The sequence below is a fragment of the Podarcis filfolensis genome (genome assembly GCF_964270895.1).
Source record: "Podarcis filfolensis genome assembly, chromosome: 10".
In the NCBI taxonomy this organism is placed as follows: domain Eukaryota; kingdom Metazoa; phylum Chordata; class Lepidosauria; order Squamata; family Lacertidae; genus Podarcis; species Podarcis filfolensis.
In genome coordinates, this window is record NC_139612.1 from 65,850,069 (window position 1) to 65,906,692 (window position 56,624).

At 46.7% G+C, this 56,624-nt stretch overlaps 1 protein-coding gene across 4 annotated transcripts; it reads left to right on the forward strand.

Annotated features, from left to right (window-relative positions):
• The first annotated feature begins 721 nt into the window (after positions 1-721).
• ITIH5 (inter-alpha-trypsin inhibitor heavy chain 5) lies at positions 722-56,111 on the forward strand. Of its 4 annotated transcripts, none has more exons than XR_014538745.1 (16): positions 764-1,022; positions 11,897-11,941; positions 13,487-13,650; positions 16,453-16,554; positions 17,561-17,811; positions 24,045-24,214; positions 25,377-25,493; positions 36,515-36,686; positions 38,964-39,273; positions 42,215-42,771; positions 44,260-44,313; positions 46,558-46,674; positions 50,236-50,613; positions 53,924-53,963; positions 54,012-55,391; positions 55,521-56,111. XR_014538745.1 is itself a non-coding variant. In XM_083572628.1 (15 exons), exons 1-15 carry the CDS (start codon positions 903-905, stop codon positions 54,217-54,219), a joined length of 2,805 nt encoding a protein of 934 aa, XP_083428754.1. In that variant the 5' UTR covers positions 722-902; the 3' UTR covers positions 54,220-56,111. The 4 variants fall into 4 exon arrangements, 2 of the variants coding, with proteins under 2 accessions (XP_083428754.1, XP_083428753.1); XR_014538746.1 differs by having other exon boundaries at positions 776-1,022; positions 54,012-55,318; positions 55,578-56,111; XM_083572628.1 differs by having other exon boundaries at positions 722-1,022; positions 54,012-56,111.
• The last annotated feature ends 513 nt before the right edge of the window (positions 56,112-56,624 follow it).

Sequence of the window (56,624 nt, forward strand, 5' to 3'; positions counted from 1 at the left end):
AATAACAGCACTCATGACATGCACCAAGTCACCACCTTAGCCTTACTTTGCATCACCCAGATCTTTCAGCCTGATGCTGGGAGCACAGATAAAGAGCCTTGGAGGATCAGGCCAGCATCTTGGTCTTACAGGGCCCAACCAGATGTTTGAGGGAAGCCCGAAAGCAGGACATGAGCACATCTGGGACCAGGGATGAGAAAATCTGTCAATACCAGTTTCTCATTTTTTCCAAATTCAGCTTTCCACACTTCCCCACCGGTTTTTTAAAAGCCACCATGAAAATTCACACAATGCCACACAAACATCTTTTTGAATTCCGCTTTGCACATCTTTGCAAGACAATGCACGTTCGTGTGCCATTGTAAACAATATAGCCATTTGTGTGTATGCACTGTATATGCATTCCTGCGCACATTCCTTTGCATTGCAAAACTTGGAACAGCGTGGATTTTGGTGGGCAGCCTTGTTTTCGGCTCGTGCACTCTTTAGGAAAGTGCAGAACAGGTGGGTTCACCTTTAAATGCAAACTGAATCGAATCCCACCCCCTCCCTTTTCCCTATCTGGGACTGAGCTGAATCTGAAAGAAATGAAACCCAGAATCTTGGCCGAAGCAAGCGGTGCTCCTGACGAACTAGACTTTATCAGGAAATCCAGCAAGATCAGCTTGTGTTTCCCTTTCTGGTAAATTAAACTTGAGCGAGGAAACCCCGGGCTTGGCGATAAACTCTGGCAGAGGGGCTGGGTCCAGGGGAGGAGAGTAGGGCGAGGCGAGCAGCCAAGCAGACTGCTGTCAGAATCTTTCCCCATCTCAGTGAGCTGTAGGCTGAAGCCGCAGCAAATATCTCCCCCCTTCCACAACTTTCCCACCCAGTTCCTCTAATTTTGGCTTGTGTTTTCCACCATGATCTGGCTGGTATGGCTTTGCTGTCGTCTCTCAGCCGTTTCTGCACAGCAAGATCCTGAACTCCTAGCCAGGGACCTAGAAGAAGCTGAGATTTTGGATTACGACCTCATTGACAATGTAAGATCTTTTAATAATAATAATGGTTTTATTATTGCTCTGGGTTTGTTGCCAGATTATAGGAGACTGTTAATGGGCAGGGAGCAGAATAACTGAGAAAGGGTGTGTGGAGCTCAGCTCTTGTGACTTGAGGAGCAATCCGACATAATTTAGCAAGCAAAGCTTTTCTCCTAGCCCAGTGGGTAAAAGTTCCTTGGTTTTCTTCCTGCGTGTCCAGCTGCTGTTAAAATAAAAGGGTGGGGTAGCTGAAAAAAATTGAAAAGTGGCAAGCTTAATTAAAGAAAAGACCTTCGCAATTGTCCCATATATGCAGAGTTGGCAAGTTTAGCCTCTAAAAGGGTTCCCTTATCATATAATAAGAGTTCTACGGGAAATGCAGCCAGCTGCTCCCATTTCTTGCAGCACTTTATAATAATAATACAATAATAATTTATTATTTACGGTATACCTCGCCCATCTGGCTGGGTTTCCCCAGCCATGCTGGGCGGCTTCCAACAAAATATTAAAATACAATAGTCTATTAAACATTAAAAGCTTCCCTAAACAGGGCTGCCTTCAGATGTCTTCTAAAAGTCTGGTGGTTGTTGTTCTCTTTGACATCTGGTGGGAGGGCGTTCCACAGGGCAGGTGCCACTACCGAGAAGGCCCTCCACCTGGTTCCCTGTAACTTTGCTTCTCGCAGCGAGGGAACTGCCAGAAGGCCCTCAGCACTGGACCTTAGTGTCTGGGCTGAATGATGGGAGTGGAGACGCTCCTTCAGGTATACTGGACTGAGGTCGTTTAGGGCTTTAAGGTTCAACACCAACACTTTGAATTGTGCTCGGAAACATACTGGGAGCCAATGTAGGTCTTTCAAGACCGGTGTTATATGGTCTCAGCGGCCGCTCCCAGTCATCAGTCTAGCTGCCACATTCTGGATTAGTTGTAGTTTCTGGGTCACCTTCAAAGGTAGCACCACATAGAGCGCATTGCAGAGTCCAAGCGGGAGATAACTAGAGCATGCACCACTCTGGCGAGACAGTCCATATGGCTCTTTCACAGAACCATAGAATTGTAGAGTTGGAAGGAACCCCCAAAGAATATCTAGTCGAACCCCCTATAATGCAGGAATCTCAGCTAAAGAAAACCCTAACTTTGGAGGGGTGATAGTCACACCTGGCAAATAAATAAACCAATATGCACACTTAAGGTGCAGGAGCACCCCATTCTTGAAGGCTGGATTTGACAGCCCTGCTTAAACATGCATGATGCCACCCCAGGTAGCTAAATAAAACCTCCCTTTTCAACTGCAGTATACCTTGGTACTGAGGACAAACAACAGAGGACGTTCATCACCCAGCTTGGATGCTTTCTGTAGCCCTCTCTGCTTGCTTAATATAGTTTCCTTGCCTCTCAGTTTTATTCTGCGCTAAAGGATAAATGAGATATGATGTATTATACTATGATTCATTTTGCCCTGCAACCCATCCTGATGATGGCTATTTTGGAATTTCAATCAATCTGGCTTGTCAGAATACTAGGCTTCAGCTGCGATCCTTTGCACGCTTACTCGAGAGTAAGGCCCACTCATCCTGATGAGACTTTCTCCCAGGTAGACATAGGACTCTACTGTAAATAGACCTTTGGTCTGATCTAGGAAGGCTGTCCTTCCATTCCCAACTCTCTCAGAAGCCAAGGTCAGAATGCTCAAATATCCCTTCGTCCATCTTGAGGTTGCACCTCGCCCCTTCGGACAATTTCGAGGTGCTATCTCTGGTATCCACAGGTTGTTTTCTCAGCTTCCATAGATTCTCTGTGTTTTGTTTGGGATCTCGTGCAAAGCGAGGGGTGTGTTGTCCTTTACACCGCAGGAACACCTAACTAAACAAGCCTGAGGAATTCACTAGGAAATCCTGGGCTGAAACGCAGGTGAGAGGCAAGCACACAGAACAAAAGGAAATAGCAACTTTTACTGGGGGGGGTGGAATAGGTGATCTGGAGGTGAGATGCAGGTTCTCCAGAGGCTATTGGACACCAAGTCCCATCAGCCCCAGCCAGCAAAGGCAACAGGGAGCTGGAATCCAATAGCATCTGGAGGGCCCACCTGCCGGTTGCCCACCACAGGTTTAACCCTTTCCACGCCCACTGCTTTCCCTTTGCAATTCTGCCACTGGCCACAGGGGCAGTTTTCAATATGTTTTACCTATGCATCTTTCGTGAGGGGGTAGGGGATGACTCCATTTGGGGGAACAGCTGAAAAGAGGGCTTGAACAGCAGCAGGCTGGGTAAAGGTTAAGCAAGCCTTATCCTCCCCCGCCCGGCAGCTTAAGGCAGCCACTTAAAGGTAAAGGGACCCCTGACCATTAGGTCCATTCACGGATGACTTAGGCATTGGTCCTAACTGACTATATCTGGCTTCAGCCCGTCCGCTTGAAGTCCGGGAAGGGTTAACCACCAGTAGGGGGAGTCCTGCTGATGCACATCAACTAGGAACTCCCCCCCCCAGGGTCACCAATAGGGGGCGTGCCTTAGGCCCTCAGCTCCCCAGTCTTCAGAAAGGGCCACGCCCCCCGGAATCCTTTATCTGACTACCCTTCAATATGTGGGGCAGGTGATGGCGCTTCCTCCCCTCTTCCATCTACAGAACTATACCAATGCCTAACCACCAATACCAAGAAAGATGTGACGATTTGCTACGAGGCAGGCGAAAACCAAGTGGCTGGTGCCAATTGGCCAAGTGGAAAAAATTCCTACCAGGCCCCTTAACGGCGACCAACCAAGGTCCATAGTAAGGTCAAAGACGAAAAAACCTTTAAGGGTGGGAGGGTGGGGAAACCCAGAACAGCTGGCAGGCGGGAAAAGAGGGAGATCCCCAGCTGCGCCTGCCTTAAATAGGGCAGGCCACGCCCCCAGAGCCAGCCGATTGGCTGGCCAGGGAGTGACGTGGCCGGGGATTCCTCCAATCGTGCGGGGGCTGGGTTCCAGCCGCCATGCGCATGGTGGGGCTGTGACACCCGCAATCCCACCTCCTCTGCAGGGCGGAAGTGGCTTTGGGGTACAGTTAATGTAACTAAAGTTGTTTATAGCGTATTCATCAAAGACGAGGAACCAAAACTACGGAACTCCCTTCCACAGTACGGAGTCATGGCCACCAGCCTGGATGGCTTTAAAACAGGATTAGACAAAGTCATGGAGGAAAGAGCTACCAATGTTTATTTGCCACGATGGCTCTGCCCTGCCTCCACAGTAGTGCTTCTGAATACCGGTTGCTGGAAACCACAGGAGACGAGAGGGGTCTTGTGTTTGAATCCCGCTTGCGGGCTTCCCATGGACATCCGGCTGGCTGCTGTGAGGAAAGGATGCTGGACTAAGATGGGCCATTGGCCTGATCCTGCAGACTCTCCTTATGTTCTTATATCCCCACGTCCAGATGTTGGTGGACTCCAACTCCAATCGTGAAATATACTCGGAGTCGAGTGTGGATTTCATGCTCTTTATTCAGCTCATAGTGGTGAGGAGGAATGAAAGTCCCCTCAAAGTATCTGCTTTATATACATTATTTACACAATGGGCTGCACGTGATTGGCTAATTCCGGAATTCTCCTGTAGGCCAATCAGGTTGTGGATTCACTTCCACCTGGAGCCGGATTGGGTGGCTTCTGCAGACCAATCAGACTGCTGCATTTTGGATCCTATTGTTCTAGGACCAATCAGACTGCTGCATTTTGGGTCCTATTGTTCTAGGACCAATCAGACTGCTGCATTTTGGATCCTATTCAACTCAGTACATAACACATCGTCTCCAGCCAGCCTGGTCAGTGGGGAGGGAGGATGAGAGTCGAATTCCAGCCACATCTGAAAGGCTACAGGTCCATGTGGATTGCTTGAAATAGTTTTACAGAGCTCTGTTTCCTATTTGCAATATTTTGGAATCTGGGCCCAGGTTTCCCCAGGCTAGTCGAGGGGGCTTTACTCCCCCCGGTTCATTCTATATTTAAGTCAGAGAAGCCTTTCCAAATCCAGGGGATTTCGCTGCAATCAAAACGGGGTTCCAGAACTACATATGAGAGAGCAGCTTAGTTGCTAGCTGGGCGGGAGACATTGCAAAGGAATGACTTGGCTGTAGGATATATTAACGTCATTCACTTTTCCGCCCCGGGGCAGAAATAAACAAATGCCCACACTTGTTGCCAGGGGTTGTTGTGGTAGCGCTGGTTAACATCATCTGTTCCAGCGCGAGGTTTATAAAGCTGTCAGCCCGGCCCGCTGCTGTGCTCACATGCCCTTCCTGTGGGTTATTGCTTTGCAAGGACAGAAATGCAATCTGCAAAACGGTCCGGCAATTGCGTTTTCTACACATCTGCTCTGCAGGTCTTGTTTCTTAGCAGGAAGTTCTACAGAAAGGGCCTCCGGCCAGCCAAATTGCTGACAGGTCTGCCCTCTGGGGTTTTTCATTGGAGAATTATTTTTTATTTATTAATAACGTTTTATTGCATGATGCATTTTTTGTATTTAAAAACACAGCTTTTTCTTCAAGAAGCTCATAGTGGGGCACGTGGTTCTCCGCGCTTATTAAATCTCCACAACAACCCTGTGAGGTAGGTTAGGATGAGAAACAGTGTCTGGCTCAAAGTCACCCAGCTGAGTTTCATTTCCGAGTAGAGATTTGAACCTGGGTCTCCCAAGTCGTATCCCAAAACTGTAACCACTACACAGCACTATCATGATAATTTGGCAAGTGTACATTTTCACACGCCAGATATCTGCTTCAAATTCTAGAAAACCTTTAGAACAAGGGTGTTCTGCTTCAGTCGTGTGTGTGTGTGTGTATGTGTGTGTGTGTGTGAATGCGGCCCCCCCAGGCCACACTATATGGCCCTCAGAATCTTCCCTAGGCAACACCCATCTCTCTGGGCTACAGCCCCCGTCAGCACTTCTCCTATCTCTTCTCCAGTGCATTGGTCTTGTTGCAATTATTATTATAATTATAAATATATTTAGATTCCACCTTTCTTCCAAGTTGGCAGTTTACAACATTTAAAAACATCATCACAGAACACAGGACAATAAAAATAAACTAGCTAAAAACAGCAACGGCATGTGTTCCGGAGCTGAGAAAATATCTCTTTCTTGCCCAGACTGAGGATGGAGAGGTGAGTGTGACTTTTGCATGGCTGGGATGTAGCCTGCTGTACAAAGGTATCATGTTTGTTCTGTTATGTACTGAAGTTCTCACCCTGGGCCAGCAGGGGGATACTGTAGATAGTTTTCACTCAGGTCCACATATGCAAATAAGAAATTGGAAGTGATGTTCAGTGATTGGATAGTTACAGAAAGTTGTTACTGTTGCTTTGTAGTTGAGCTCTATATAAGCAGGTTGGCTGAACCCTTCAGCCCAGTTCTCTTCTGGCCTGTGAATAAACAAGGGCTGTTTGAAGAATCGCTGTGTCGTCTGATATGTTCACCCACAACTTAACATGTTCCTTCCACTTTTGCCTCTGGTCACTACCACCCTTGGCATGCAGTCCTGGGAGGGCTGGTGTCAGGAGCAGGCCAGCAATATCTCACATATGCCAGTGAAGTTCTCTCTCTTTATTCAAAGAAACAACTCAGGAGTCCAGGCCTAGTGAGCGCAGCAACTCTTCTCCGCAGGTTCCTTCCAATCTGAGGCTCCTTTGTCTTGCCTCTCTTTGCTACGCTCTCTTCATACCTCTTTGGGTTCTGGGAGACCCGGCGGAAGGGAGCTGGTTGCTTCAGGAAGGGGAGACAGCCTGGCTTCCTGACCAGCCTGACTCATTTCTGCTTCTTGGCCTCCCTCCTCTCCAACCTCTGCTTCTGCCTCTGATTCTGGGCTGCTCTCTGCCACAGACTCTTCCTGCTCACTAAGCCCTGTTGCCTCTTCAGCTTCCTTCTCCTCCCAGTCTGCTTCCTCTTCTCCTTCTGACCACACATTGTCGTCCCACCAGGCTCTGAGCTTTCTTCCCTTGGGGTTCCGCAGCTGGTGTCTCCCACCATTCCTATTCTTCCATCCAATCCATGACAGCTGACCATGAAGAAACATGGTCAGTGGAGGGTAGTCCATTAGGGCAAATGGGTCAGTGCCTCAACAGCCTCAGGCTGTCCTCACCTGCCAATCTTCTTTCTTACAACCAGTTCAGAAGGTAGCCTTGGCTGTTGGATTCCTCCTTGGTTTTCAGTGTTCCACTTGTAGAACACAGCAGGAATGCGGATGAGGACAAAGCTAGATCTAGTCGGCTTTGCCTGCCCTTGGCTCTGGCTCCCCCTACTGTTGAGCTCCCTTCCTTCCGCCCTACCAGTTCCAATAGGCACCAGCCACAAATGGAGGTAGCCCACACCCTCAATGAGTCAAATCGCTGGAAAGAAAATGAATGAAGGTGCCATACTTGGCACCAAAATCACTTCCAATCTGCGTCTGCAAGAGAAGGGTGGAAACAGATGCAGAGGAGGTCTAATAATAATAATAATAATAATAATAATAATAATAATAATAATAATAATAATATATTATTTATACCCCGCCCATCTGGCTGGGCTTCCCCAGCCACTCTGTGCAGCTTCCAAAATTACAGTAATGCATCAAACATTAAAAACTTCCCTAAACAGGGCTGCTTTCAGATGTCTTCTAAATGTCAGGTAGTTGTTGTTCTCTTTGACGTCTGGTGGGAGGGTGTTCCACAGGGCAGGAGCCACTACCGAGAAGGCCCTCTGCCTGGTTCCATGTAACTTGGCTTCTCGCAGGGAGGGAACCGCCAGAAGGCCCTCAGAGCTGGACTTCAGTGTCCGGGCTGAATGATGGGGGTGGAGACGCTCCTTCAGATATACTGGACCGAGGCCGTTATGTGTTTTGACACTGGAGAATGCGTGACTTAGCTCTAGCATCTTGGCATTCCAGCCTCCATGTAAACAGTCATAAAAATCTCATTTCTGGGAGGCAAATCAGCAGATATAAATTGACAGCAAGGAAAATTGTAGGGTCGGTGGGAGGCAAAATATACCCTTACATTCCTGAGGTTCCAGTTCCTTTTCACCAGGGAAAGGGGGAAAGGGCTTACTGCTCACTTTTAAGAGGGGAATTATGTAGAAACACTTTCCCTGAACACAATCCTTTCTTCCTTGCCAGAACATTGCATATAATATGCAAAATTCAGATTGCACCCTCATCAGGAAGAACTTTATGACAGTAAGAGCTGTTCGACAGGGGAATGGACTCCCTCAGGAGGTGGTGGGTGTTGATATTTTCACCCCTCCCATTGACAGAATCTCCTGATCTTTTTGAGAAAGAAGGGGTGGAAACCAAGCAGTGTGGTGTAGTGGTTATGAGCAGTAGACTTGTAATCTGGTGAACCGGGTTTGCGTCTCCGCTCCTCCACATGCAGCTGCTGGGTGACCTTGGGCTAGTCACACTTCTCTGAAGTCTCTCAGCCCCATTCACCTCACAGAGTGTTTGTTGTGGGGAAGGAAGGGAAAGGAGAATGTTAGCTGCTTTGAGACTCCTTCGGGTAGTGATAAAGCGGGGTATCAAATCCAAACTCTTCTTCTTCTACTCTTCTGCTCCTGCCTGACTGCCTGACTCTGTGTGTGGAGAGCGTCTTATCTATGTGGTGACTAGATGGCTGAGTGGGAGAAGTAACACTCATGCAAGCCAGCAGTTTGTTAGTTTGTACAGTGGTACCTCAGGTTAAGAACTTAATTCGTTCTGGAGGTCCGTTCTTAACCTCAGTCTTGCCAATCAGAAGGCTGGCGGTTCGAATCCCCGCGACGGGGTGAGCTCCTGTTGCTCGGTCCCAGCTCCTGCCAACCTAGCAGTTTGAAAGCACGTTAAAGTGCAAGTAGATAAATAGGTACCGCTCCGGCGGGAAGGTAAACGGCATTTCCGTGCGCTGCTCTGGTTCACCAGAAGCGGCTTAGTCATGCTGGCCACATGACCCGGAAGCTGTACGCCAGCTCCCTCGGCCAATAAAGCGAGATGAGTGCCGCAACCCCAGAGTTGGCCACGACTGGACCTAATGGTCAGGGGTCCCTTTACCTTTACCTTTTTTATCTTCAGTAGCTTAGGGCCTCATCAAATCTAAATCCAGCCCTGGGCTGAAGGAGTCTCAAAGCGGCTAACATTCTCCTTTCCCTTCCTCCCCCACAACAAACACTCTGTGAGGTGAGTGGGGCTGAGAGACTTCAGAGAAGTGTGACTGGCCCAAGGTCACCCAGCAGCTGCATGTGGAGGAGCGGGGAAGCAAACCCGGTTCCCCAGATTACAAGTCTATAGCTCTTAACCACTACACCACGCTGGACAATTGTTATAGCTATTATTATTTATTAAATTTGTACAGTGGCGTAGCGTGGGGGGTGCAGGGGGGGCGGGCCGCACCGGGCGCAACATCTGGGGTTAGGGCAAATCCACGGGTTAGGGGGCGCAAATCCACGGGTTAGGGGGCGCAAATTACTTGCCTTGCCCCGGGTGCTGACAACCCACGCTACACCACTGAATTTGTATACCGCCCTCCAGCCATAGATCTCCAGGACCTGGGTGACTAGGGTTCAAATCTGCACCTGGCCATGAAGCTCTCTGGGTGATCTTGGCCCAGTCACTCATTCTCTGCCACAACAGGGTATGTGGTGAGGATAAAACAGGGAGAGCCGTATACCCCTTCCCCTTGAGCTCCTTTGAGAGAAAAAAGAGGGCTAAAAGTGCAATAAATAAATAAATATGAAAACATCTCAGAAACAACAGCTGTTCCAAGGGCAGTCCCATGTATAACAGATCCGTGGGGTCTTATCTGTATTTTACCAGAGCATGGATCACAGTAGCACGGCTGCAACGTGACTTACAGAATTCTAAAAGGTTCCCTGCATAGCTGGCTCTGTGTGTGTGTGTGTGTGTGTGTGTGTGTGTGTGTGTACACTTTATGGGGATAGTTTGGCTTTGCGCCAAGGACCATGCATTCCTTAGCTGGACTGCTGCACGTTCCAGCATTCAAACCAGGACACAACCCGGCGATAACTTGGCAATACAATCACAATTCCATTTTCGCAGCTTTGTCCTGTGAATTTGTTTGCCTTTGAGCGCACATGTGTGTATAAATATAAGGAGAACTTGACAGTTAAACAAGCAATTGCTCAGTACAAAACTGTCTATGACTGCAACCGTTTATTTCTCATGACTCCTAGTGTTATAAGAGATGAAGAAAGACTTGCGATATTATGCTTTCTCCATGCTGTGCATAATTTGTGCAAACTTCCATTATGTTTCTTTTTACTCGCTTTTCCCCTAAACTAAAAATTCCGAAATGGGGCAACCATCCCTTGCAGAGAAGTGCAAGAAATCATCATTCCAGTTGGTAGAACATGAGACTCTAAATCTTGGGAGACTCAGCTTCATTAGAAATAGATAAAAAAAGGTCCAGTAGCACCTTAGAGACCAACTAAGTTTGTTCTTGGTATAAGCTTTCGTGTGCATGCACACTTCTTCAGATACACTGAAACAGAAGTCACCAGACCCTTATATATCGTGAGGGGGTGGGGGTGGGGTTTTTCTCAGGAGGGTAGTAGGAGATGGGTGATTGACTCAAAGGATATGGAAAATCTGCTGATGACTGTTAACGACTGCAATTAGTCCTACAGGAAAAAGCAAGGGATAGTATGCAGATGACCAAAAATAGCTTTAGCATAAGTAGCGCTCATCTCGCTTTACTGGCCAAGGGAGCCGGCGTACAGCTTCCGGGTCATGTGGCCAGCGTGACTAAGCCGCTTCTGGCGAACCAGAGCACGGAATCGCCATTTACCTGCCCGCCGGAGTGGTACCTATTTATCTACTTGCACTTTGACGTGCTTTCGAACTGCTAGGTTGGCAGGATTAGCATATGTAATGAGACAAAAATCCAATACAGTGGTACCTCTGGTTAAGTACTTAATTCGTTCCAGAGGTCCGTTCTTAACCTGAAACTGTTCTTAACCTGAAGCACCACTTTAGCTAATGGGGCCTCCTGCTGCCGCCGCGCCACCAGAGCACGATTTCTGTTCTCATCCTGAAGCAAAGTTCTTAACCTGAAGCACTATTTCTGGGTTAGCAGAGTCTGTAACCTGAAGCGTATGTAACCCGAGGTACCACTGTATCTCTATTCAGACCAGGTCTCTCCATAGTTTTCAGCATAGTGATAAGTTGTAACTCAGCAATTTCTCTTTCAAGTCTGTTTCTGAAATTCTTTTTAATTCTGAAATCAGCTTCGTTATGTTTGTGTTTCTAAAAAAAATACGTTATAACACTGTGACACCAGATGGCGCTGTGGAGTCCCATCTTTTGGTAACGTGATTTCCCATTAAGAGGTTTACAACACATTTTCCTGAAACCATTTTTTGTGTGTGTCTAGATCCAGCCAGAATTGTGGGTTCAAGTCCCATGTTGGCCAAAAAAATTCCTGCATTGCAGATGGTTAGACTAGATGACTCTTTTGGCCCCTTCCAACGCTGTGCTTCTCTCCATCTCAGATGGAGAGCTCTCTTTCTGCATGATACAGTGGTACCTCAGGTTAAGTACTTAATTCGTTCCGGAGGTCCGTACTTAACCTGAAACTGTTCTTAACCTGAAGCACCACTTTAGCTAATGGGGCCTCCTGCTGCCGCCACACCACCGGAGCCCGATTTCTGTTCTCATCCTGAAGCAAAGTTCTTAACCTGAAGCACTATTTCTGGGTTAGCGGAGTCTGTAACCTGAAGCGTATGTAACCTGAGGTACCACTGTACTTCCTTGGTGTGATCTCTTTTTTGGCCACCTTGTTAACATTCTTGATTTCCTTGCAACAAATCTTTCTTCGGCACCTGCCACATTGTTTTTCCTGAAAAGGAATCCACGATGAATAACAGTGTCCCTACTTTTACAGGTTGCTCGAAGAGTCCCAAGGCATAACCGGTTTCTGCAGAGATTGGTAGGTTCGCAATGCTTACTATTCCCCTACAAAAAGCTGTTGTCTTTGCAAGAAAAGAAAGGATGAGTTTGCAAGTTTGTTTGCTTGTTATGTTCCCAATATTTCTAGACTTCTTTCACCATAGAGGGTCACAAAACAGTTCACACAACAACCCATAGATCAACTCATCCATCAAAGTAATACGACACTTAAAACAAACAAAAACTGCAGGTGAAAACATAAAGCGCAACTTACTTAAGTCTCCTGCTGAAATGGAAAGGTCCTCATCAAGTATCTGAAGTTCAACAGGGGGGCTTGTCTGATCTTGGCTGGGAGAGAGTTGCACAGAATTGGGGCCACAACAGCTCCTGGTAGAGATAAGCTGTACATCTAAACCATTGGGTGCAAGTAACAGAGACTTCCTCCGAGGATCTCAGTGATTGTGTAGGGAGATAAAGTCCTCAAGGTGTCCTGGACTCATGTTGTTAAGACTTGCAGTTTAATACAAGATCCTTGAGCTTAGCTGGTAACTTGTGTGCAAGCTCTTAAGCCCCGGAGTTATGAGCCGGCAATATCCTGTGTTGCAACAGCAGAGATCATTCAGTTTGTAACTTAAGGGTTAATTCTGTTTAACACTAACAGCCAAGGGGGAAGATGGGTGGAGGTGTTGCTTAGCAACCAGGCAGCATGACATGAGGCACTCTGATTGGCTGTTTAGTCCAGAAGGAGTTTCCTTCTCTATGCATCTACACTAGGAATCCCAAACTCTGCCCTCCAGATGTTTTGGGACTACAATTCCCATCATCCCTGACCACTGATCCTGTTAGCTAGGGATGATGGGAGTTATAGTCCCAAAACAACTGGAGGGCTGAGTTTGGGGATGCCTGATTTACACAATCATGTGGGGAGACACCTGTACTACACCTGAGGGTTTCAATATGTTTTGGGACTCCCACCAGCCCTTTCAGCATGGCCAGTGGAGCCAAGGGGGTTGTGTGATTTGTAGTCTTGCAAAACCTGGACCATCGCAGGTTCTCCATCCCTGGCTTACAATTAAGAAAACCTCAAAGCAGTTAAAAAAACCCAAAAAACTGGGGAGGGGAAGGAACATACATTACAAGCATTTGAAAAAGTGCAATTATCAGAAGAGGCACATTTGGAAATAATTACGAGCGATTATGCCACACCCACCAGGGGTAGCAGAACATAAGAGGAGAAAGTTGGATATTACCAGCAGCGTGGAAAACCAATTGCACTTCTTCTCGTAGCCTTCTGAACCACCCACCCGGAATCAATGATCTTGAGGAACGTGCCACGTCCTGGCTTCACCTTTCGTGAATGATTTGCAACTGCTAAGCTGAGCTCCCCGCCTTTCACAAACTTCCATTCACACCCAAGGAGACTCCAACACTCCTTTGCCTATGGGCCTTTCGTGCAGGGATTTGCTTGGCAGTCAGTTATGAATGAAAGCCGTTTGTACTCAAAGCTCAGAGAGCTGTAATGGATTGCTGGAGGTGCAGCGACACGTTGCAATACCGCTAAGGAATGGCTGCTCTCTTCCAACAGGAGACCAGGCCCCGGATGTCTGAATTCTCGGTGAGATCCACAATCATTTCTCGCTATGCATTTACGACCGTCTCCTGCACTTTGGTGAACAGCGGCTCGGAGCCCAGGGAAGGCCAGTTTGAGATGCAGATACCCATCACAGCCTTCATCTCCAATTTTACCATGTAGGTGAGAGGTTTTGCTGAGCTAGGTACTTGTGGCTAGGAATGAGGGGTTCAGTTTGCATTTAAAGACAAGCCTAACATATTTCCACTTTCTGAAATGGTAACACCCCCCCCAAAAAAAACCCCAGCACACCAAATTTCTGGAATTTGATCTCGCAGTAGAAAGTAGGGATACCTTTTCATATACAGTGGTACCTCTGTTTATGAACTTAATCCATTTCGGAAGTCCGTTCTCAAACCAAAACTGTTCTTAAACTAAGGCACGCGTTCCCTAATGAGGCCTCCCGCTGCCGGTGCCCTTCCACCATTCAGATTCCGTTCTTAGACCGAGGTAAAGCTCGCAAACCGGGACACTATTTTCGGTTTTTCAGAGTTTGTAAACTGAAACGTTCTTAAACAGGACTGTTCTTAAGCCAAGGTACCACTGTATATCGTGGTGAGATGTAGTGCATTCGGGTATTCCAGCATTTATATAAACCAGTTTCCCCCCAAGTTTTTTCTGGGCCATTGCCCTCTTGGTTCCATAAACTCATCCCTAGTGCCCCCTATTGTTTAGTCGTTTAGTCATGTCCGACTCTTCGTGACCCCATGGACCAGAGCACGCCAGGCACTCCTGTCTTCCACTGCCTCCCACAGTTTGGTCAAACTCATGCTGGTAGCTTCGAGAACACTGTCCAACCATCTCGTCCTCTGTCGTCCCCTTCTCCTTGTGCCCTCCATCTTTCCCAACATCAGGGTCTTTTCCAGGGAGTCTTCTCTTCTCACGAGGTGGCCAAAGTATTGGAGTCTCAGCTTCAGGATCTGTCCTTCCAGTGAGCACTCAGGGCTGATTTCCTTCAGAATGGAGAGGTTGGATCTTCTTGCAGTCCACGGGACTCTCAAGAGTCTCCTCCAGCACCATAATTCAAAAGCATCCATTCTTCGGCGATCAGCCTTCTTTATGGTCCACCTCTCACTTCCATACATCACTACTGGGAAAACCATAGCTTGAACTATACGGACCTTTGCTGGCAGGGTGATGTCTCTGCTTCTTAAGTGCCCCCTACCCGATAAAAAATGTTATTCAGAATAGCAGTTTGCATGACCCGCTAAGGACAATAACACAATAAGTTTCAAACCGGTAATAATTGCACATCTTATCAAAACCTTCCAACAGTTTGTCTTTACCCCCGATGGTGCAATCTTCTACTGCCTCTCGAGACACATGGATGCCAGCAATATTCAGAATCCAATACAAATTATTTAGTGTACTTAATTCATCAAAACTGATGTACATGATGTATTGAGACCTGCTTTTCAAAGTCTGATAGTCAAGTACACCTCCAACATCTGCCTGGTACCCCATTGCTTCTTTTGCACCCCTCCCAGGTTATCCCACGGCCTCCCCCCAGCTCAATTTGGGAACTCCTGCCAGAAACAGTCATATAACGTCATTCAGAAATGCTCACCGTACTTAAATAACCAATTTTCCCACTAGAAAGGAGATTTTGATGAGCGTTTTGTATGAAGGCTGGAATGCCCAGGTGTAAACTTGACCACTTAGCTACATGGCCGTGTGGCCTACTTTGCGGAAACAGTCCTTTATTTGACGGTGAAGAACCTTAAGTGGGGGAAAGCTGGGGTGGGGAGAGTTTGAAATTGCCCCTCAGCAGCAGGTGAAGAAGGCACACAGGTCAACTGGTCACAGCCGATCCTCACAATGGTGAGATGCGATGCATCTGGGAATTCCAGCCTTCCTATAAAAACAGTCATAAAAATCTCCTTTGCGGTGGAAAAAATATTTCAGATTTTTTTAAAATGACAGTTTTATAAGAAGGCTGGAATGCCCACCCAGCTGCAGTGCTTCTCACCACCACAAGGAAAGCTGTGGCTGGCAGAATCCACTGGATCCTATGCCCCTTTGTGCTAATATTCTCTCTTTTTTTCTTTTTCCAAAATTTTTTATTGCTTTTCCAAATTTCCAACAAACACACATGAAAAAAATAAATTACAATATTAAAAGGAAAAAACAAACAGACATATAGACACCCATCTGTTGAGAGCCCAATTTAGTTTTCATTGTTAAATGACTTCCTCTAATCCCCCCTAAATGAGTTTCCACAGATCTCCTGGTAGCAGTTTTCCAATACAGTGGTACCTCGGGTTACAGACGCTTCAGGTTACTGACTCCGCTAACCCAGAAATAGTGCTTCAGGTTAAGAACTTTGCTTCAGGATGAAAACAGAAATCGTGCTCCGGCGGCGCGGCAGCAGCAGGAGGCCCCATTAGCTAAATTGGTGCTTCAGGTTAAGAACAGTTTCAGGTTAAGTACGGACCTCCGGAATGAATTAAGTACTTAACCCGAGATACCACTGTATCCACTTTCTAATAAAATTAACTTAATCAAGTTGCTATCTTTCTTTCTCCTCATAATATTTTCAGTCCATAACGTTATACAATTCAACATATTTTACTCCTAGGCCAAATTGGTACTTACAAATAGTTCTACTTATGTTATATTGGAATATCTAGCTAAATAGTCCTTAAATTTCTTCCAATCTTCTTGATGTATCTCCTCTTTCTGACTGAGGATTCTTCCAGGTCCAGAAAGCCCATCATCTTCATCTGCCATTCCTCCACTGTTGGTATTTCTTGCAATTTCCAGTTTTTAGCTAACAAAATTCTTGCTGCAGTTGTGGCATACAAAAACAATCTAACATATTTTCTGGGCAATTCCAATCCTATTATTCCAAGTAGAAAGGCTTCTGGTTTTTTAATAAATGTATATTTCAACAGCTAACATTCTCTCTTTCGTGGCTCCAGGGTCATCGGTGAGAGGGTTTACCACGGGGAAGTAATCGGGAAGGACCAGAAGTATGGGGGCACGGACAGAAAGAACAGATATTCGAGACCCACAGATAACGGGTAGGTATTGCAAAGAGAGGGGCAGACCTCTTGCAGTTTAAGCTGTTCCAGGTCTTACATGGGGGACTTGACCCATCTGGTCTCTGGACAACCAAACAGAAAATGTTTTGTGAAGAAATAAAAGTAGTAGTTACTTACATAAGCTAGGTCTTGAAGCAGCAGCAATACGAAGACAGGTTTATGATTACCATCTAGGTTTAAAAAAAGGTAAAGGTAAAAGGAGCCCTGACAGTTAAGTCCAGTTGCAGACGACTCTGAGGTTGCAGCGCTCATCTCGCTTTACAGGCCGAGGGAGCCAGCGTTTGTCCACAGACAGTTTTTCCAGGTCATGTGGCCAGCATGACTAAGCCGCTTCTGGTGCAACAGAACACCAACACAAGAGCAGTGCACGGAAATGCTGTTTACCTTCCCGCCAGTGCGGTACCTATTTATCTACTTGCACTTTTTGGCGTGCTTTCGAACTGCTAGGTTGGCAGGAGCCGGGGACAGAACAATGGGAGCTCACCCCGTCATGGGATTCGAACCGCCGACCTTCTGATTGGCAAGCCCAAAAGTCTGTGTTGAAAATAGTGTCTGAGCCGCAGAGCTCAGGCAGCACATGTGGTCAGCTTGGAGGCATGAGGAAGAAGAAAAGAGATGCCCAGGCAGGAAGGAAGGATGTAGTGTTACAGCTTCCTGCCAAGGCAGACAAAGGAAGTGATCTCACAGAGCTCTCTCTAGCAAATTTTACAGGAAAGCTCTGTGGGCTTTAGCCCTTCATGTTCCTATCTGGCAAAATATGAATTGATGGTTTGACTGCAATGAAGGTCCACAAAACAAATGCTGTACCATTGAGCTGTGGTTGCTTCGATGGCTACCGCCTCCTCCTGGCTTTTGAGACCTATATAAACCAAAGTCGTCTCCTTTCTGCCCTATTGCCTCTGTGGGGGATGAGGTCCTAAGTATATGAAAATATGCGCCCTATTGAAACCCACATGCTAACTGCACCTTTGAATTCTCCTGGTAGGGAACACAGAGTTGAAACATTCAAAGCCTCCGGAACAATTCCCCGGAAAACAGAAGCCGTCTTCCTGCTGCACTATGAGGAGCTTTTGCAGAGAAGGTTGGGGAAGTATCAGTACATGGTCAGCATCCGGCCTCAGCAGCTGGTAGGGAAGTTACGGGTGGAGGTGAACATCCTTGAAAATTCAGGCATCGTCTCTCTGGAAGTCCTGCCTCTCCAAAACAGCAAGAGCAGGGGCAATGGGAGCAGCGAAGGTGAGTAGAACTTAACACGGGGGCAAGGAACGCTTTTCAGCCAAGTGTGCTGGACCTGGGGGTAACCCAAGCAACGCAGTCCAGGCCCAGTCCCAAGTCCAAGGGTTCTGCGAGGAGTCAGTCCACCAGGACATGAGGCAGGAAACCAGGCAAGGTCAGGCACAGGAACTCCGGCAGGTTCTAGCAAACAGCAACATTGCTCCTACAACCTGGGGTAGGGTCTGACAGCCTTTTATCTCTGTCGGGGTAACGGCCGGTCCTGATCCCCCGCTGACTCACCTCCCTGTCTCACCCGAAGGCGAGCACTCCTCCAGCGAGTACTCAGGTCTCTCCTTCTCTCAGACCTCAGTCTCTGCAGCTCGGGAGATGTAGGTGGGTTACTAGACCAAGGGGCCGCCTCAGCCTCCCCTGACCCAACCAGTAGTGGAGCAGCTGTGAGTGATGGCCCAGCTGGAGGCAACGAGGTCATCCCTGCATCTGGAGCCAAGGCAGGCTCAGGCCCCTGACTCAGCCCAGCTGGTGCTTGTTGCAGGGAAACCTGTGCAGACTGGGACTCTTCAGGATCAGGCCCCAGACTTGGTTCAGATGATGCCTGAGGCGGCAAAGGATCCGATGCGGACTGAGACTCCTCTGGTTCCGATTCCGATTCCGAGTCCCAGGCCATCACACCAAGGGCCAAATTCTGTTCTAGGCAATCTTTGAGGGGCCAGCTGGGAGAGGAGGGCATGGCCAGAGGCAACCTTGACCTCTGTACAGTGGGCTAGTTTCTTCATCCAGGCAAGCAAGAGGCGCTATCAGAGTTCAAGGAAACCTCAAAAATATGTATACGCACAGGTCCCTCTTACTGAACACAATGCATTGCCAGGAAACCGTTAATTCACTGAGGGTTTGCTTAGCGGGCTGATAGCTTCCTCTATTTCCTATGGGAGAATTTCCAATCCATGGTTTCTCCACCTCTGCCACTACCATGTTTTCTTCCAAAAATGGCCGCCAGCCAACCAGGAAAAGAGAGGCAAAAGAAACACTGGTTTGTCTAATCTGTTCTGCTCTCTGATCTGTCTGTTCTCGCTTCCTGCTCCCTCTTTACATGCCTCTTGCCCACAAAGTGGCCACAGTTGACTAGCAGGGCACAAACCAGTAAGAAAGATGGCAAGCTCCATCTGTTCGGATATCTGAATCAGCTGTGCAGGTAGCAAGGTCTGGGTATAATTTTTTTGTGTCTGGATAAGTGAATTTTTGCATAGACATATAGCGGGACCTGCGTGTGTTTTGCAAATTTGCAGACACAAAATTGTGTATTAGGAGAAAGTGGCCCAGTACCGTTGAATATTTTGCCATTAGAGATTCAGCGGATGCCTTCTGTGCCAGCTTTTAAATGTCCACTGAAAACTTTTCTATTCCACCAGGCCTATACAAGCAATTAAGAATACTTCCTTCCGCAATGATTAAATGTCTGGGTTTTACTATTTTAATGATTTTTATTATATGTTTTTTATTGTTGCAAACCACTTCAATGAATGCTTTGCGACACAGTGGTATACAAGTATTTTAGCAAATTAGTAGATGTGCACCCCACCTGGATTTTAAATAAATAAATCAGAAACGGGTGCAGAAACTTGTGGAACCGAATCTAAGTTTGAAAGAAGAAGAAAACCCCCTGAGAGAAACCAAAATTGACCAATTAGAATTGGGAAGTTTTTAACGTTTGATAATTTACTATGTTTTATATATCCTGTGAGCTGCCAAGAGTGGCTGGGGAAACTCAGCCAGATGGGTGGGGTATAATAAATAAAATTATTTATTATTATTATTATTATTATTATTATTATTATTATTATTATTACTACCTACTCTCGAGCAGTACCTACCCCACAGGGTTGTTGCAAGGTTCAAGTGCAGAGAGTGGGGAGATGCATGTCACCCTGTCGTAGGATGGGATGGAAACGTAAACAGAGAAATAAAATACTTTTCGGCATCTGAGAACGATTCTCCCTGACTCCTGATCTCCTCCTGGGAATGTGCTTATTTTAAGCAAATTGTTTTTTCCATCTGGCTGTGCCAAATAGCATAGGAAGTCCAGCGGCTCGACAGTGATGGAAATCCCCCTGTTTGCCAAAGGCAGTAGCCAGCAGGCGACGCAGAGGCATTCTGTCACTCCTCTGTGTTTCCCCGTCCATAGTTTTTATTGTTCCTTTGTACACTGGCAGCTCTGCGGGAAAGGATGAGGATGCTGTCGCTTAGCCTAGCAAACTGTTATGTACTGAGTTGAATAGGATCCAAACTGTAGCAGTCTGATTGGTCCTAGAACAATAGGATCCAAAAGGCAGCAGTCTGATTGGTCCTAGAACAATAGGATTCAGAATGCAGCATTCTGATTGGTCCTAGAACAATGCAGCAGTATGATTGGTTGGCAGGAACCACCCAATCATGCTCCAGATAGAAGTGAATCCACAACCTGATTGGCCTACAGGAGAATTCCGGAATTAGCCAATCACGTGCAGCCCATTGTGTAAATAATGCATATAAAGCAGATACTTTGAGGGGACTTTCATTCATTCCTCCTCACCACTATGAGCTGAATAAAGAGCATGAAATCACTTTGTGACTCTGAGTATATTTCACAAACACTGTGCTAAATTAGCAAGGCTGTCTTGCTAAACGACCCAAGCTGGGGACTGAACCTCTGTCGTGTGCCAATGCTCAGATTTCAAGAACAGCAGCATGTGTCTGTTGCAAGAAATTCGGCGGCATTAAACTAGCCGACAGTCTTTTCCAAGATCCCATCCTCACTTCTTGCTGTGTTGGAGTCAAACAAGATGTTTACATGGCAGATGGGTATAATAGTCTCTTTTCTGCAGCCACCTTCACAAGGGAAAACAACTGTGGGTGTTTATGATCTAGAGAAACCAACAAAAAAATCCCTTTCCCTCCAGTCATTTCCCATTCAAAATCCACTCTTAAACTTCCTTTCCATGCATTGGAAAGGGGCTGTAATCTGGAGACAGAAGGTAGTCTTCATGTTCTGCTTTTAAGATGCTCAGATGGACTCAGGACTCAGTTCTACAGCTGCAAATGCAATGTTTTAAGTGCATTAGACAAATGTGACACTAGATGGTGATGGTGAGCTTATGGCAAATTTGATATATTTTTCAAAACGTTTCTTCTTTTTTTAAAAAGCATTTTCACAGTATTTTTTATATGCGTCTAGATTCCACCCCTGTCTCCCTGCGGATGGGAGTAAATTTGACTCCATTCTCATTTAAAGGTGGACCTGTCTAATTTGAACTCTTCGAGGCAACACCTGAACCGAAACGCAACCATCCTTCAAAATTCACACTTTGCCGAATTTAGAATGCAGTTCTCCAGCCAAATAGTGTGCACAAAAAGTCACACGCTGGGTTAAATTGTGCATGAAATTGCATATATATATATTGGTTAAGGCAGCGGTTCTCAACCTGTGGGTCCCCAGATGTTGTTGGACTACAACTCCCATCATCCCTGACCAATGGTCATGCTGGCTAGTAATGATGGGAGTTGTAGTCCAACAGCATCTGTGGACTCACAGGTTGAGAAACACTGGGTTAAGGGAACATGCAGACATGCATTGTTTAAGGGGGAATTGCTTTGCAAAAATGTATACAAAAATTGCATACAAAACTGTGTCACACAGTTGTGTATTACGGGAAATTCACCTTTAAGTGCTCGTGGGTTGTTACGAGGGTTTTAGGAAGTGAGTGGAAATGTTATGGAGAACTGAACTTAGGAATGGAAACTGAGAGAAACCAGAATTGAAGGGTTCACTCGTCCCAGTGCCCCTCCACAGTGAACTCCTCCTCCATTCATGAAAAAAGGCTCCTGTAGTCTTCCTCTGGGGGACGCGGGTGGCGCTGTGGGTTAAACCACAGAGCCTAGGACTTGCCGATCAGAAGGTCGGCGGTTCGAATCCCCGCGACGGGGTGAGCTCCCGTTGCACGCTCCCTGCTCCTGCCAACCTAGCAGTTCGAAAGCACGTCAAAGTGCAAGTAGATAAATAGGTACCGCTCTGGCGGGAAGGTAAACGACGTTTCCGTGCGCTGCTCTGGTTCGTCAGAAGCGGCTTAGTCATGCTGGCCACATGACCCGGAAGCTGTACGCCGGCTCCCTTGGCCAATAAAGCGAGATGAGCGCCGCAACCCCAGAGTTGGCCACGACTGGACCTAATGGTCAGGGGTCCCTTTACCTTTAGTCTTCCTCTGCAGATAGTAATTCTGTTGCCTTCATGAACCTTCCCTGATGGACCCTTAAATTAAGACCCAGCTGGCTTCCTTTTACGTCAATTGCACACACATGTCCCGGAAACCCTCTATTAATGAGGGATAGAAAAATGCTACGTCTTGAACAAGAAGAGGAATAATATTTATACCTCGCCCTTCCCGGTTCAGAAAACTGGGCTCAGGGCAGCTAACAACAAATTTAAAACACTTAATTGATGCAACAGCATAAAATACAGTATAGAACGTGAATAACAATAAATTCAGAATTCAAAAATCAATTTAGGGGGGAAATCCATCCAATAAACATTAGATAATCACCAAGGCTATCTGGCTAAATTAGTCCTATTTGGGCCAGCGAGGAGACCAGGGGAGAATTAGCTGTCAGGAAGGACTGACGATGAAATAGTTGGCTGCAAATGGACAGTAAGATACGTGCGAACCCAGCTATTTTGTTTTCCCCACGCAGGAAACTTGCAAGCCACCAACTTTTGGAAAACTGTTTTCTGAGCCAGGCAGGTGTTGGGCTATTAAAAATTAGTTATTCTAATGATTTGGGCTGCCACCAACAAAATGATGGATAGGAAACTGAAGCCAATATGTTTTGCCCTTTTGGATGATCTCATGCCCAGGCTTCATTCCAGCTGACATCAAAAGTCCAGAGTTCCTCTCTCCATCCCTGCTGAAATGTCATTTTATTCTCAGCTATAGATGGACGAAGAACTTTTTGATGGTGAGAACTCCTCAACAGCAGGGCTGGCTCTCTCAGAAGGTGGTAGACTCTCCTTCCTTGGACGTTTTTAAGCAGAGTTTGGGTGGCCATCTGTCATGGATGCTTTAGATGAGATTCCTGCATTGCCAGGGGGGTTGGACTAGATGACCCTTGGGAGTCCCTTGCAACTCTATAATTCTATGAAATTAGATTCAGTTCACATTTAAAGTTGAACTTACCCAATTTGCAATGAGCTACTTATCTGTAAGGATGTGGGTGGCGCTGTGGGTTAAACCACAGAGCCTAGGGCTTGCCGTTCAGAAGGTCGGTGGTTCGAATCCCCGCGACAGGGTGAGCTCCCGTTGCTGGGTCCCAGCTCCTGCCAACCTAGCAGTTCGAAAGCATGTCAAAGTGCAGGTAGATAAATAGGTACTGCTCCAGCGGGAAGGTAAACGGCGTTTCCGTGCGCTGCTCTGGTTCTCCAGAAGTGGCTTAGTCATGCTGGCCACATGACCCGGAAGCTGTATGCTGGCTCCCTCGGCCAGTAAAGCGAGATGAGTGCCGCAACCCCAGAGTCAGCCACAACTGGACCTAATGGTCAGGGGTCCCTTTACCTTTGCCTTTATTTATCTGATGCTTGCCTCGCAATTCTCCAGCTGGTTGCCATATGTCCTCTTTTTCCAGGACATGTCCTCTTTTTCCAGGTAGAGTTGTCGTAGCAATGAATAGTTAAAAGCAGAAGTAGGCAAATGTGTCCCATTTTTTGCTCTTCAAATTATGGCAACCCTAAAGGTGTACCAGAATGTATATACTACGGTAAGGTGTGCACAATATGCATATATCGCTGGAAATGTCATACAAAAATGCAATAAATTAGAGAAAATTGTCTTGTCAAAAATGTGTCTATTAGGCAAGGCAGCATACGGATATGTGTATATTAGGAGATGTTTGCACTAAACTGTTGCATTCAAATTTTCATTAAAAAAAATTAAAGACTTGTGCAGAACCAGTTTTAAGGTTGGAAAAAAACAACCAAGTGCTCTTTGAATTTTGCACCACCGTTTTTGACAGTAGTAATTATAAAATTATAGAGTTGGAAGGATCCCAAAGCAATGCAGGGATCAATTAAGGGCCAGAGTTATAACGAACAAGCTTGCTGCAGGTTTCCAGAGTCAGCAATACAAGTGGGTACTGCGACAAAATGTTACAGCATGCTGTGATCTTGTTTACGAAGCTTGTCATAGGTACTTAACGGTGTGTTTCCCCACCAGATGACATCTCCCCGCCACCCTCGACGGTGGTTGGCCAGACAAAAACTTTAGCCAAGGTGACCTTCAGCCCCAACGTTGTCCAGCAATCCAAGATCGCACGGAATGGCGTCCTGGGAGATTTTGTTGTCAGATACGACGTCAACAGGGAGCTGAGTGTTGGAGATGTCCAGGTAGCATGGCCTGCCGTTCGTTTCATTATTTGCTGTGCAATTCGTGAAATCGATTTCTGAAGGGAAAAGGCTACCTAGCCAACACAGTGCAAATTGGCATGGGTGGGTTGGTAGATTTAAGCCTCCTGGGAAATTCCAGAAGCAATGCATGATTAAAACTGTAAAGTATGGAAGGCCTAGCAGGGGGCTGGCAGTGCTGGTGTCAACTTCTCTTAATGTATCAATTCAACAGTGTCCCTCATTGACCACCCCTAGATACTTACTGTATCTGCATGTACATACCTCCAGTAAAGTCTTGTGGGTAACTGAGATCATACTGGGGAAAACTTGACCACCTACTCGAAAGTATAGACTCTCTGTCACCCAACCCTCGGCTTGTCTTGGGAGGCGACTTCAATGCCCGTATCGGCCTTGTTTCCCCACAAAATACAATATTATCTGGACTAAACTTGGAGGACAAACCTGAAATCTGTCAGAGGGCAGCGATGGACACCACCTCTAACCACGCTGGGAAATAACTTTGTGAACTTATAATTAAGCATAACCTTTTGTTATGCAATGGGCACAGTCAAGGGGATAGAGATAATCTCTTCCCTTCCCCAAAGTTTGATCTTGCCTGTAACAGCAACTAGTTCCTAGAAGCTGCTATTCAAACCTGGATCAGACCTGGCCAGTTACCTTGTAGTCATGGATCTGAAGGCGCGGACAGTTTGCTGAGATCTAAGCAACGCCCAGATCTTTGGCCGATAACTGGAGACTGAGGCTCATTGCAATTGGTAGGACAGGAAGGAGGGAGGTGAACAGTAGGTGGCGCCGGAGCCAACAACAGACGCAGCCAACCAATTCCGATTTGCCCTATTCTTCCCATTCTGTTGGAAGATTTGGGAGAGATGAAAAAGCACATACTGATGAACCTGCTTTCACAGGAGGCAGTTTGGGCCACCAACCTAGATGGCTTTAGAAGAAGATTAGAGAAATTCAAAAGGCTCTTCCTATGCTCTTAATGGACCAGTTTTCATTGCCTTTTTCCAGAGTTCTGCAGAGACACCTGGGCTGCTAGCATCCTTTAGGCTTGGCTGTGTGGGACTTCCTGGGTCTGAAGTTCTACAAGGTGGTTGGCACAGCGCTAAGCTCCTGATTTCTTTCTTTCTCATCCCACCAGGTTTTGAATGGATACTTTGTGCACTATTTTGCCCCCAAGGACCTCCCTCCATTGCCAAAGAACGTGGTGTTTGTGCTCGACAGCAGCGCCTCCATGATGGGAACCAAGCTGAGGCAGGTGAGAGTCTGGGGTTCTGGCAATTCGTTACCCTGAGCCTCTGCCTGATGGCATCAAAGCTCCTTCTCTTGGGGGGGGGGGAGTGTTGGACCTGCATTCCCACTGCGTTTGGTGAATGTTGTTGTTTAGTCGTTTAGTTGTGTCCGACTCTTTGTGACCCCATGGACCAGAGCACGCCAGGCACTCCTGTCTTCCATTGCCTCCCGCAGTTTGGTCAAACTCATGCTGGTAGCTTCGAGAACATTGCCCAACCTTCTCGTCCTCTGCCGTCCCCTTCTCCTTGTGCCCTCCATCTTTCCCAACATCAGGGTCTTTTCCAAGGAGTCTTCTCTTCTCATGAGGTGGCAGAATATTGGAGCCTCAGCTTCAGGATCTGTCCTCCCAGTGAGCACTCAGGGCTGATTTCCTTCAGAATGGATAGGTTTGATCTTCTTGCAGTCCATGGGACTCTCAAGAGTCTCCTCCAGCAGCAGAATTCAAAAGCATCCATTCTTCGGCGATCAGCCTTCTTTATGGTTTGGTGAAGAGATGGGAGTAAAGGAAATTCCTTTCTGATGATCTAGAGATGAAGGAAGTCCTGCTAGAACGAAGGCAGTTGGTATTGTGTCTTGCATCAGATTGTGTTGCTCTGGAGTTATTTGCATGGACCAAAGGGGTCTTTCACCTCTCTGGGTCCCCTAAATTCACTCCCCAAAGTTAAGCCGCGGCCTCACCTCAATTAAGCCCAGTTTGCTGAACAGGGCAGAAATGAACAACTAAAGGCTTAGCCACCTATGGCTGGGAACAAAGGATTAAGTCTTTTTCCAGCCAGGAGTTGGTGTGAACAGGCCTGTTCTGTTTTAGGTCAGGGATTAACCTTTGCAAGCACTTTTACTTTCCTCCTGATGGGGCTCGGATTAGGAGGAGGGTTGGTTTGCATAGTACAGTCTCAGGTTAACCCTCAAAGAGCTGTGCTCAAACGCCAGCAGTGAGTTTTGATCTTGCTGCTTTTATTTTTTTAAGGTGTGTGTGTGCTTCAATGGTGCACTGAGTCGTTGTCATAATCTTAAAGCATGAAGACAGCAAAACATGTATGTATAATGTTTTCGGAAGGGAGGAACTTAAAGGGTTTGCCACCCCAAGAGCCCCCAGATAAGGAACATATTGCAAAGACTGTTAACTATACAACTTTTAGAAGACATCTGAAGGCAGCCTTGTATAGGGGAGCTGTTGATGTTTGATGTTTTATTGAGCTTTTATATTTGTTGGAAGTCACCCAGCGTGGCTGGGGCAACCCAGTCAGATAGGTGGAGTATAAAATAGTAGTAGTAGTAGTAGTAGTAGTAGTAGTAGTAGTAATAGACATGAACAGCGCTTAGGCCACATTGGTATCATGTGTTTAAAGTGCTATGATACCACTGCTATGTCACTTTAACAGCCATGGCTTTCCCCCCCAAATTCGGGGAGCTGTAGTTTAAGGGTGCTGAGGAAACCCTGCTACCCTCAGGCTGCATAAGGGGGGTTTAATGTTAACCCCTATTCCCATGCTGTAGTCCCAATGAAAATTGCAAAACAACAACAATGACCCACACCTCATCCTATTAGTCCTTTGATGGAGGAATTGTGATCCTCCTAGAATCATAAAATTGTAGCGCTGTAAGGGGCCCTGAACTGATACAACCTCCTTTAATGAAGGAATCTTTTGCTCAATGTAGGATGAGAGGGATCTAACCCAGGCATAGGCAACCTTCGGCCCTCCAGATGTTTTGGCCTACAACTCCCATGATCCCTAGCTAACAGGACCAGTGGTCAGGGATGATGGGAATTGTAGTCCAAAACATCTGGAGGGCCGAAGGTTGCCTATGCCTGATCTAACGCTTCTGCCCCTGATGAAAATTTCATACCCAAGGCAGCAATGAAAGCTTCCTTCCAGCAGGGGGCTGTGCTCATTAGGACTGGTTAGGTGGAAGGCAGGGAGATCAACACTAGGTGGCGCTAGAGCACACACTCACTGGTTGTAGGAATGAAAGCAGGCTAGTGGTGGGTGTGTGGCTGAGGGCAGGCTGCTGTTGGTAGCGCATGGCACCACTCACCCTAAAAGATCAGACTCCACCACTTCCCTCTCTGGGATGAACTACACTCTTGGGGTAAGGAGCCATTTTAATTGGAACTACAGCAGGGATGTGGGTGGCACTGTGGGTTAAACCACAGAGCCTAGGGCTTGCCGATGAGAAGGTCGGTGGTTCGAATCCCTGTGACGGGGTGAGCTCCTGTTGCGGTACCTGCTCCTGCCAACCTAGCAGTTCGAAAGCACGCCAGTGCAAGTAGATAAATAGGTACCGCTCCGGTGGGAAGGTAAGCGGCATTTCTGTGTGCTGCTCTGGTTCGCCAGAAGCAGCTTAGTCATGCTGGCCACATGACCCGGAAGCTGTACGCCGGCTCCCTCGGCCAGTAAAGCGAGATGAGCGCCGCAACCCCAGAGTCGGCCACGACTGGACCTAATGGTCAGGGGTCCCTTTACCTTTACCTTTACAGCAGGAATAAGGAATAAAACCCTGATTCCCCACCCTACTGTTATTTTCAAACTATATTTGATCATTGCAACCACACAATAAGCATCATGTCTAGGTGCCATGTTTGCTAGGAAGCGATTTTAAGGGCAGGAGGCAAGAATACAGAAATGGGCTTATCTCTACCAGCTAGACGCAGGTCCTGTTTCTTTCCTGGGAGTGCAATCTAGGAAGTTGGAACAAAGCCCTTATTATCAGAGGCCGTGGGGAAGCTTTGCTCGCTTCAGCTCTGCACACTTTGCTGGAGGGGAAAGCGATAGCTTGAACGAGGGGTGTGCGAGGACGGGAAGAGGAATGTGAGATGTGCTGAGAAAGGCAGATTTCAAGTTTTGGAAATGGGCTGGAGGTTAAATTTAAAATACAGATAGCCTGCCTGGCGAGATGATTAGAAAACCGCCTGGACTGCGGAAGGTGTTTGGGGCTAAAGGTTATCCGCATGGCTTCTTGGCAGGATTTCTGCGCCTTTCAGGGATGTGTGCCAGGTAGACATTCAATCGGAGACGCTTCCTGCACGTTTAAATCTTCCAGGAAATGGGGGAGAGCATTTGTTGATTTATTTTGCTGTTAAAGACACTGGAGATTTGGCTTTGGAAAAGGGTGACAGTCTTAGAATTTGAGGTTACCCCATGCAGTTGGTTTAGCAGGATAAAATGAAATGAACTACTGTATCCCTCTTTTCCTAGGTGAAATAAATTTATGGGATACAAAACCTGCCCTTATGGGGTATACAAGAGCCTTTATAGAGTCCTTTGTAGGTTCTCCATCAGTAGGAGAAAATAACAGAGGCCAACCAGAGAATATTGAGAAGCAAAGCAGCTAGTAAGCCTGATCTTCATTGATTTGTTGCAACAGGGTGCTCCCTTCACATGCAGGAAAGGAGGAGGAACCCAGAAAAATGGCGCACAAGGCCTTATAAAGACCTTTGAAATTGCCACCCTGTAGATCAAAACCCCCCCCAGATACATCATACCTACATCAGAGAAAAGGCGGTCTACAACAGAAATCTGAGTGCTTTTGTTTATCTCCTGTCTGCCAGGTTATCTGACGATGCCTTATCTGATTGCCTTTCCTGGTAGTCTGGCCATTCCTTTGAGATGGTAATCACTTAATTCCTGAGATAACGCGAAGGTTCCCTCACCCTCTCCCTCCTTGCAGAGAAACATTTGGTCAGTTTGGGAGTCAAAATGGTTTAAGGACTGTATTCCTGTGCTGCTCCAGACATGTGGTTTATATATTTATGTACGTGTTTGCTTGGTACATCTATGAACATTTATTATATATCTAAGACCTTAAAATTCTTATGACATGTGCCACGAGGCATGGTGAGGGCCATGGACAAGGAGTTCATGCCCACTTCTGTTTGTCCCACGATTTCTAAACACAGGTCTGAAAGGTTTTCCTTTTTCCCCGCTGCTTTCCCTGGGTTTATTGCTGAATTGGAACAAACATCAACTGAGTTTTCTGTGTACAGTTGTACCTCCGCTTACGTATCCCTCTGGATACGTAAACTTCAGGATGCAAACGTGGCAAACCCGGAAGTATTTTTCCGGGTTTCGCTGTGCACATATGCGCAGAAGAGCTCTACATGCCGCACATGTGCACAGGAGCGCTAAACCACGCTGCACGCATGCGCAGAAGCGGTCCTCCAGTTGTGAATTGCTCAGGATGCGGCCGGACCTCTGGAACGGATCCCGTTCGCAACTGGAGGTAGCACCGTATGGATGTTTTCTCTTGAGCAGTAAATTGTGGGTTTTCCTACGGAAAGTGGATGAACAAAAGAAAAACTGCTCAGACCCAAGAAACAGACAAATTAGCAGGCTCTTCTTATACAGTGGTACCTCGGTTTTTGCGCGTCTTGGAAGCTGAACGATTCAGAACCCAAAAGCCAAAAATCCAGAAGTAATTGCTTCCGTTTTTGAACACGCCTCGGAAGTCAAACGCTGCGTGCTTTTTCCATTTTTTCCCATTGGCTTTGCCGATCGCCCTTTGCGCCTCGGTTGTCAAATGTTTCAGAAATCGGACAGCCTTCTGGAATGGATTACGTTTGACAACCAAGGCGCCACTGTATTCCCAAGGGCAGATCAGAAGGATGCGACGGCTGTGTCTGTTTCTAACAGATGAAGCTGCGAGTCTTGTGATGAATGAGGAGCTATGGAGAGGATAGCCATCTCTCGATAGTAGAGCGTCTGCTTTGCATGTGAAAGGTCTCAGGTTTGGTCCTTGGCATCTCCAGAGGGGAGATGGGAGATATTCCCTGCCAGAAACCCTGGAAAGCCTCCGGAACAAAGTTCAGGGCTAGAGCAGATGCTCTCCTTGCGGGAGATCTTGGGCTCAGTCCATGGCATCGCCAGTTAAAACAATAGACAGCTGAGAAACATGGACTCAGAGAACTGTAGAGCTGGAAGGGACCCCAAGCTCTGGTTACCAGATTTTTTTCAGTGAATCTGGGGACACTTTTTTTTTTTTTTTTTTTGAAGCTGAATAGCAACAGGGAGTCAGTAGTGGGGATGGTGAGGCAAAAAAACCCTGGGCCCAAGCAAACATGCATATTGTATAAAGGTGCAAAGCCCTGTGTCTCCCGAGCCTTCCCCGATAGCCTTCCCACTCCCCCCTTTGTTTTGACAGATTGGGGGAGACTCAGGAGTTGTGGGCGGGTGGCCGTTGCCCAGGAGGGGTGTAAGGTGCACGGTTTATCTGCCAGGCAAGGTGCAAAGCCCTTCTTTCCCACCCTGTGAAACATAAATGCCCAGAGTTTTTAAAAAACTGGGCAATGGCCGCCTGTCCACAACTCCCAAGCCTCCCCCGATCAGTCAAAACAAAGGGGGAAGGGGGCAGGAGATCTGTACCACTGGATGTCCCCGGTTCCCCTTCGGCAGTGGTGGCATCAGCAGCAGTCATCAGCCCAGAGCCAGCCTGGTGGTGCAGTTGGCTCTGGCTGGCTTCAGGAGTTGCTCGCTGCCATGGCACCTGCCATTTTTCCTCGCCGGAAGTCCCCATATGATGGCAGGCGCCACGGCAGCAAGCAGCGAGCAGCTTCTGAAGCCAGCCAGAGCCAACTGCGCTACCAGGCTGGCTCCGGGCTGCTGAGACTGCCACTGCCATGTTTCCCTGGGACAGATTTGCAAATCTGGGGACATTGCGGGGACGGAATTTGTCCGGGGACAGCTTTGCAAATCCAGGGACTGTCCCTGGGAACCGGGGACATCTGGTAACCCTACCCCAAGTGTCGTCTAGGCCGCAGCAGGAATCTCAACTCAAGCATCCATGACGGATGGCTATCTAGCCTTGAGACTTGAGAGAGGCACAGCATTCTCCAGGTCGGACTGAAAAAAACACAACCGCCTCAGCCAGTCAGTGTATACAGTGCTGAGTCAGTATATAAGGCAGCTCCCTGTGTTCCTAAGTTTCTTTGGTCTGGCTCTGCCTACAGAATGAAAAGATAATAGTCACCTAACACACAAAGGAAAGTGGCCCTTCCCCTCCGAGTGGATGAAAGAAGATGGACGAGGCACCAGAATGGGGTTATTGTTGCCAGGCCATTACTTCATAGGAAGTTTGCTGCGTGAGGCAAAGCGAGTGCGTTCTGAACAGCTGAACTCTTGTGTCCCTATGAACTGACTTGACTTCCATTTCCCAGCCGGGGCCACCTCCCCGCCCCCAATCCCCGGCCCACGCTGCGTAACAACGGAGGGATTGTGTGAGACAAATATCACCAACAACGGCTCCTATTTCAGAGGGACCTCCGTCTGGCCTCATGCCGTCACCTCAGCTTCTGGGAATGAGCCTGTCGCTAGTTTGGACAGGTGGAAAGTGCTCAGTTAGCATTCTCCCAACTGCCTTTGGTCTCCACGACTTGGACCAGAGATGGAGAACCTAGGGCAATCCAGTGGGTGTCGAACTCCAACGCCCATCAGCCCCAGACAGCAAATGGTCAGAGGTAACAGGATCTGGAGTACAATGACCTCTGGAATACTACATGTGCTGAGGAATTTCAATCAGGGTTAAAGGATGTATGATTAAATGATTATTGAACTGTTGCAACAAGGTGCTCCCCTCACAAACAGGAAAGGAGGAGGACCCAGAACCAAGGTGTGCCTGCCCTTATATAGAGATTTTCAATTGCCTTCCCTGGAGCTCAAGACCACCCCCAGAAACATCATACATACATCACAGAAGGGGTGTAACCCAAGACCACCCCCCACAAAAACCATACCTACCTCACAGAAAAGGGGGTCTACAACAGCAATTTGAATGTTGTTGTTTTTCCTGTCTGTCAGGTTATCTGATAATATCTTATCTGATTGCCTTTCCTGGTAGTCTGGCCATTCCTTTGAAATGTTGATTTCTCAATTCCTGAGACAATGGGAAGGTTCCCTCCCCCCCTCCCCCCTTGCAGAGAAAACATTTGGTCAGTTTGGGAGTCAAAATGGTTTCAGGGCGGTCTTCCTGTGCTACTCTAGACATGTGGTCCACATATCCATGTATGCACGTGGCCGGCACATTTATGAACATTTATATATATATTTGTTGTTGTTTAGTCGTTTAGTCATGTCCGACTCTTCGTGACCCCCTGGACCAGAGCACGCCAGGCACTCCTGTCTTCCACTGCCTCCCGCAGTTTGGTCAGACTCATGCTGGTAGCTTCGAGAACACTGTCCAACCATCTCGTCCTCTGTCGTCCCCTTCTCCTTGTGCCCTCCATCTTTCCCAACATTAGGGTCTTGTCCAGGGAGTCTTCTCCTCTCATGAGGTGGCCAAAGTCTTGGAGTCTCAGCTTCAGGATCTGTCCTTCCAGTGAGCACTCAGGGCTGATTTCCTTCAGAATGGAGAGGTTTGATCTTCTTGCAGTCCATGGGACTCTCAAAAGTCTCCTCCAGCACCATAATTCAAAAGCATCAATTCTTCAGCGATCAGCCTTCTTTATGGTCCAGTTCTTGCTTGCATACATCACTACTGGGAAAACCCTAGCTTTAACTATACGGACCTTTGTCAGCAAGGTGATGTCTCTGCTTTTTAAGATGCTGTCTAGGTTTGTCATTGCTTTTCTCCCAAGAAGCAGGTGTCTTTTAATTTGTGGCTGCTGTCACCATCTGCAGTGATACATATGACCTTAAATTTTTTATTTCAACAGAATGCTTGACTAGATGACTTTTTGACCACACCCTTTCTTATGGTCTTATGTCTCCATTTTAGAGATGGAGCACTGAGGCTGGAGATAGAATGGGTGCCTCACAAAGCCACACGGCATGTACATGAGCAAGGATTTCAATCAAAACTAGTGTCTCGGGCCTGTGTCCAAAATGCTCCCTACTGAATCACATCAGTGCTAGAAAAGTTTCTTTAAAAAAACACACAAAACCCCCTCCATTGTCCTTGATAGCCCTTGGATCCGACCCCAAGGCCACCAGCTGGAGAGATGACTCCAGATTCCATTGCGGTGGGTAATGTGTTTTGCCATGACATCATCAGCTTCCATCCGAGATCACAAGGGAAGCTGAACAGAGACGACTAAGATGTTTCGGATGCTCTCCAAATTTATCCTTGCATCTGGGACCAAGAAGCCTTCAATATTTGAAGACGGAAAGGGAATGGACTTGGCACGGGGCTCTTCGGGGAAGCTGTTGTGTTAAATATCGGATTGCAGGCAGCAATCATTTAGCACTTGAGTCTGTCAAATTATATAACCCCAAATGTAGAAAACGTTCATCTGGGTGGACGTTTTTGACTTTGGGTTCTTTCATCGCAGGCGCCTTGAAAATATTATTATTATAATTCATTTTATTTCTATACCGCTTTATATTTTTAAAGGGGAAAAAATCTCAAAGCAGTTTACAACCTACGTTAAAAGATCAAAACAAAGCATTACAGAAGAAAATCCAATATACATTCAAACCAACATGATTAACAGGGAACTGAAAATATCACCTTAAACATTTCAAAACAAGGCATTGCTAAAGGAGGTCAAATATAAAATACACATATATTTATTTATTTATAAAAAATGTATTTTTATTAAAGATTTTCTTGATTTACAAATGTATGTGCAATGTCTCTCTCTCTCTCTCTCTCATATTTTTCCCCCCATGTAACATTTTTTTTTTACAAATCGATTTCATTTGTTGAGACATTAGGAAGAATAGGGGGAAAGATGAGTGGGGGTGGGGTCGGGTGGTGATGTTTCTATTATACTTAATATATGTTGGGTTTGGTGTCAGCGTTGCTTGTGCAGGTTCTCTGCTATTCCCTTGTGTTCCTTTGGTGGTGAGAGAGGTTGGGGTTGGCCGAGGGTGTGGCTGTTCATTTGTGGTCGGCTGTGGTCGTCTTTGTTTTCATGTGTGAGTGGGGTGGGTGGGTGTTTTGGATCAGGTTAGCCATATTGATTTGTATGCCGTTGGTGGATTTTTGTCATTGTCTTGTTGGGCTGTGTATGTGATAAAGGGGAGCCATACCAGGGTGAAGGCATCTTCTTCTATTTGTCCCTGTGTCAGTTTCAGTTTATTGGTTAATTTTTCTAGTAGGGCTGTTTCCCATATTATTTGGTACCATTGGTCCATGCTTATTCCTGACAGGTCTCTCCAGTGTCTGGTTATGATGTTTCTGGCTGCTGAGAGTAGTAAAATACACATTTATAACAGCATCATTAGCAAGAGAAGAAAACATTATATTAAACAAAGAACATGTCGAAGATTCCAGAGACAGTCAATGTGACTGCCGAGCCAATCAGGTTGAGAAGACCCCAGTGACATAGATCAGTAGGGACACTTAGAAGTGTGCCACATAAAATACTCATTACACAGTTGTACGAAATTGATATTTTAGAGTGGTGGCATCCAGACTTTGGAACTCCCTGCCTACTGACACCAGACAGTCTTTTCTGCTGTACTCTTTTCAGTGCTTGCTTAAAAAAATTTTTTTTTAGGCATGTCTCTCCAGACACATAGATGTTGATGCCCTTTTAATTCCTTTTACTGTTGATTTTAATCATAGAATTAAAGAGTTATAAGGGATCCTGAGAATCATCTAGTCCAGCCCCCTGCAGTGAAGGAATATGTAGCTGTCCCATATTGCGTATCAAACCTGCAACCATCATTTTTTTAAAAAAATGTTTTAAACTGTTTTTTTTACTGTTACTTTTAATATTTCCTGTAAACCACTCAGAGCTTTTACTATATGCATGTGAATATTGTAAATAAATAAATAAATAAATAAATACATAAATGGTATCCAGGAACAAAACAAATTACCATATTTTTTGCTCTATAAGACTCACTTTTTCCCTCCTAAAAAGTAAGGGGAAACGTGTGTGCGTCTTATGGAGCGAATGCAGGCTGCGCAGCTATCCCAGAAGCCAGAACAGCAAGAGGGATTGCTGCTTTCACTGCGCAGCGATCCCTCTTGCTGTTCTGGCTTCTGAGATTCAGAATTTTTTTTTCTTGTTTTCCTCCTTCTAAGACTAGGTGCATCTTGTGGTCTGGTGCGTCTTATAGAGCGAAAAATACGGTACCTCATACTGGGCCAGACAATTGGTCCATTTAGCTCAGTTTTGTCTCCAGGGTTTCCTCTGGTGGGATTTGAACCCAGAACCCTCTGCATGCAAAGCCGCTGCTCTGTCACTGAGCTACAGCCCTTCTAAATTAACTGCCCCGCTAGTGCAAGGACATTTAGCTGCTCAGTTGGACTTTCCTGCCCCCCTCCTTCTGCCACAGATCTGTTCTGGGGGTTCCCACTACCCTTGGAGAAGATTTAGGGGTTGTATGGGAAGAAAAGAGGTTATGGGACTACAGAAGTATTAAAAGTATCTTTGTATTGGGGGCGGGGAAATCCAGACAAATCTGGAATCTTGGGAATCTAATTGCAGCGTTGGGGATGTTTGGGTTCCGAGAAAAGGCAAATAAGAGGAGTCATGACATAGGTTAATTAAAATATGCGAGAGTGCACAGTTAAAGTAGGGATTTTTTTTGCAAAGCAGTAATCATACTGTGAATCAGGAAAGGCTCATCAAAGTACACTAGTGGCCAAATTTGCAGAAACCTTTTGGGAAAAGTGTGTTTCCGGGGTTTGATGGCTCATAACACCACTTTTATTTTTAGTAACGCCATAAAATTATATATCAACGGAATGACAATTTAATGAATAATGTAATGCAACCAAGCTTGTTCAATTCCCTGTATTCTATCAAAAGTTATAGCCAAATAACCACAAAAAAGGAAGCACAACTTACAGTAATGTGTTTTGTCCGTGACAGCACATTCACACATACATGCAATCTCTTGGTACTTTGGTAAGTGTTCTTATTATTAATTAAATTTGCAGACACTGCCCTTCGTCTGTAGATCTCAGGGCGGCTCACAAAGTAGAATCAATCAATTGAAATAATAATAATAAAACACCAGTTGTAAACTGTTGCAAAGTGCATGTATGCGTTGCTGTATCTAGTGTAAATATACATCCAGGTTGCGTCTCTCGTTTCAGACCAAAGATGCCCTCTTCACTATTCTCCAGGATTTAAGGCCTGAGGATCACTTCAATATTATTGGCTTCTCCAATCGAATCAAGGTCTGGCAACAAGACCAGCTGGTGCCCGTGACTCTCAACAACATAAGAGATGCCAAGGTCTACATCCATAACATGTCACCTACTGGAGGTACAACTGGTGTCAAGGGGGTGGGGGCGTGGCTTGTGCTTTTTCAGTGAACCTGTGACTTCATTTATGACACAACACACAAATGAAGGCTGCACCAGCGTAATAAATTCCTTATTATTATTATTATTATTATTATTATTATTATTATTATATAATAATCCTTTCTGCGACAGAGGCGCTCTACACTTTTGACTACACTTATGATCCAAATGGTTGGACAGTGTTCTCGAAGCTACCAACATGAGTTTGACCAAACTGCGGGAGGCAGTGGAAGACAGGAGTGCCTGGGGTGCTCTGGTCCATGGGGTCACGAAGAGTCGGACATGACTAAACGACTAAACAACATGATCCAAAAGGGACGCAGGTGGTGCTGTGGGTTAAACCACAGAGCCTAGGACTTGCCGATCAGCGGTTCGAATCCCCGTGACGGGGTGAGCTCCCGTTGCTCGGTCCCTGCTCCTGCCAACCTAGCAGTTTGAAAGCACATCAAAGTGCAAGTAGATAAATAGGTACCGCTCCGGTGGGAAGGTAAATGGCATTTCCGTGCGCTGCTCTGGTTCGCCAGAAGCGGCTTAGTCATGCTGGCCACATGACCCGGAAGCTGTACGCCGGCTCCCTTGGCCAATAAAGCGAGATGAGCGCCGCAACCCCAGAGTCGTCCGCGACTGGACCTAATGGTCAGGGGTCCCTTTACCTTTACTTTATGATCCAAAAGTTCAGCAGGTGCAGCTTTCTTCCAGAGCCACATCTCTAGGCTGAGAAAAGCTATACCTGTTGGATGTCTGCCTTTCGAGCGGATCTTAAAGGCACAGAGACAAGGTACTGGGACTTGGAAACAAAGGAGGGGTTGCCTCTGAAGATATACAAGAGGAGAAAGCAACCCAAATGCGTTAGCCGTCTCCTCTCCACCTCCAAATACAGGTTCTGTGAACACAAGACCACCATGACTAGTGGCTATGGACAGTCCTCCATGAATTTGCCTTAATTCCCTTTTGTGAAAATCCACATGTCATACAGAGACAAGTGAAAACGAAGTTTGCCTTCTCCTGGAACGCTAGGAAAGACTCTCGGTCCTCCAAAAAAGAGACATTGTTACGAGCCTCTAGGTACTGGCTCATCACAGGAGGGAATAATTTTTGGCATGTACCATGCAGAGCTGTGAAGCCAAGGGGTAGGGTGGAATCAACTTGGTTGTTGACACAAGCATACTGAAAGAATTAGCTTTCTTGCCCAGTGGGACATTTCCAAAGAACTTTAGGTAGCTTTAGTCCAACCGTGGAACAGCAAACTCAGCGCTGATGTACTTTATGTTAATATTTTGTTTAAAGGGGGGGGGGAATAGATTGATAGAAGGAGATTTCACCAGATGCTTAGATCCAGGTTTGGGGCAAGCACTCTTTGGTGAGAGAGCTCCAGCAGAGATTTTGAATCACAAAACGTGCAGCAAGGTAAAGCATGGAAATATAGGCTGTTAGACCAGAGCTTTCCAAACTTTTCATTTTGGTGACTCACTTTTTAGACATGCATCATTTTGCGACACAGTAGTTCAGTTTTAAGGGACGCGGGTGGCGCTGTGGGTTCAACCACAGAGCCTAGGACTTGCCGATCAGAAGGTTGGCGGTTCGAATCCCCGCGACAGGGTGAGCTCCCGTTGCTCGGTCCCTGCTCCTGCCCACCTAGCAGTTTGAAAGCACATCAAAGTGCAAGTAGATAAATAGGTACTGCTCCAGCGGGAAAGTAAATGGTGTTTCCGTGCGCTGCTCTGGTTCGCCAGAAGCGGCTTAGTCATGCTGGCCACATGACCCGGAAGCTGTACGCCGGCTCCCTCGGCCAATAAAGCGAGATGAGCGCCGCAACCCCAGAGTCGGCCACGACTGGACCTAATGGTCAGGGGTCCCTTTACCCTTTTAGTTCAGTTTTACTAGTGGACCAAAGGTTAAACTAATCCCTTTCCAGCCCTGGGAGGAGTGTGTGGAGCGTTCGCAAAACACAGCTATGCACTGCAGCCGACACACTGCAGTCATGACACATAGTTTGGAAAGCTCTGTGTTAGACCTTTAAAATATTGCCTTTTAAGTTGCTTTCAAAACTACCCACTTACCACACGTTGGGTAAGTTAAAAATGGTTTACTTACAAATGCTTCAAAGGTCAGATTCATGTGTTTTTCCATACAGTAGCAAGAAAACACAGGCAGTATCAGTGGCGGAGGAAGGGGCTAAGCAACTAACGCCCTGTTCTCTGTGCCCCGAAAGGTTAATTCTGCCGTGTCTTCCTAGGCACAAACATCAATGGAGCTCTGCAAATCAGCACGCAGATCCTCAATGACTACATCACCCAGAACGACATCGAAGCTCGGAGCGTCTCCTTGATCATCTTCCTGACGGACGGGCGGCCGACGGTTGGAGAGACGCAGTCTGCCAAGATCGTCAGCAACACCAAAGCGGCCATCCGCAACAGGTTCTGCCTCTTCACCATCGGCATCGGCAACGACGTGGACTACCAACTATTGGAGAGGCTGGCGCTGGAGAATTGCGGGATGACGCGGCGGATACAGGAAGACGAGGATGCTGCCGCGCAGCTGAAAGGGTGAGTGGAGAAAACACAACCAGTTTTCGCCGTGGCTGTTTGGATGTTCTGCTTGCTGGGCGCAAATCCAGCTGTGGACTTTGGTGGTACCTGGGGCACTGTCATGAGGAAGTTTGTTGTGGACTCCTTGCCGCTCATAACGACATAGGAAGTTGCAGAGTCGGACCGTTGGTCAGCTTATTTTTTATTTTTGTTTTTATTTAAATTAAGTACATATACATATCCATATTGGGACCTGGGTGGCACTGTGGGTTAAACCACAGAGCCTAGGACTTGCTGATCAGAAGGTCGGCGGTTCGAATCCCCGCGACAGGGTGAGCTCCCGTTGCTCAGCCCCTGCTCCTGCCAACCTAGCAGTTCAAAAGCACCTCAAAGTGCAAGTAGATAAATAGGTACCACTCCGGCGGGAAGGTAAACGGCATTTCCGTGCGCTGCTCTGGTTTGCCAGAAGCGGCTTAGTCATGCTGGCCACATGACCCAGAAGCTATACGCCGGCTGCCTCGGCCAATAAAGCGAGATGAGCACCGCAACCTCAGAGTCATCCACGACTGGACCTAATGGTCAGGGGTCCATTTACCTTTACATATCCATATTACATATACAAACAAAATAGAAAAAAGGAAGGAGGGAAGGAAGGAAGGAAGGAAGGAAATATAAAGAAAAGAAATACTAAAAGAAAAATACTCTCAGATACACATCTTATATAAGGAATACAAGCCATCTTATGGTCCTCTTCTATTTTAGTAATATCTCCTTTTGCTACTTCTGGCTTGACTCCCTGATTTATATATTTACTTCCCTCCACCCCAAACAGTCCCTAATAATACATATTTCCGGTTATCAGTTTTCAGTTAGTAAGTCTGTGGAGAAACATTTTGGTTTCCTGTGGGGTTAATAATAATAATAATAATAATAATAATAATAATAATAATAATTTATTTCTGCCCCACTCATCTGGCTGGGTTTCCCCAGCCATTCTGGGCGGCTTCCAAGAGAAGGTTAAAAATACATTAATCTACACTATTTTTTATTTTATTTTTTAATAATAATTTTTATTAGTTTTCAATTACAACAATACAATAACAATGCCTCATTATAACAACGCCAAATTAATAATAGCAATCACTGAGATGCCAAATTATACAATCTAGGTGCTCTCCACCCCCTGGTGCTAGAATTAATGGTTTGATGATTTACCGCATTTTTCGCCCCATAAGACACACCTGACCATAAGACGCACCTAGTTTTTAGAGGAGGAAAACAAGAAAAAAAAATATTCTGAATGAAACAGTGGATGTATGATTTTTGTGGTTCATGCTGTGGCCACAGACATGTGATTTGATGGTGAGTTTGGGGTAGCCCAATGCAAAAATCCTGAGAATCCATGTGGATCCGTGCTTTGTAACCACATTTTTGCACCATTGCAGCCCCACACAACAGTGGGTGTGTGATTTTTTTGGTGCAGGCTGTAGCCCTGGACATGCTATGTGACCTGAATTTGGGGTGACCCAATGTAAAAATCCTGAGGATCCATAGGCTTTTACCTCCCCCCTCCCAGGCAGCCTCCTTTATCACTAGCGTCCCTTATCTCTCTCCCGATCCCACCGATCAGCTGCTTCCTTTCAACACTCCCTTCCCTCTTGTTTGCCTTAGTGTCTTTTCCTGAGCTGGAGCAGTTTTTTGCTCCTCCTTTTCTTCTAATTTCTCTCCTCATTGCTTTAGTCTTCCTGTCTCCTTGCAAGTTCCCTGTCTTTACCTCCCCTCTCCCAGGCAGCCTTCTTTATCTCTAGCATCCCTTATCTCCCTCCCCTATCGCTTGCGGATTAGCGGCTTTGTTTCAACACCCACTTCCCTCTTTAAAAAATAAAAAGCATGATCTGCTTTTCTCCCCATGGCAATTCAGCTCCAGGGACCATGCATTCGCTCCATAAGACGCACAGACATTTCCCCTTACTTTTTAGGAAGAAAAAAGTGTGTCTTATGGAGTGAAAAATACGGTACTTTATTTCTGTGTTCCAAACTCTTATAAATTTCAATTACGCTCCAGTCAAGATACCAATCCCTTATATCGCAACTGCAGTTTTAACGACTTCCATTTGTATCGACACATTAAATGATTTGTACACCTACAGAGGTGAAGCATTCAAACTCACTCCTTCCTGTGTGTGGCAATTATTCTGTCCGTAATGTTTCTTCCTGTCCCCGTAGAATATTATGTCTGTCTTTTGCCAGTTCTTGCTGGGCTAGTGTCCCATTGTTGTTTCAGAAGTTCTCCATTCCTCTGTCCCTGCTTCATTGTTTTGCAACTTTAGCAGCAGCTGCAAAAGTTGCACTGTCTCCATAAAAACTCTGTTTTCACCATCTTTCTCTCTCAGCTTGGGAAGGAGAGCAAGCTGTCAAACTTCAAATAACTTCCGCAAGGCAGTTTGCTGTGGACTTGGTGCTGCTCGTAGGGACATAGGTAGTTGGCGAGTCAGAACACTGGTCTGTAATAAACAAAAATCTGCCCTTATTCCCTTATGGGGACACAAGAGCCCTTATAGAGTCCTTTGCAGATTATCCATCAGTCGGAGAAAATAACAGAGGCCAACCAGAGAATACTGAGAAGCAAAGCAGCTCGTAAGCCTGATCTTTATTGAACTGTTGCAACAGGGTGCTCCCCTCACTGGCGTGCTTTCAAACTGCTAGGTTGGCAGGAGCTGGGACAGAGCAACGGGAGCTCACTCCGTCACAGGGATTCGAACCGCCGACCTTCTGATCGGCAAGCCCGAGAGGCTCAATGGTTTAGACCACAGCGCTGCACAAGTTGGAAATCTGATGCAGGGCTATTATATTTGTTATCTGCTGTAAGGACGCCTGTCTGCTTCCACTATGCTCTGCTTATATATCAGTAATGTCGCCCCTTGGTTGCCCTTCTCAATAACAAACTGTACCTACGCAGATTCTATGATGAGATCGGGACACCTCTTCTTTCCGACATCCGGATCGATTACCCTACAGACAGCGTGGAGCAAGTGACCCAGAACCTCTTCCCCAACTACTTCAATGGGTCTGAAATTGTCATTGCCGGGAAGCTCTTCAACAAGACAGCCGACCGCTTACATGTGGAGGTGACAGCCAGCAACAGCGACAAGTATGTCCTTTTGAAAACGGACGTGGCCGTAGACCTCTCTGGCAAAAACCACATTGGACTGGTCTCCGGAGGTGCCGAAGACCCCACAGATGATCAGAACTACGTCGAACGGACTTGGAGCTACCTCACCATCAAGGAGCTGATGACCTCTTGGCTGAAGAGCGACGACAGTGAGGAGAAGGAGACCTTGAGGGAGAGAGCCGAGAAGCTGGCCCTCGCATACAATTTCGTCACCCCCTTCACCACGCTGAAGATGAAGGAGCTTGCGAGCCAGGCGGACCTCCCAAAGGAGGTTTACACCGGCCCATCAACTGAAGGAGTTGGGGAGATCGTGCAGGGACTTCAAGGTCACCGGGCACCATCAGGTAAGCATGATGCGTATTTTCTTCTGTTCTGAGTCCCAAGAATGGTGTGCAGGTATTATGTCAAACGATGTGGGAATGCAATGTGTCTGTCACCATGCAGTTTAGTTGTGGTCTTGGTTTAAAGAAGAAGAAGAAGAGTTTGGATTTGATATCCCGCCTTTCACTCCATTTAACGAGTCTCAAAGCGGCTAACATTCTCCTTTCCCTTCCTCCCCCACAACAAACACTCTGTGAGGTGAGTGGGGCTGAGAGACTTCAGAGAAGAGTGACTGGCCCAAGGTCACCCAGCAGCTGCATGTGGAGGAGCGGGGAAGCGAACCCGATTCACCAGATTACGAGAGTACCGTTCTTAACCACTACACCACACTGGCTCTTCTCACACTGGTTCTTCAAGTTTTGGGCTTTATGTAGCCTATTCATGTACAAGGAGAAGGTTTCAGCAGGTTCGGGGACCCCAAGGCTTGTAGAAGTTATGAAAATATATGGTGGGGGCAGAGGCCTCAAAACAGCCCCAGGAAGGCTGAGTGGCCATGGAAATCTGACCGATCATTGGGTGGGGAGAGTAGAAAACTCGATGGCAGGGGAAATGAAATGGAGAACTGTGGAGCAGGCAATGTCATTTAAATCCCACATAAACGGATTCATTTAAATTGAGCCACAACTACCGTATTGGCCTGAATATAAGCCGCACCCAAATATGAGCCGTACCTTTAAAATTCAAGGGGGGGGAGGAAAAAAGATAATACAGTGGTACCTCGGGTTACGTTACCTTTGGGTAATGCAATTTTGAGTTACAAATGCAGCAAACCCAGAAGTGTATACTTCTGGGTATTGCCGCACACACATGCGCAGAAGCAGTGAGCATGCTTCACACGTGCACAGAAGCACTCTATCGCACATGCGCAAAAGCGGCGCCTCCGGATGCAGACTTTTCGGGGTAAGTGCGGACCCCAGGAATGAATTAAGTTCATATACGGAGGGTTCACTGTACCCGAATATAAGCCGTTCCCTTAATATTCTGCAGGCACTCACACTCGTTCCGTTTTACCATATGTCTGTTTCAGCATCAATATCGTAAAAGCCAATTTTTGTAAGGTCACGAATTTAAGTTGCACTTGAACTTTTCACGGTCAGAATTTGGTAAAAAAAGTGAAGCTTATATTCAGGCCAATACGGTATATTGTTGCAATTCCCTTTTTACTACCATTAAAGCTTGAAAGGACAAAGGAAAAACAGTATACAGAAATAAGCACCAAATATTAAGCATTTTATTAAAACACAGAAATTAAAGAAGAGAAGGGAAAAGGAGGGAAACTTCAGATAGTTGTGATTCCTGCATTGCAGTAGGTTGGAGTCAACTCTTTGAGTCAACTCTACAGTTCTATGATATTCTTTGGACAAAAGGGAACCTTAAATTACAGTATGAAATAGCCATGTTATTGCTTATCATGTTTGTTTTCTCCTCCCTGTTTTCTCCTGGCTATCTAGGGCCTGTTGTTGCAAAGCCAGCGAAACAAAAAGTTGAAGTCACTAAAACGTCAGGTAAGTCCCCTAGCAAGGCAGGTCGTTTCTGTTCAGCATATTCTCTTAACTTAGCACAAACTTTCTGGAAGTATCTTAACAGTTTCCTCCAAAAGGCATTGGTACACTGAGCAAGCAGGACTCTTTTGAGCGCAGGAGAATATTACCAAGAAGGCCTTGGATCTCGTCACCATTCATGAGACCTCAGACAAGTTGGGTTGTTATTGTTTAGGCCTTTAGTCGTGTCCGACTCTTCGTGACCCCATGAACCAGAGCACTCCTGTCTTCCACTGCCTCCTGCAGTTTGGTCAAACTCATATTGGTAGCTTCCAGAACACTGTCCAACCATCTCGTCCTCTGTCGTCCCCTTCTCCTTGTGCCCTCCATCTTTCCCAACATCAGGGTCTTTTCCAGGGAGTCTTCTCTTCTCATGAGGTGGCCAAAGTCTTGGAGCCTCAGCTTCAGGATCTGTCCTTCCAGTGAGCACTCAGGGCTGATTTCCTTCAGAATGGAGAGGTTTGATCTTCTTGCAGTCCATGGGACTCTCAAGAGTCTCCTCCAACACCATAATTCAAAAGCATCAATTCTTCAGCATTCAGCCTTCTTTATGGTCCTGTTCTCACTTCCATACATCACTACTGGGAAAACCATAGCTTTAACTATATGGACCTTTGCTGGCAAGGTGATGTCTCTGCTTTTTAAGATGCTGTCTAGGTTTGTCATTGCTTTTCTCCCACGAAGCAGGCGTCTTTTAATTTCATGACTGCTGTCACCATCTGCAGTGATCATGGAGCCCAAGAAAGTAAAATCTCTCGCTGCCTCCATTTCTTCCAAGCTGGGTTGGGAGCACCTTAAACCGTGACCCCTCATCTGCTGGTCTCAAGTGTGACATGGAAGAGCTGCTCCCATATGTTGATGGCGGATTGGGCCACCAGTTTTGACCCAGAAGTGAACACAACTTGGATTTCACTTATGTTGCAGCAAAACAATTCAATAACTGAAGTGCTTTCCTTTCGTTGGATGTTTTGAGCTTTGTGTAGAAATGTCACAGTGGGGTTGATCAACGTTACATCCGCAAGAGCAGCGTGAGCCTCATATGTATAAATCTAAATCAAATAAGTGTTGGAAATGGAAAGAAGGTTCTTTTTATCATATGTGGAGGTCTTGTAGTAAGGTTAAGGTTTACTGGGAAATGATATATAATGAAATGGAAAGGATTTTTAAAATAACCTTTGTAGAAAACAAACACTAGAAGCTTTTATTTTGGGAATTATAGGGACAGAACTACCTAAAATGTATAGAAATCTATTCATGTATGCTACTACAGCGGCGAGAATGTTACTTGCCCATAAGTAGAAAGAAGCAGAAGTCCCAGCAAAGGAAGAATGGATACAGAAGCTTATGGAATATGCAGAAATGGTGAAACTTACCAGAAGAATAAGAAATCAAGACAACAAACTTTTTATAAAAGAATGGAAATAGTTTATTGAATATTTACAGATAAATTGTAAACAGATAAGGACATTGGCAAGATTATTGTAATAACTGCAGTTTTATAGTGAGTTTATATTTAAAGTAGATGAATAAAAGAGGAAATTAAGATAATTTGGATATGCAGACGATATTAAAAATAAATTTAAGGAACTGTAGAAAAAGGAGGAAGGAAGTCGAGTTTAGAAATGTCAAAATGATTGTAAAATCAGTGAAATGTATCAATCTGAAAAGCATAAATAATTTTTTTTAAGGGGTGTGGATTGAGCCTCAACTCTTCACCCCTTTTCTGCTAAATGCCCAATGACCTCCTCCTGCCTATCCTGCTTCAAGACAAACCATAGTTTGTTTCTTTGTCTCATCCAAAACATGGCAGAGTATGGTTTGTGCACACAACCAAGATTGGAAGCTAGAGTGAGCTTGAGGCTTGTTCCAAGCTGGATCAGACAAAACCCACAAAAACATCTGCCCCAATCGTAGTCTTGAAGGCATCTCAAATTCATTTCCCTACATTCAACAGTAGTCCGTTGTGGATGGTTTACTTTGGAGTCTTAACTATAGTCTAGTTTGTTTTTCCTTTTAGGAAAACCTTACCCCCAAAGCTACAAAATGTTCATGGTGGTGCTGGTGATGGAGGGGAGAAGCAAGAGGTCTCTCCACAAATGGGGTCTGGTGGTGGTAGCATTTTTGTTTGGGGCTGTGTGTGCTGGTTTGGGTGGGAGCCTTGAAATCTGCGACTCCATAATTATTCTTATTTAATTCTTGTCTTTCCAGCGGATGGGGACCCTCATTTTGTCGTCGATTTCCCCTTGAGCAAGCTAACGGTCTGCTTCAACATTGATGGGGAGCCAGGAGACATCCTCAGATTGGTTTCCGACCATAAGAACTCTGGTATGTTGGAAGAAGAAAGAAATGTTTAGTTTCTGTATCAGCAGAGCTAGATTAAAGGTAAAGGTATACCCCTGACAGTTAAGTCCAGTCGCGGACGACTCTGGGGTTGCGGCGCTCATCTCGCTCTATAGGCCGAGGGAGCCGGCGTTTGTCCGCAGACAGCTTCTTGCTCATTTGGCCAGCATGACTAAGCCGCTTCTGGCGAACCAGAGCAGCACACGGAAACGCCGTTTACTTTCCCACCTATTTATCTACTTGCACTTTGACGTGCTTTCGAACTGCTAGGTTGGCAGGAGCAGGGACCGAGCAACGGGAGCTCACCCCGTCACGGGGATTCGAACTGCCAACCTTCTGATTGGCAAGCGCTAGGCTCTGTGGTTTAACCCACAGCGCCACCTGCACTTCTTAAAGGGTGACTTAAGCAAGTTTGCCTTTAAACTGAGCCAGTCACAATCCCACTCCATAGAATGCATACTAACTGTGCAGTACACAGAATCACTAGTACTGGGTCCCAGCTAGCATTATTTCAGAGCTAGAATTATAGAAATTCTTCCTCTTCTGGGAAGGTTCTAAGAAATCCACTGAGTGTTTTCCTTCTCACCTCTCAGCCAACAGTTGGTTGATGGTAATGTAGGCGCACAGCTTTTCAGTGAATTTTGAGTCTGCATGATTATCTTTGCTCAGGAACTCATCCAGTTTAGACCACAGTGCCACCCGCGTCCCTAGAGCTAGATTAAAGGTAAAGGTAAAGGGATCCCTGACCATTAGGTCCAGTCGTGACCGACTCTGGGGTTGCGGCGCTCATCTCGCTTTATTGGCCGAGGGAGCCGGCGTACAGCTTCCGGGTCATGTGGCCAGCATGACTAAGTCACTTCTGGCGAACCAGAGTAACACACGGAAATGCCGTTTACCTTCCTGCCGGAGCAGTACCAATTTATCTACTTGCACTTTGACGTGCTTTCAAACTGCTAAGTTGGCAGGAGCAGGGACCGAGCGACGGGACCTCACCCCGCCGCGGGGATTCGAACTGCCAACCTTCTAATCTGCAAGTCCTAGGCTCTGTGGTTTACAGTGCCACCCACGTCCCAGCAGAGCTAGATTAGCAGCGTGCAAAAAAAGTCAGCCATTCTCCTTATCCTTCAGCAGTGGCGCCAAACATTCGTTTAAAAGAGATTGGGGAGGAAGCACTGGGTCTCTGAGTTGCCCTCCTGTCCCCAAAGATAGGTGCCTTCTCACACTGCCCCACAGGGGCCTGGGAGGCACCATTCTCCTGGGGAGCTTGTAGTCAAGACTGCTGCAACAAACAGCTGTGCTGGGAGGTAGAGATGTGAAAGGGAATCAGAGGAAGGAGGGAAGGAAAGAGGAACAGAGGCCAGTGTTGCCCATGGCATCTCTGACCATCAGTCATGGCACCCCAGGGTGTCATGGCACACTGGTTCAAAACCATTGCTGTCACCCACACTGGGACCTTGTGCTGAACAACAGGCAAGGAATGGAGATAAAAATAACAATGGATACTAACTGCTACCCGTGCCATACAGCGTCAAATGCCAGGAGCCTCCAAAGAACATGTTACACCAGAGTTTTGTGGAGTTCCATGACTGGACCTCCCTATAATTTCCTTCTCCAAAACGCAGAGGGAATTATCTGGATCGGGGCCACCGCGGAGGGAAGGGTGGGGGGCAAGCCTCCGCACCTACACTTCCTGTTTCTGATGGCTGAATGACCTGATAAAGGCAACCATGTTGTCATCATTGAACATTGTTGTTGTTTAGTCGATTAGTCGTGTCCGACTCTTCGTGACCCCCTGGACCAGAGCACGCCAGGCACTCCTGTCTTCCACTGCCTCCCGCAGTTTGGTCAAACTCATGCTGGTAGCTTCGAGAACACTGTCCAACCATCTCATCCTCTGTCGTCCCCTTCTCCTTGTGACCTCCATCTTTCCCAACATCAGTGTCTTTTCCAGGGAGTCTTCTCTTCTCATGAGGTGGCCAAAGTATTGGAGCCTCAGCTTCAGGGTCTGTCCTTCCAGTGAGCACTCAGGGCTGATTTCCTTAAGGATGGATAGGTTTGATCTTCTTGCAGTCCATGGGACTTTCAAGAGTCTCCTCCAGCACCATAATTCAAAAGCATCCATTCTTTGGCGATCAGCCTTCTTTATGGTCCCACTCTCACTTCCATACATCACTACCATACATCATTGAACATAGCTGTCAACTTTTCCCTTTTCTTGCGAGGAATCCTATTCAGAATAAGGGAATTTCCCTTAAAAAAAAGGGAAACGTTGACAGCTATGTCATTGAATGTCTGTGTGGATTTGGACCCTTGTGTTCCCCCGTCTCCTCCATCCCCAATTCCTTTGGTACAGTTTGCCTCCAGAAGCAGATTAAATCAAGGCGATGGGAGCTCTTGAGTTAAAATGTTTCAGTCCTAATGGTTTTAGAGGTCTTGAGCTTCTGATCTGGCCTGGAATGCCTAAGCACCTGTGATTTGTAAGAGGATTATTTATATGGCAGCAAAGTTCTTGACCAGCCAGAGCAGTGGGGGGGGGGGTGTGACCACGAGAGTGAGGAAGACAAGGCAACCATAGTTTTACAAAAGAGAAGGCAAACAAGGCCTTTAAGAGGAATCTATCTTATGACCTCTACCTTGTTCCACTCACTCCATAATTCAGTGTTCCAATTTTTCCCTTTATGCGTACTTTACCCAAGTATGTGCTTTGCTTTTAGGAAGAACTTTCTGCAAATATCCATTTTGATCGATACTTGCCCAAAGTCCATAGTCAATGCAAGTTTCTTTTTGTAATACACCAGAATAAAGGAAATGCTTTTAACAATCTAACCTAAAAAGGAACGAAAAGCAAAAAGAAGAAAAGAGGGAAAGTGGGGTGGGGGTGGGGGTGAGAGAAAAAGAAAAATAGAGAAATAATAAAATAAAATAAAATAAAATAATAAATAAAATAAATAAAAATAAAATAAAATAATAAATAAAATAAAATAAAATAAAATAAAATAAAATAAAATAAAATAAAATAAAATAAAATAAAATAAAATAAAATAAAATAAAATAAAATAAAATAAAATAAAATAAAATAATGATTTTTGGTTCTCTGTCCTGCGGCTAAATATACTATTCATTCATTAACATCCAACTGTTCTATTTTTTATAAACCAATATTTTGTCAGTCTTCAAATCCAGATATTACAAGTTCATTTTCCCTTCCATGCAGAAAGTCTATAAGAAGTTTAAATATTAGGAAGAACTATTCAATAGTGAAACGGACTCCATCGGAAGATGGTGGACACTCCTTCCTTGAAGGTTTTCAAGCAGAGGTTGGATGGCCATCTGCCATGGACTCTTTAGTTGAGATTCCTGCATTGCAAGGGGTTGGAAGAGACTATATTTGGGGTCCCTTCCAACTCTGAAATCTTATGATCCTCAAAAACAAAAGTGTGTCTCAGAAATCCAATTCATGTTGCAGACTCTACAAAAGCTTGTCTTTCCTGAACGTTCCTCTTGGCTCAGCATCCAAACCATTGCCTTTCTTCCTTGCCCCTTAAGGTGTGACCGTGAATGGCCAGCTGGTGGGAGCCCCTGCTCCTCATAGAGGCCACAAGAAGCAAAGAACCTACTTCAGAAGCATCACCATTCTCAGCAACAAACCAGAAAGGTCCTACCTGGAGGTCACTCCCACGAAGGTCATCATGGATGATGGGAAGAGGCTCATCCTGCCTTGCGACCGCAGCGCCACGGTAGCAAGCAGGAACCTCGAGGTGTCGATTGCGGCCCGTTCCAATGTCACCGTGGCCATAAGGGGCACCGTCGGTTTCGTCGTTCTGATCCACCACTACAAGAACCCCGCGCCCTACCAAAAGGATCATCTGGGCTTCTACATCTCCAACAGCCAAGGCCTTTCCCCAAGCTCTCATGGGCTGATCGGTAAGAGGGAAACATTCTGAGAACTTATGGTGCCAGGCCATGGAGCCTAAATTAGAGCGGATGCTCCAGCTTATCCCAGCACCCTCTCCAAGAATTAGGGACAGGGAACTTCAAACTGGGAATCAGAAGATACCAATTGTGCAAGAATGAGTTGGTACAACGCCTATGCTAGGACCTAAGACCCTTGTACCTACGGGACTGCCTCTCCCGGTATGCCCCACGGAGGACCTTAAGGTCCATAAATAGCAACACCCTAGAGGTCCCGGGCCCTAAGGAAGTTAGATTAGCCTCAACCAGAGCCAGGGCCTTTTCAACACTGGCTCCAGCCTGGTGGAACGCTCTGTCTCATGAGACCAGGGCCCTGCAGGATCTGATTTCTTTCCGCAGGGCCTGTAAGACAGAGTTGTCACACCTGGTCTTTGGCTTAGAATCAGTTTGACTCCCTCCCCCTCTTTCTTTTTTCCTTTCTCCTCCTGTGATGAGGCTGCATTTTAATGTTTTAATGTTGTATTTTAATCTTGTTTTTAAGTTGCATTCAGTCAACTTGTTTTTATTATTGGTTGTTAGCCGCCCTGAGCCCGGCCTTGGCTGGGAAGGGGAGGGTATAAATAAAATTTATTATTATTTGTCAGGGACTCAGGAGCAGGAGCTCTGGGGAGAGAGGAAATGGAGAGCGAAGGGGAAGAATCCGAGGGCAGCGTAGGGGAGTATGACAGTGGCCCGAGAGATTCCATGAGCTTCTCCAGCGAATCTGAAGATTCCCAGAAGGGGGCGCCTATGGTCAGGGCAAGGGGGGTCCCAGGGGGGACGCACCAGAAACAAGGAGACAGAGGGGAACCCCAAAGCAGCAGTGGAGGATCGGGACCAGTTTCCCCACCAGAGCGTAGTGGGGGGGGAAGAGTCACATGTGTCAGGGCCAGCGTCTCCTCCAGCGGGGAGAGAGAGTGAGTCAGGGCTGACCACGCCTCCAACGGAGGGGAGGTCAGTTGCAGCTAGCCCCCCCAGAGGGGGAAGCAGTGACAGCAGCAGCAGTGAAACGGTCAGGAGGAAAGTTACCGGCTGGGCGCGCGCGCCAAGTTCAAATGTACAGGCGCGGGGAACAGCAGGAGACCCGGATGGGGAACCAGCTCCTAAAGCCCGCCGGAGGGAGGGGGAAGGCTCAGGGGACTCAGCGTCAGAAGAGGCTAGAAAGGGCGAGACCCCGACGGACAGGCGGAACCAGAGGCGGAAGGAACTGAGGAAGAGGTGGAGTAAGGCTAGAATCTTAAATTGGTGTCAGGGGGGAGGAGACTCAGACGGAGCATCAGCGGTCTAACAGTTGAGACGTAGAGCTGCGCGCTGCGGCTCTGGAAGTGAAACTGAACTTCAATAAAGACTTTTGTACTTAACAAAGAAGCAGCGTTGGTCCTTTGTGAGCTGGGACCTTGGGCAGCCCTGACATTATTATTATCCTTTTAAGAATGAGGCAAATGGGAGACTTCTGGTTCGCTGCAGCGGCAATGGCGGCGTGTTCCGTGTTGTCCGCTTAAAGGACGGCACGGTTCTGGCGGCTAGAGCTTTGGGGGTGAGCGCCAGGGCCAGGCGCCCCCTGAAAAACTCCCCACGGAGGAGTGGGGATCCTAGGGGTCCAGCAGAGCACGTGAACTCACCCTTCTGTGCCCCCCAGCTGCCGTTTTTGCGCTTTTAAGAATGAGGCAAATGGGGAGCTGCAACAAAATGTTGCAGCGTAGAATGCTTCTGTTCAGGGTTATTGCTCCTCCTTCAATTCCCTCTCCTGTTCTCTCCCCGTTCCCCACCCCCCAAGTTAGCATTTAGTGGCCACTCAGCATGGGAGGTATACCTCTCTAGGATTCCCCCCGCCCCAAAGATCTTTGGAATTCTTGCAATCCTTGGGGTTCCACCAAGCCACACTTTTGCAGCAGAGGGCTAGTGTTTTGGCTACCTAAGGGGCGAGAGAGCATCCTTCATTTATTTATTTATTTATTTATTTATTTATTTATTTATTTATTAATTACATTATCCTACCACATTCATGTTTTCGGAATATATCCCAGCTATAAAGAATCCTGTGTCAGTGGTGGTTGGGTGATAGACCTTTGACTCTTTTTGCATCTAAAAACTAATCACGCTATAGTTTTAATAGAAGAGGTTACAGGACTTAGTGAGCAGGAAGAGGCTGTGGCAGATAGCAGTCCAGAATCAGAGGAAGATGCAAAAGAGGAGGGGGGCCAAGAGGCAGAGACGAGTCAAATTGTGCTGGTCCCGAGGGTTAACCATGCGGCGAGGTTCGAGTCCAGTCCAAGGTCGAGGGTGCGGTATGGAGGCTGTCCGTCAAAGCTGGAGTGGGATCCAAGTCAGGGAGTCAGGTGAGGTCAGAAACTCTGGCAGAAGAGCAGGATAGGGTGCAGGCAGGAACAGGCTAGCAACAATGTTGCTCCCGCAACCTGGGACTGGGGCTGGCTGGCTTTTATCTGCCCCGAGGCATGGGGCGGCCCCGGTCCACAGGTGACTCGCCTCTCCTGGCCTGCAGGCGAGCACTCCTCCTGCGGGAACTTAGTTCCCTCCGCCTCTCTGCCCTGAGCCTCTGCAGCTCAGGAGAGGCTGGAGGGTTACTGGGCCCAGAAACAACCTCCTCTTCCCCTGACGGAGCTGAGAGTGGAGCACCTGCAGGCAATGGGTCCTCCATCACCTCAGGAGCCAGAGCAGACTCAGCTGGTGCCTGCACCTGAGGATCCAGCACAGGTGAGGACCCTTCAGGCTCAGGCCCCAGCCCCGGCTCAGCTGGTTCTGGAGGCAGGGACTTCTGTGCAGGCTGGGATTCCTCAGGTTCAGCCTCCGAGTTCGAATCCCAGGCCATCACACAAATTTGTGAAGAAGCCGAGGTGTCTCCTCCTGCTGCTGTGACTAGCTCCCCCACCCCGGTCTCCCAGGACCAGAAGGGGTAGGAAGAGGTAGGAAGAGAGACAGGCATGCTGGGGGAGTCTCAGATTGCCTAGGAAGGACCTGGGGGAGGAGGACAACTGTGGGAAGGCAAGGACCTTCAGTCCCAACTGTGTCATAGTTGCAAGATCCACTGGGACAAACTGCTGTGCTCAGTAGGACTGCCCCCCTGAGTCGACTTGTTTCCTTGAATAAAGAGTTAGCTTGACAGACGCCGTGTGATTTATTGCTCCCCCTCTGTTCTAAGGGGAGAATGTGTCACATGGCAGGAGCCACCACAGTGAAGGCCCTGCTATGAGTGGCTGCAGGATGACTGCAAGACTTATCTGTATTCATACCTCTGACAAGCTCTCGCTTTCCTCCTACACAGGCCAGTTCTTACACCAAAACGTTAAGCTCACTACCCAAAAGCCTCTTGGGGAGAGACACCAAATGTCCAGTGGGAATCTAACGAAAAGCATGGACATAAATGCTGGGAACGCATTAGAGCTGAAAGGGCGCTTGATTCCCGTCGTATGGAAGCAGAGGAAGATCTACAATGGCGAGCAGGAAGTGGACTGCTGGTTTGCCAAGAACAACGCAGAGAAACTGATCGACGGGGCCTATAAGGATTATTTGGCTTCTCACCCTTTTGACACAGGGACTAGCTCCTTGATGGAAAACTGACTTTGAGGAGAAAAAGAACCCCACTTGCTTTTTGACACATAGGAAGTCATCCGGTCCCGAGGCGATTCCTGCACTTTGACAGCGTTTTGTAAAGCCAAAGAAATTCGAGATTTGTTTCAAAAGGAATTCCATTTATACAAGACAGCTGCCTGCTCTCTGGTTCACTAAAGGACATTTTCCCGAGTGACTATAATAAGGTCTAATGTGGACTTTTAAAAAAGAAAGGAACAATAAAAGATTGCGAATATTGTCCGCGGTGCCCGTAATACAGGAAATAGCTTACAGAATGTGGGCTATTTCATTTGAATCTTTAAAAGTGCATATTTTTGCACTCCACAGTTCTGGTGCTACGTTTTCATTGCGTCTGAAAGGCCACAAACCAGCCCAAACGAAGCACTTTTAATAGATCCTGTTGATTTCAGCAAGTAAGGTTAATTTCTCCCTTGAGATCAATGGGATTTAAATGCCCTTCACTTCAATTGAATCATGCCTATCACAATCAAACCGGCAGGGAGAGTGTCTTCCTGTGTTAGCATGCAGGTTCCCAGTCCAATCCCCAGCCATGTCCAGATATGGCTGGGAATGTCTCCCTGTCTGAAACCCTAGAGGGTTGCTGCCAGTCTGTGTAAGCACTACTGAGCTAGATGGACCAATGGTCTGACTTACTATAAGGCAGTTTTCCATGTTGTAGTTAAGAATAAGAATGCAAGTCCATGCACAGCTCAATTTACACCGTCATCGTCTTCCTCTTTGGCAATCACTCGTAGCCGAGTAAGATTGTCTTCCATAAACACGGTTTTAACAATGAGTCCGTAAGTGACTGTGGAGGCCAATTCTGGATCCACACGTCCTTCCACAGTGTGGACATTCATGTAGATGCAGGCAACAGAAAGCTCCTTTCAAGTGTCTCCTTTGTCTCAGAACAGAACAACATTTTTGGTAGCGTGGTTTCCAAATCTGTTGCCCTCCAGTTACTAACTTTCTTGTGAAAAGAGGCTTCTATTTTCCTGCCTCATTCCTCAGGACACTTTAGAATTTTCCCCCACGTGGTGCTTTGAATTTATCTTATTATTTATCTTATTATAAACTCCCTTCTTCAGTGCTGTGCAGCCTCCCTGGCTGCCTGAACATGTTGATCTGTGAATGCTCCAGGGGAGGAGTTACCTCTTGCTGTGTTCCCCTAGGCCAGGCATCCCAAAACTCGGCCCTCCAGATGTTTTGGGTCTACAACTCCCATCATCCCTGGCTAACAGGACCATCATTCAGGGATGATGGGAATTGTAGTCCCAAAACATTTGGAGGGCTGGGTTTGGGGATGCCTGCCCTAGGCTTTCATTGAAAGGTGGGCAGCTGGGGAGGCTGACGAATGCAGACCACTGGTGGGATGATTTGCAGAACGAAACAATGGTACACTCACAAAAAAAATCACCCACCTCAAAATGATGGTAAGCTCAGTACTACCCTTGCCCCCCTGCCCATAATAATCCTACTGGATTTTTCTCTCCTTTGATAATTCTGCAGTGCAATTCCTTTTATCATTAATTGAGGAAGATTTTTGTTGTTAAAAGAAAAAAAAGGTGGGAGACTAGATTTAGGAAAGTGTTTGTGTAATATCCTTACAAATCCCTTTGTGATGTCTGTCAATATATTAATTAAATTTTAACGAGGCTAAAACAGGAAATGCAGCCCCACAAAACACATTGAGCCGACCTCATCCCGACATTCCAGGTTCCAATCTATTGTTTGATTGTGCAGTGCGCAGACCTCTGAAGATCTTACATGCTATGTATCCACAGGTCCAACTGAAACCAGCACTTAGCCTCCAGTCCTCCTTGGAAAACAGACTCACCCCAGCGACATGTAAATAATAAAGGAAAGGGTGTCTCTGACAATGTGCAGAGTGCTTTGTTTTGTTTTGTTTCTTCATTGGGTTATCACAGGTGCTCAGACTTGGGGCCAGAGTTCCCAGTTCATTTTTCAGATAAGCTTGAGTAGCCCCTCTGCTGGAAAATAGGTAGCCCCTCTGCTGGAAAAATTAAAACTGGGTGGACCCTAACTTGGGGGGAAGGCCACGATCCAATCAGTGACAGAGCAACAGAAGTATAGTGTCCCAATCAAGGTAATAGGTAAAGGATAAAGGGACTCCTGACCATTAGGTCCAGTCGTGGCCGACTCTGGGGTTGCGGCGCTCATCTCGCTTTATTGGCCAAGGGAGCCGGCGTACAGCTTCCAGGTCATGTGGCCAGCATGACTAAGCCGCTTCTGGCGAACCAGAGCAGCGCACAGAAACGCCGTTTACCTTCCCGCCAGAGAAGTACCTATTTATCTACTTGCAATTTGACGTGCTTTCGAACTGCTAGGTTGGCAGGAGCAGGGACCGAGCAATGGGAGCTCACCCCGTCGCG

Excerpts from the sequence above, each read along its gene's own strand:
- ITIH5 (XM_083572627.1), top strand. The coding sequence starts at position 903 with ATGATCTGGCTGGTATGGCTTTGCTGTCGTCTCTCAGCCGTTTCTGCA. Across the intron at positions 1,023-11,896 it reads ATTACGACCTCATTGACAAT|GTTGCTCGAAGAGTCCCAAG; the intron begins GTAAGATCTTTT and ends CTACTTTTACAG. Across the intron at positions 13,651-16,452 it reads TTCATCTCCAATTTTACCAT|GGTCATCGGTGAGAGGGTTT; the intron begins GTAGGTGAGAGG and ends TCGTGGCTCCAG.